The sequence below is a fragment of the Pipistrellus hanaki genome (assembly GCF_964339955.1).
Source record: "Pipistrellus hanaki genome assembly, contig: scaffold_41, whole genome shotgun sequence".
NCBI lineage: Eukaryota > Metazoa > Chordata > Mammalia > Chiroptera > Vespertilionidae > Pipistrellus > Pipistrellus hanaki.
Window position 1 is genome coordinate 437422 of NW_028182292.1, and position 63244 is coordinate 500665.

The following is a 63244-nucleotide window of genomic DNA, read 5'->3' on the forward strand; positions in this document are numbered from 1 at the left end:
CAGCACCCACCCCAGCACCCAGGCCACACGGGGCTGGTCTCTCTCCCCTTGTGCCTCCTGCCTCAGCTCCTGTCTCCCTGCCCACCTTCCCGCCTCCCCAGGCCTGCCCCTCCGTGCTCACCTGTCAGCTCCACTCCACAACCTTCTCTCTAAACACGGATTGCACCACCCGCCTACCCCAAGCCCTCTGCCGGCTGCCGGTGGGACAGAGTCCAGATTCCTCCCTGGAACACGGTGGCTGCCATCTGCCCTCAGGCTGCTCCCGCTGGCCTCCCGCTGGCCCCTCGCCCTCCACGCCCAGGCCTGACCTTGCACAGCCTAAGCCACGGGCAGGCCCCCCTTCCCTGGGCTGGGAGGCCGCCTGCCTTCCCAGCCACCTGGGCCCCTTCTCGGCATCCACCTGGCCCGTTCCAGCCGCTGTCAGCCACCTTGGTCATCCTGCTTCGTTCACATGCTGCCCACTGACCGCCGGCACCGCAGCCCTCCCCCACGCCTCTGCGCTGCCTCCTGAGCAGGAGCAGTTCCTCATCCAGGGGCCCTGCCCGCCAGAGCTCTGCTCAGAGGCAGCTCACAGACCCAGCAGGACTTCCCACCGAGGAGGGAACATGGAGCGTCACGGGCTGAAGAGAACAGCGGGGCAGAAGGAGCTCAGGCATGAGCGGCAGGCGAACTGTGCAAGGACAGTCAAGTTCGAGGAGGATAAATTCTGAGTCTATATCTAAACGGAGAGGCTCCTGGGGACAGCTAGGGCCTCGCGTTGTGGGGCAGGGCGGGCAAGGACCAGGAGACCTTCCTGCAGCAGGGAGACCAGCCCAGGGGGAAGGGCGGGGCCTGTCCTTAGGGGAAGGGGACGCCGGCAGGGCCACAGTTGGGTGCTGAGGCAGACGAGTCCAGCCACAGGATGACCAGGCCGTGGTGAGCGGGTGCCAGCAGGTGAAGAAAGCCAGGAGGAAGACGCGCTGAGGAGGGCCGGCCAGAGAAGAGCTGGAGCAGTGCTGGGGGGCGGGGGGATGGCGCGGGCAGGGGCACTGGGAGGTCGTTTTTAGTGCTAAAAAGGGGTCAGGCTGGGTCGGGGCAAAGCAGGCAGGTGTTCCTGCCAGTGGACTGTGGCCTGCTGTGACCCACCCAGGGGGTGAGGGGCAGCCTCTGATAAGACTGGGCAGGCAGGTGGGGGTGCAGAAGGTGGGCACACTGATCCCTGAAGCTGAATGGAACCACAGCAGTTGTGAGGTCAACCACGTTGATTCTTCAGGGAGGGAAGGACCCTGGCCGGGGCTTATCAGCAAGGCCCAGTGTCACCAGCAGCGGGCACGGACGCCCAGATACAGGCCCGGGCGTTCTCCGTTTAAACAACTTCATACAAACTAGACTCAGACAAAGCCCCTCTGTGACCCGTTGAGACAACACCACTCCAGCCCCAGCTGGTTTGGCTCAGTGGATAGAGTGTCAGCCTGCAGACCAAAGGGACCCGGGTTCGATTCCTGTTAAGAGCACATGCCTCGGTTGCAGGATCCTCCCCAACACCGGCCCTGGTTGGGGCTCCTGCAGGGGGCAACCCACCGATGTGTTTCTCTCACATCGAAGTTTCTGTCTGTCTTTCCCCCTCTCTTCCATTCTCCCTAAAAATCAGTGAGAAAATATCCTCAGGTGAAGAAAAAAAAAAAAAAAGCCACTCCATAATCACATCTGAACACAGAGAAAACACGAGTCCCGTCCCAGCCAGTAAGAGCGAGCACGCCCTGCCCTGCCCCCTCTGAGCGCCACGGGCCTGCCTCCAGTCTGTCCCCCAAGAGGTGTGTGGAGATACCCGGTCACAGAATGGCTCCCCTTCCTGGCAGCACCCCATCCCGAGCAAAGCCCTGCTTCCAGAAGTCCCCCCAGAAGCCATCAAGCCAAATCCTAGTAAGGCCTTCTAGCACCCCATTCCTGCAACTCCCTGAGGTCCCTAACCCATCACCCCTGTCTCCTCTCTGAGTACAGCCCAGATCCAATGAGGGAGGGGGAGCCGGGGGTCAGAAAACCCCCACTTGGGCAGGTGTGGAGAGAGGCTGCAGCAGAATGGGTGAGCTGGAGGCAGGCAACGCAGCCAGAGACGAGGCTGCCTGCACAAGCCCCAACCCTGACAGCTGGGAAAGGAGAATCGGGCTGGTCGTGGGGACCTGGGGGAGAGCCCTGGAACTTGACATGACTGCGCCTCGGTGCCCTCACCTGTAGGACGGGGCATTCACACTGTCTGCCTGGATGGGAGGTAGGAGGTATGGACAGAGAGAGGGCTTGGGGATCGAGGTCCCTGTCCTCCAACAACTTCATGCCTTGAGAAGATGGCTTTGCAAAGAAGCTTGTTGCTCTAGCCGGTTTGGCTCAGCTGATGGAGCATCAACTTTCGAACTGAAGGGCCCCAAGTTCGATTCTGGTCAGGGGCTTGATCCCCAGTGGGGGGGCATGCAGGAGGCAGCCAATCGATGATTCTCTCTCATCGTTGGTGTTTCTATCACTCTCTCCCTCTTCCTTCCTCTCTAAAATCAATAAAAAGAAAGAAAGAAAGAAAGAAAGAAAGGAAGGAAGGAAGGAAGGAAGGAAGGAAGGAAGGAAGGAAGGAAGAAAGAAAGAAAGAAAGAAAGAAAGAAAGGAAGGAAGGAAGGAAGGAAGAAAGAAAGATGTTAACCCCACAAAAAACCCCAAGCCAAATGGGGCCAAGCCAGCTGAGTCTAATGGGCTCATCCGAAGAGGGACAAACATTGCAAAAGCCAGTGACACCCAACCAGAGGGTCAGCTAAGCAAGTAGGAAAACGCCGAAGGTTTGCGAGCGGCAAATGCGCGAGGAGCACAGACCCGGGTGGACACCGGGGGAGGAGGCTCCTGGTCCTCCTGCAGGTGAGACCTCCCGCCGGACCGGAACCAGGGGCCGTCCGAAGCCACGCTTTCCCAGAGCTCAGACAGAGCGGGCAGAGGACAAGGCCCGGCCAGGCAGCTCTCACTCCCAGGCTCGCTCCTCCAAACACGTGATCCCAATGAACGCTGATCACCTTGCTCTCCAAACTGCTGTTCTATCCCAAACGCAACCCTGACACAACAACAACAAAGGTAAGGCGGGTGCAATGAGAGGAGCTAAGAGAGCGCAGGTGAGCCCTAACCGGTGTGGCTCAGTGGATAGAGCGTCAGCCTGAGGACGGAAAGGTCCCGGGTTCGATTCCGGTCAAGGGCGTGTACCTTGGTTGCGGGCACATCCCCAGTAGGGGGTGTGATGGAGGCAGCTGATCGATGATTCTCTCTCATCGATGTTTCTAACTCTCTATCCCTCTCTCTTCCTCTCTGTAAAAACTCAATAAAAAATATATTTAAAAAATATATATATATATATTTTATTGATTTTTTTATAGAGAGGAAGGGAGAGGGAGAGAGTTAGAAACATCGATGACAGAGAAACATCGATCAGCTGCCTCCATCACACCCCCTACTGGGGATGTGCCCGCAACCAAGGTACACGCCCTTGACCGGAATCGAACCCGGGACCTTTCCGTCCTCAGGCTGACGCTCTATCCACTGAGCCAAACCGGTTTCGGCCAATAAAATATATTTTAAAAATCAATAAAATATTTTTTAAGAGAGAGAGAGCGTGCAGATGAGCCAGGAGAGGTAAGGGCTGAGAAAGACTGAGGGCTCTCACTCAGGTGCTGGGGGCCTGGGGATCTACAGAGAGGCTGGAGGCAGAAGCCGGCCCAGCACCCACACCAGAAACTATGAGACCGTCCTGGCTCTCGCTCATGCCCATGACCAGTCCACCAGTATCGCTAGACGTACACCACCTCTGCCCACATCTCACCCCACTGGGGTCAGAGCTGCCCTTGCAGCTTGCTCCGAAGACTGCGGCGGCTCTTTCTCCTCACCCCCTCCCACAGCCCCTCCCTTAAGCCTTTCAAGGGCTTCCCAAGGCCCTTAGGGTGAAGATCCACATCAGCCTGGGGCCAGGAGGCCTGAGCATGGCCTGGGCCCGGTGTCCTTCCCCATATGTCCCATCCCCTCCTCTGCCCCATCCCATGCCAGCCCCTTTCGTTCCTTCAGTGAGGCCACTGCCCGGCAGCCTCTGCCTTCCCACCGCAGAGAGACCCCCAGGGCATCTCGCTCAGAACTTCCTCAGGGAAGGCTGCCCTGAGCTGGCCTGGCCGGTCCGACCCGCCCACAATGCCCTCTCCCGGCAAAACCAGCAGCCTTCACCACCATGCCCACTTGACAGTGGCGGGGGATTGCTCAGTTCACAGTGCTCCCTGCTACACTGAACGGTCAGCAAGGCAGGGGCAGTGCCAGATTGTGACAAGCACTGAACCCCCAACCCCTAACCCAATGCCTGACACACAGTCGGTGCTCAATATATATATGTTTTTGTTGTTGTTGGGGGAGGGGGTGAGAAGCGTTATGCAGAGAAATAGAGATGATGTATCAGTCAGAGTTCTTATCTATTCAAAGGTCAGAAGGAATTGGCTCATACAATTGCAGGGTTGGCAAGTTCAAAATCTGCAGAGCAAGCCAGCAGGCCGGAGCCTCCGGCGGGACTGGTAGGACGGTTGAGAAAGAGTCCTTCTTCCCGGGAAGCCCTCCGGGTGCTGCATGGCTGGCCTGCGGCTGGCTGGCTGAAGCCCGCCCCGTGAGAGTCGTCGGTGCCCATCACACCGACAAAGTACCTCCCACCGGCCCTGGGGCACCCCAGCCCAGCCCGACAGACCCATAAGATGGAACCGTCCCAGATGGTGAAGATCGAATCAGCCCAGGAGAGGCCACCAGTGGGGCAAGACGAGAGGAAGAGGGAGTGTGGCAGGCTAAAGGGGAAGCCGGTCTCACCCGAGGGAGGACAGCCCAGCAGAGATGTTCTACCGAGAGCAGAGGTCTTCTCCGCTGACGGGATGCAGGCCCTGGCTTCCAGGGCCACAGTGACAGTCCAGGCAGGGGTACAGTCCAGGGTGTCCGAGGAGGGTGGGGGCAAGCCCCCCCCGCCCCCATTGTGAGGTCCAAGTAGAACGCTCAGCTCAGATGGACCCCAGTCCTGGCTGACCTCCAACCTCGTCCTCGCCCCCAACCTCCCACTGGGAGAGTGCCCTCCGGCCTCACCCTGGACGTCACCATCCTCCTCTGTTGGGGAGCGGATGCCCGCAGAGCCCGGGCGGATCATGAAGACACGGCCTCGCCTGACTCCAAGGTCAGGCCCACAGAGGTGTCAGGGTAGGGAACACTTAAAAAAGGAAGCACCATCGGGACTCAGAGGTCTGACTTCTTGGAACCTGATGGGGAATGCGGTCGGGTTCTTGAAGGACCACAGTCAGGAAAATCCAAGGAGCCAGAGAACGGAGGTATGGGTGCGGAGGGGGCCCCGCGGGGGGTTGGGAAGAGGGGAGCTGGAGTCACCAGAAACGGAAACTCCAAGTGATAGGGAGCCAGATGCTTGGACAAGGAAGGCCCTGGGCTGGCACTCAGAGAAAGACTGATCGCGGGGGCCGGCAGAAAGCATGGTCCAGGGTCCAGAGGTCCCTAGGAGGTCCCAGGTGAAGGCTGACAGGCTCCACCTGGGTGTGCCCAAGGTCAGAAGGAAAGGGCACCCTGGCCAGGAGGGAGGTGATGAGTGTTCACTCAGTAGACATTCGCTGGTTACCTACCTACACTGCACCAGGCCCTTTGCCGAATTCTGGGGAGTCCCACAATCCCTGCCTTCAGCACACAGAGGGTAGAACAGCCTTCGTGAGCTGACCAGACGGAGCGTTCTGACACGGAACGCCTCTGCAGAGGAGCCACGGCCTCCAGGGCAGGGACAAGCTTTCCCTGGGAGAGAGGAAGCTTCCCAGAGGGGCCACCATGGGAGCCAAGTTGTCTGGACAGCCTCTGACCTCACAATACCCACTGGGCCAGCCTTACAACTTGCAAACTCTGGCGCCCTCCTCCAGCCCGGGCAAGGCCCGGGGCCCTGGGCAGCCTCCAGGTGCAGTGCCCTCCCGCAGGCCACACCCTTCCCACTGCCCTGGGGCATGTCTCTACTCGCCAATTACGAGGGGCTTCGGCATCAGATCGAGAGGCTGGTGCGGGAAAACGAGGAACTGAAGAAGCTGGTGCGGCTCATTCGGGAGAACCAGGAGCTCAAGTCGGCGATCAGGATGCAAGCGGGTGCCCTGGGCATCAGCGGGTTCAGCAGCGGGGTCGGTGAAGCGCCACCTGGAGCTCCTCAACGCCAGGGTAACTATCGGAGACCTGAAGTCAAGGAGAGCAGGAAGGGAAGGGTGAGGCCGCACTACAGAGGAGAGAGGAGGCTGGGGTCGCGGGAGTCCCGGGGAGAAGGGCACAGATAATAACACACAGGTAGGCAGTGGCCCCTCCAGGGGAGGACACAGGACCCTTAGAATCAAAAGGCAAAATTAGGTAGCAGTCCCCTCCACCTGGCGGGAGGAGCCCAAGAGAGGAAGAGAGAGGGACAGGGAGTTAGAAAAATTAATGAGAGAGAATCATCGATCAGTTGCCTCTTGCACACCCTCCACTGGGAATGTGTCCACAACCAAGGTACATGCCCCTGCCCAGAATCGAACCTGGGACCCTTCAGTCCGCAGGCCGACGCTCCATCCACTGAGCCAAACCGGTTTTGGCTTTATTGATGTTTTACAGAGAGGAAGGAAGGGAGATAGAAACATAGATGAGAGAGAATCATCCATCAGCTGCCTCCTGCCCGCCCTCCACTGGGGATGTATCCGCAACCGAGGTACATGCTCCTGACCGGAATGGAACTTGGGACCCTTCAGTCCGCAGGCTGATGCTCTATCCACTAAGCCAAACTGGTTAGGGCTGTGGTCAGCAAACTGTGGCTCGAGAGCCACATGCGGCTCTTTGGTCCCTTGAGTGTGGCTCTTCCACAAAATACCATGGCCTGGGCGAGTCTATTTTTAAGAGGTGGCATTAGAAGAAATTGAGTTTAAAAAATTTGGCTCTCAAAAGAAATTTCAATCGTTGTACTATTAATATTTGGCTCTGTTGACTAATGAGTTTGCCGACCACTGGGTTAGGGCTTAAGTTTGATTCTTTTTTCTCAATTTAAAAAAATATATATTTTATTGACTTTTTTACAGAGAGGAAGAGAGAGGAATAGAGAGTTAGAAACATCGATGAGAATCATCGGTCAGCTGCCCCTTGCACACCCCCTACTGGGGATGTGCCCACAACCAAGGTACATGCCCTTGACCGGAATTGAACCTGGGACCTTTCAGTCCGCAGGCCAACGCTCTATCCACTGAGCCAAACCGGTTTCGGCTTAAGTTTGATTCTTCATAAAATCCTGGGCCACTCTGGTTTCCTGAAGGGTCGAGCTTAGGGGCTAGGCAAGGCTTTCTGGAGGTGAGCCCGGTCAGCGAGGGGTGAAGGGGGCAGCGAATGTTCCAGGGGGAGGAGCAACATGTGGAAGGTCTGGCCTTGGAGGTGCAGGATTGAAAAGCAGCTCGGTGTGGTAAAAGCCCGGGCTCTGTGTGTGTGTGTGTGTGTGTATGTGTCTGTGCGCGCATGTTGTATATTGAGTGTGTGGTCTGTGTGTGAGAGGGTGTGGGTGTGGGTATTGATGGGGGGAGAGGTAACAGAGCATGTGTGATGTGAATCACCTTTTGTCTCAGCTGTTGGCACATGTGTGCAAGCATGTGAACATGGTGTACAACTGTATGGTCCACAAATGTGTAGTGTGTAGTGTGATGTGTATGTGTATTGTGTGGCATGTGCATGCAGTGTGTGGGGCCAGTATGTGACTAGGATGTGTGGTACTTGTGTATATTATATGAGAACTAGTGACCTGGTGCATGGGATTCGTGCACATTAAAAGGGAACTAATTAGAGGAAATATTTTAATACTGCTATTTGCCCTTTCTCTATGATAGAAATGTCAGAGATGAAAGAAAATTAGCAAAATGTATATAAAAACCTCCCTCCTATCAGAGTCTGGGGTGCACCACGGGACCCAGAATTAAGTCCCCACCCACCCATGTGCACCTCAAAATCTTGTGAGACCCAGACCCAGCTGACCCCTCCCCCAGTGGGCTAGATCCAGATCTGGCCAACCCCACCGGGTGGGGGTGTAACCTGAGGTCCCTTAGCCCAGGCCAGGGACATGGCCTGAGGTTCCCTGTCAAACCCCACCAGCTGGGGGGTGCAGCCTCAGGTCCCCTGACCCAGCCCAGCACCACACAGCCTCAGGTTCTTTTTTCTTTTTTCTTCTTTTTTTTATATTTTATTGATTTTGTACAGAGAAGAAGGGAGAGAGATAGTTAGAAACATCGATGAGAGAGAGTCATCGATCAGCTGCCTCCTGCACACCCCCCACTGGGATATGCCTGCAACCAAGGTACATGCCCCTGACCGGAATCGAACCCGGGACCCTTCAGTCCCCAAGCCGACACTCTATCCACCGAGCCAAACCGGTTTCGGCAGGTTCTTTTTTCTTTTCTTTTTTTTTCTTTTTTAAATATATTTCATTGATTTTGTACAGAGAGAAAGGGAGAGAGATAGAGAGTCAGAAACATAGATGAGAGAGAGTCATCGATCAGTTGCCTCCTGCACACCCCCCACCGGGGACACACCCGCAACCAAGGTACATGCCCTTGACCAGAATCGAACCCGGGTCCCTTCAGTCCCCAAGCCGACGCTCTATCCATTGAGCCAAACCGGTTTCGGCAACAGCCTCAGGTTCTTGCTGATTGCTCCTTAAGTCTCGTTATGGGAACTCAACTTCTGCTGTGGGCACAGCCATCTTGTGTTATGGAATCCCTGCCATCTTATTATGGCATGATGGTCAATTTGCATATTCCCTCTTAATTAGATAGGATGTGTGTGAGTTTGTGGTATGTGTGCCTTGAGAGAGTTGTGAGTGTGGGAAAGTGTATGTGTTATGAAAGTGTGCTATATGTATGGTGTGTGTGACTTTTGTGAGTTGTGTGATGGTGTGTGTGTTTTTATGTGTGATATGTATGAAGGTGTGTGTTTATGCTGTGTGTGCTATTGTGTATGACCTGTGTATGTGTGTGGAGTTGTTTGTGTATGTTGGAGCCAACAAGAGGTGAACAGTGCAGCTGGAGAGGTCGGCAGGCATCAGCTGCCAAGGACGCCAGTGCCACCACACACAGGAGCTCGGCCCATTCCTAAAGGCAGGCGGCAAACACTGGTGATGGCGAAGGGGGAGGAGTCATGTTTGTGCTTCGGGAAGATGATCCCGGTGCTGTGGGGAAAGGAATCGAGGGAGACCAGGGAGAGGCAGGGAGAGGGTTAGGCTGAGGCTTTGCAGTTGTCCAGGTGGGAGAGGAGGGCGTAAACAGCAGTGAAGAAAAAGTGATTCAAGTTATTTTGTAAGAAAACTAGCTGCTTGGATGTGAGGCATGAAAAGGAAGTCCAGAATTTTCTTCAGCTCCTGCTGGGGCTGCTGAGTGATGGATGGCACCACTTCCTGAGACTAGAGACCTCTCCATGCCCATGCCTAGGCAACCCCAGCCCTAAGCCTAAGCCTAATCCTAACCCAGCCAACCTCAGCCCTAACCCTCACCCTACCCCAGCCAATCCCAGCCCTAACCCTAACCCTCACCCTACACCAGCCAACCCCAGCCCTAACACTAACCCTCACCCTACACCAGCCAACCCCAGCCCTAACACTAACCCTAACCCAGCCAATCCCAGCCCTAACACTAAACCTAAGCCTAACCCTCACCCTACACCAGCCAACCCCAGCCCTAACACTAACCCTAACCCAGCCAATCACAGCCCTAACCCTAAACCTAAGCCTAACCCTCACCCTACACCAGCCAACCCCAGCCCTAACACTAACCCTCACCCTACACCAGCCAACCCCAGCCCTAACACTAACCCTAACCCAGCCAATCACAGCCCTAACCCTAAACCTAAGCCTAACCCTCACCCTACACCAGCCAACCCCAGCCCTAACACTAACCCTCACCCTACACCAGCCAACCCCAGCCCTAACACTAACCCTAACCCAGCCAACCCCAGCCCTAACCCTAAGCCTAACCCTAACCCTCACCCTAACTCAGCCAACCCCAACCCTAACCTTAAGCCTAAGCCTAACCCTCTAGTTGCCCCCGAGGCTCTTTCGGGGCCGCTGCCTCCCTTGCCTGTTTTCCCGTGACCAGCCTCCCTCACAGGGTCAGGCTCTTTCTCTCGATTTGCTCTAGTGAACTTGGCCCTCAATTCCTCTTCCTGCTCCCACCCCCCCCCCTCCTTTTCTTGCCCTGGACTCTTGTGCACAGCTTTCCCTCCTGTACCCTCCAGCCAGAGCTCTAGCCCATCCCCACTTAGGAGGAATACCGGGGAGGGGGAGGAGTGCTTGTGGGTGCTCACAGAACATGTGCCAGCCCTCCTCCCCAGCCCAGATAGGAAGAAAAGGGTGAGAGATGGGCGGGGGAGAGGGGGCAAGACAGGTCTTCCCAAGCTACCACACTGTGGCACAGAACTCCAGGGACAAAATCCTAAGTTGAACCCTGACCTTTCCAGGTTGTTACAGGTGCATTAGTCTGATAGGAAGCTAGACCATCATTTAACACTTGGTTAGCTCAGTTGATAGCTTTGAATGATGTTGACATGCAGTATGCGTGTTCTCTGTGCTGTGGCACAGGGTGAGCCTGGGACAGTGGTGGGCAAACTGCAGCTCTCAAGCCACATGCGGCTCTTTGGCCCCTTGAGTTTTTTTTCTTTTTAAAAATATATATTTTATTGATTTTTTTTACAGAGAGGAAGAGAGAGGGATAGAGAGTTAGAAACATCGATGAGAGAGAAACATCGATCAGCTGCCTCTTGCACACCCACTACCGGGGATGTGCCCGCAACCAATGTACATGACCTTGACCGGAATCGAACCTGGACCTTTCAGTCCGCAGGCCGATGCTCTATCCACTGAGCCAAACCGGTTTCAGTGGCCCCTTGAGTTTTTAGCAAAGGCCAGCTTAGGAGTACCCTAATTAAGTTAATAACAATGTACCTACCTATAGAGTTTAAGTTTAAAAAAATTTGGCTCTCCAAAGAAATTTCAATCGTTGTACTGTTGACATTTGGCTCTGTTGACTAACGAGTTTGCCGACCACTGGCCTGGGAGAAGGACCTGCGGTTCGGGAGGAAGAGGATGCGTTCTATTTGGGACACACGGACTTTCCGACATTTGCAGGACGTCCATGCGGTAGTTATGGGCCTGGTGCTCAGAGGAGCAGTCAGGGTGCCAGAGAGAAGGATTCTGTGTTGGTGACAGAAGCTGCAGGAGGCGGCGGTGAGCATCTGAGGACAGAGCACACAGAGCAGATGGAGGAGCCAGTCCCAGTCAGGGCAGGTGGGGGACCTGGCCACGGAGCGTCAGGGAGAGGCAGGCCCAGCCACATGGTGCCGGGGAAGCCTGGACAGTTCCCAGGGACAGGGGCAGCAAATGAAGGCCCAGGAATACGGGGGAGGGGGAGGCGTGCTTGTGGGTGCAGGGAGGGCCAGCAAGGAGTGTGCTAGCGAGCCCCAGCCCGTTGGCTCCGTGCACAGAGCATCAGCCTGCGGACCACAGGGTCCTGGTTTGGTTCCGGTCAAGGCCCTGGTCCCCTTGTTGGCGTTAATGGCCTTGTGGGAGTGATTGGGTGGGAGAGGCCAGGAGTGTGGCGAAGAGGGAGGGAGACAACAGGAGGAAGGCTGGTTCCTGAAAAACCGAGAGCGGCTTTTCAGGAGGGCAGAGACCCCGAGTTTGCTGGTTTGGGGGGAAGGAGCCAGGGCAGGGCAGGGCGGGAGGACGCCAGAAAGGAGCACGACTCCCTTTCTCCCTAAAAATGTCTTTCTCTGGGGGGTGAGGGAGCAGGAGGCCGGGGAAGGGGCGTGGGCGCCTGGGCAGAACGGCTCCGGCTCCCTGTGCCGAGGCCCAAAGGGGCGCATCTGCGGGTCCTAAGGCAGCGCCCGCCTTCTCCGGCAGCATGTGGTGGAGGGAGGCCCCGGCTGAGGCGGCTCAGCAAAGGGGGGTGGAGCTGCCGAGGGACGTGGGGACGGCTGGGCTGCGGGGGTCAGGGAGGGTGACCCGCCCGGGGGTCAGGGAGGGTGACCCGCCCGGGGGTCAGGGAGGGTGACCCGCCCGGGGTCAGGGAGGTGACCCGCCCCGGGGTCAGGGAGGGTGACCCGCCCCGGGGTCAGGGAGGGTGACCCGCCCGGGGGTCAGGGAGGGTGACCCGCCCGGGGTCAGGGAGGTGACCCGCCCGGGGGTCAGGGAGGGTGACCCGCCCCGGGGTCAGGGAGGGTGACCCGCCCGGGGTCAGGGAGGGTGACCCGCCCGGGGGTCAGGGAGGGTGACCCGCCCCGGGGTCAGGGAGGGTGACCCGCCCGGGGTCAGGGAGGGTGACCCGCCCCGGGGTCAGGGAGGGTGACCCACCCTGGGGGTCAGGGAGGGTGACCCGCCCCGGGGTCAGGGAGGGTGACCCACCCTGGGGGTCAGGGAGGGTGACCCGCCCGGGGGTCAGGGAATGAGGGCTGGGGCTGGACTAACTCGCAGGTTGAGGCGGGCGGCCCCGTGGGACCAGGAGCAACCAGGACCCATGAGGCCTCAAGCCCTCCCCTCAGCGTCCTCCTCCCTGGGCCCAGCGCAGCCCCTCTGTCTCCTCAGGACCCCGTCTCCCCTCAGGACCCCCGTCTCCCCTCAGGACCCCCGTCTCCCCTCAGGGACCCCGTCTCCCCTCAGGGACCCCCGTCTCCCCTCAGGGACCCCGTCTCCCCTCAGGACCCCGTCTCCCCTCAGGACCCCCGTCTCCCCTCAGGGACCCCGTCTCCCCTCAGGGACCCCGTCTCCCCTCAGGACCCCCGTCTCCCCTCAGGGACCCCCGTCTCCCCTCAGGACCCCCGTCTCCCCTCAGGGACCCCGTCTCCCCTCAGGACCCCCGTCTCCCCTCAGGATCCCCGTCTCCCCTCAGGGACCCCCGTCTCCCCTCAGGGACCCTCGTCTCCCCTCAGGACCCCCGTCTCCCCTCAGGGACCCCGTCTCCCCTCAGGACCCCCGTCTCCCCTCAGGATCCCCGTCTCCCCTCAGGGACCCCCGTCTCCCCTCAGGGACCCTCGTCTCCCCTCAGGACCCCCGTCTCCCCTCAGGGACCCCGTCTCCCCTCAGGACCCCCGTCTCCCCTCAGGATCCCCGTCTCCCCTCAGGGACCCCCGTCTCCCCTCAGGGACCCTCGTCTCCCCTCAGGACCCCCGTCTCCCCTCAGGGACCCTCGTCTCCCCTCAGGACCTCCGTCTCCCCTCAGGACCCCCGCTCCCCTCAGGGACCCCCCGTCTCCCCTCAGGACCCCCCATCTCCCCTCAGGACCCCCCGTCTCCCCTCAGGACCCCCGTCTCCCCTCAGGACCCCCCGTCTCCCCTCAGGACCCCATCTCCCCTCAGGACCCCCGTCTCCCCTCAGGACCCCCCGTCTCCCCTCAGGGACCCTCGTCTCCCCTCAGGACCCCCGTCTCCCCTCAGGGACCCTCGTCTCCCCTCAGGACCTCCGTCTTCCCTCAGGGACCCTCGTCTCCCCTCAGGGACCCCCGTCTCCCCTCAGGACCCCCCGTCTCCCCTCAGGGACCCCCGTCTCCCCTCAGGACCCCCGTCTCCCCTCAGGACCCCCGTCTCCCCTCAGGACCCCCGTCTCCCCTCAGGGACCCCCGTCTCCCCTCAGGGACCCTCGTCTCCCCTCAGGACCTCCGTCTCCCCTCAGGGACCCTCGTCTCCCCTCAGGGACCCCCGTCTCCCCTCAGGACCCCCCGTCTCCCCTCAGGGACCCCCGTCTCCCCTCAGGGACCCCCGTCTCCCCTCAGGACCCCCCGTCTCCCCTCAGGGACCCCCGTCTCCCCTCAGGGACCCCCGTCTCCCCTCAGGACCCTCGTCTCCCCTCAGGACCCCCGTCTCCCCTCAGGGACCCCGTCTCCCCTCAGGACCCCCCGTCTCCCCTCAGGGACCCCCGTCTCCCCTCAGGGACCCCCGTCTCCCCTCAGGGACCCCCGTCTCCCCTCAGGACCCCCGTCTCCCCTCAGGACCTCCGTCTCCCCTCAGGACCCCCGCTCCCCTCAGGGACCCTCGTCTCCCCTCAGGACCCCCCATCTCCCCTCAGGACCCCCCGTCTCCCCTCAGGACCCCCGTCTCCCCTCAGGACCCCCCGTCTCCCCTCAGGACCCCATCTCCCCTCAGGACCCCCGTCTCCCCTCAGGACCCCCGCTCCCCTCAGGACTCCTCATCTCCCCTCAGGACCCCCGTCTCCCCTCAGGACCCCCCGTCTCCCCTCAGGACCCCATCTCCCCTCAGGACCCCCGTCTCCCCTCAGGACCCCCCGTCTCCCCTCAGGACCCCCGTCTCCCCTCAGGACCTCCGTCTCCCCTCAGGACCCCCGCTCCCCTCAGGACTCCTCATCTCCCCTCAGGACCCCCGTCTCCCCTCAGGACCTCCCTTCTCCCCTCAGGACCTTCTCCCCTCAGACCGCCCCTGTCCCCCTCTCCCTGGCCCCCCTTCCGCTGCCTCAGGACCCCCAGGACGGGGCTAGAGCCGCCTTTGCTCACCATCTACTTCCAGGGCGTCCCGCCTCCCCATTCGGTCTGCAGGCGTCATCCCACCCAGCCTCGGGCTCCGCCCCGCCCCTACGAAGCCCCGCCCACCAGGTCCACCTGATGCTGTAGCTCCGCCCTCACTTCAGGCCCCGCCCTCGCCGTAGCCCCGCCCCAATACTCTAGCCCCGCCTCCACGATGGCCCCGCCCCGGGCACAGCCAGCCTATCAGATTTAGCTCATGTCGGGCCCCGCCCCGCCTCTAGCCCCGCCCCGTGCAGGGCCCCTTCCTACCTGGGTCTCTGCCAGGTCAGGGCCCGCCCCTCCGGCCACCTGTTGCCCCTCTGTCCCTGCGTGGACCGGGTTTCCAGGCAGACCCGGCAGGGACCACGGAGGAGGCGGCTGCACCCCAGTGGAGGCCGGTGGACGTGGTGCGATGGAGGTCAGGACAGTGCAGAAGCGCCCCGACCTGCGCCAAGGGTGGGAGACCCCAGGGGCCACTCAGACTGGTCTGGGGGGAAGAACTGAGCTGCCCTGCTGGGAGCATTGGGGACAGTGAGTCCCTTCCGTTACACTGTTGAAAATACCGTAAATGACACTTGCAAATCTAAAGCACTGGCCTGCCTCCCTTTTTAACCTAAATTGTCCGAGGTAACAAGCAATCCTCCTTGGACACTAAGTAATTCTTACACATAAAATAAATGCAGCGAACCTAAAATTCCCTTTAGGTTTCTGAAACTGTCCTAAAACCCAGGAGATTTCAACTCACAAATCTAAATCAATTACAAATTACAGCCCTTGGCGGGTGCTCAGTGGTTAGAGCATTTGCCCAGGGACTGAAGGGTTGTGGGTTCGATTTCAGTCAAGGGCACACACCACACGAAGCTTCACACCTGTTCTAGCTCTGGCCTCCCTGCAGGTCTCCCCACCTGGGGTGGTGAAGCTACCCCTGCAAGGACGGAGGTCAAGAGGCCGGGCCCCATCCCTCCCCACCAGGGAATGAAGGGGTCCCTCTGACTCTCCCCTCTCCTTGTCCAGGGGTCAGCAGCTTTGTGTGGGGCGCACAGGTGAGGGGTGGGCAGCTGTGGAAGGTCCCTGTGGCTGGGGAGCAGGGGTTTAGAGAAAGGAGCCTGGGAGGAGCAAGGCTCCTTCAGAGGGGCCGGCCCCTGGCCTGGGGTCCCGCAAAGAGGGGAGGCTCAGAGGGGTGGTCAGCTCCTCCGAGGTAGACGGGCACCTTGGTCCAGGCCCCGCCACCGTCGGGAGAAAGCCCTCTCCCGGGGCCCACCTGGGGTCTCAGTGCTTCTCTGTGTCTCCCAGGTGCCTTCCCGCCCCAGGCCCCAGCCGCGGCTAACGAACCCGCCGCGGAAGAAGTGGGGGTGACTGGGCTGCCGTCCACGGCCGACATACTGAACAGCCCGCAGCTCAGCCCCACCGCCGTCAGCATGCTGCTGCCCTCCCTCGGGCAGAACAGCGCGCTCGCCAACCTCCTGGGCAGCCCCCTGGGCCACCACCTCACCAGCCCCTTGGCGGTGTCCATGCCGAGCCTCATCGCCAGCGCTCTGGGCCTGCCCTCCACCGGCTCCCTGACGCCACACAGCGGCTCCATGATGGTGCCCCCGGCGGGCACGCCGACCAGCTCCCTGGGCCTGCCCACCGGCTCCCTGACGCCACACGGCGGCTCCGTGATGGTGCCCTTGGGGGGCACGCCGACCGGCTCCCTGGACCTGCCGACGACCGGCTCCCTGATGTCAAGCAGCCCCCTGGTGGGCCCCCAGTTCACCTCCACGGCCGCCCCTCCAGGTGTTTCTCAGAGCCTTCTGGCCAACCCCATGACCAATGAGGCCTCCCGGGTGCGGCCGGCAGAGCCCCTCCAAGGATCCGCCTCTGGACCCCATCCCTCCCCTGGCGCCACGGGGCCTGCTGCCACCGGCAAAAGTAAGTTGTGGGTACGGGGGGCGGGGGGGGGGGCTCCCCGCCAGGCCGGTCCCTGGTCCAACCTCACCCTTACCCTCCTCCTCTCCTTTCTGCCCCACCTTGTCAACCAGTCCCACTCTCCACCGAGCACCCCCAGCCGAGCCAGGACCCCGAGTCCTTCAGCGTGACGTTCGTGGGTGCGCCCATCATGACCTCCACCCCCATCGGCGCTGTGGGCACGCCGGGCTCCGCGACCACCTTCTCCTTCGGCTCCTCAGAGATCCAGACTCAGGCGGGTGCCCCCCGGGGACAAGCAGCGGCTGGCCTCGTCCCCACCTCCCCAGCTCTCTGCCCCATCCTCCCCCACGCCCCTGATCCTGCTCCCCCCGCCGCCACCCCTCACAGCCCCTCAAACACCGTCCACATGGCCCAGGGCGCCACCCACTCCGCCACCCAGGTGAACCACTCCAACACCCGGCCCGCACCCACCTCCCACACCCCACCCCGCACCACCTCCTCCCCGGCTTCCGTCAACGGCCCACGCGTCTCTGAACCGTCTCGGAAGAGCAACCTGGAACTGGAGCGGAAGCTGGCCCACCGCAAGATCAGCAAGTTCCCCGAGACCCCCCGAGGTCGGTGCTGTCCCGGGGTGGACTCCGGTCTGGGGGCTCCTGGCCACCCTCGGAGACCCCTCCAGGTGCCCGCCTGGGCTATAGACCACGCCACTGCCCACCCCCTCCACCCCTTGCCGTTCCCAGAGCCGAAGCAGCTGGCCTTGGAGAGGTTGGTGGGCGAGATCGCGTTCCAGCTGGACCGCAGGATCCTGTCCAGCATTTTCCCGGAGCGCGTGCGCCTCTATGGCTTCACCGTCTCCAACATCCCCGAGAAGATCATCCAGGTGTGTGCCCGTCTCCCTCCCACTCCCAGCCAGAGGGCCTGCCGGCACAGGGCAGGCTTGGGGAGCATGCTGGCCCCTGAGGGGCTGCTGGGGGCTCTGCACTCCAGCCAGGTGAGCACAGAGTCCCCCAAGGGCGCCTGGGACAGAGCAAGAAGCCAGCAGTGCCCGGAGCATCTACCAGCAGGAGGCCGTGGTCCCCAGCTGCACCGACTCCCCAGAGAACAGGGCAGGGGAGCGGCTGAGCATGGTTCCCCTCGGCCCCTGCAATGGCTCCCAGCCCCCCGACCCCAGACTGGAAGGGGGTGTGCAGTGGCCTTCCCTGGGAAACAGCCCCCGGGGCCGCCGGCGCCTCCTCTAGGCCCCGTGTCTGTGCACCGTCCTCCTGGGGGTGACGGGCAGGAGCGGCTTTGGCTCCAGTGGGCCCATCCTCGCCCAGCAGCACGCTTGTCTTTTCCGGTTGTTAAGGTGCCCTCAGTCTTTCGTTGTCACACGGTGCCCGCCCACCCGCGATGCTCCCCAAGCCCCCTCCGTGGCTCCCGGAATGTTTGTGACTTGTGTGTGACGATTTAGTTAGCCAGTCCAAGCCTCCTCCTAGTTTTCAGAGCTCCCTTCTCATCAGCTCAGTTTCCCACACAGTCATTTTGTGCAGTAATTACGGGAAGCCGCCGATGTGGCAACATCCTGTTTCTGACTCCACGAGGGGCACTTCCTGTTAAGTAGGAAGTGTGTTCCAGGCTTTTAAAAATATCTTTTTTTTTTTTTTAATCATTGAATTCAGAGAGGGAAGGAGAGAGAAACAGCCATGATGAGAGAACTATGGATGGGCTGCCTCCTGCATGCCCTCTACTGGGGATGAGCCTGCAGCCCCGGCATGTGCCCTGACCAGGAATCAAACCCTGTCTTCCTGGTTCCTAGGTCGATGCCCAACCCCTGAGCCAGGCCGGCCAGGCTGCGCCAGGCTTTTGGCCAGGTCAGCCAGCTCCCGGTTGCAGAGGACAGAACCCTCCGAGCTGGTGTGAGCAGGAAGGGTTATGGCGTATGCATGGCCAGAAGCTCCAGGAAGCAGACACCACGGGGCGTTCTCTGCTCTGCAACCAGGAGAAATGCCAGCACCACCGGGGCCTTCCTCATGGACAGACACCCACTGCAGAAACCCAGGTCACAGGGGTGTTGGGAAAAGGTGGCTTTCAGTGTCCAGCCCCTTGAGGTCAGAGGGCACTAGAAGGCTCTAGAACAGAAACCAGATGAGCCAGATTCAGTATCAGGTTGAGAAATTCCCCCTCTTCCTCCTTTGTTGAGAGCTTTTTATTTTTTTTCTTTCTTAATTGTGAACAAACATTGGATTTTTTAGAATGTTTTTCTGTCTCTGATGAGATGACCACATGATTTCCACTCCCTCCCTTTTCCCTTAACACCGTGGTCGGCAAACCGCAGCTCACAGGCCACATGCGGCTCTTTGGCCCTCTGAGTGTGGCTCTTCCACAAAACACCACGGCCTGGGCGAGTCTATTTCGAAGAAGTGGCGTTAGAAGCAGTTTAAGTTTTAAAAATGTGGCTCTCCAAAGAAATTCCAGTCGTTGTCCTGTTGATATTTGGCTCTGTTGACTAATGAGTTTGCTGACCACTGTCTTAACATATTGAGACTCGAGATAAGATATTCTGATCATAAACCAATCCTGGTGTTTGTTTTGTCTCTTTTAAAATATATTTTTATTTCACAGAGGAAGGGAGAGGGGGAGAGAGAGAAACATCCACAGTGAGAATCAGGCTTTGTGCTAAACACGTAACAGAGTGTATTTCATTTGATTCTCAAAACAACTCTTCTAGGCGGGCCCACTGTATTCTCATGACCATTTGACAGATGAGAAAACCAAATTTGAAAATAGCTGTGGCCTCAGGACTCAGTGTCTGACACCTGGCCCCACTCTTCATGTAAGGAAGCCCAGTCCTCGGGGGGAATTCAAGAAAAGTTTTTGAGGTTAATGTTGGTCCACGCCTTGTCCCAGAAGCCAGAAAAACAGCCGTTAGGGAACAGGGGCAGAGAGAAACAGGGGTACAGGAGGATCGGCTGCCTCCCGTTCGCCCTGCACTGGGATCGAGCCCTCAACCCCCCAGACATGTGCCCTGACAGGAATCAAACCAAACCCTGACCCCCTGGTTCATGGGTCTACGCTCTGCCACTGAGACCCACAGGCTGGGCTATTTGTTTCTTGGATTGAGTACTTCATTTTATTTTGCATTTCTTTTGCTTTTAAATGGAGCATTTAGGACTGGGGGAGGGAGGGGGGCAGTAAAAACCTGGGACCACTGTTACTGCGGAGCACCAGCCGGAGTGGACGGTGAGGCAGGGTCTAGGGCCGAGGGAGCGATTCTATCGCTCAGCAGCTGGCGGGGAAGCCCTGTGTCTGCCACCCTGCTGCCGCTTCGGAGAGTGCCTGCATGGTGGATGAGCCCAGCCCTCCCCTCTATGGCCAGACCCCGTCCATCCCGTACAGTGGTCAGCTTGAGCATTTAAAACCACAGAGCCGCCCTGGCTGGTTTGCCTCAGTGGATAGAGCATTGGCCTGCAGACTAAAGGATCCTGTGTTCAATTCCGGTCAAAGGTTGCAGCTCCTCCCTGGCCCGGGCCCTGGTCCAGGTGTGTGCAGGAGGCAACCAATCGAAGTGTTTCTCTCACATCGATGTTTCTCATGGTCTCTCCCTCTTTCTTCCACTCTCCCTAACCATCAATGGAAAAAATATCCTCAGGTGAGGATTAGCAAAATAAAAACATTAAGTTTAATCACACACACACACAGCTCACCAGGGGGCTCCATCCCTCAGGACAGGGCCCTTCCCCCTGCTCTGCTCTCAGCTCCGGGGCGGGGCCGGAGGGGGGTGAGCTCAGAGATGCCCACAGCTCCCCAGCCCAGGGTGTTTGTCTTACTCTTCCCCACATGCTCCCCCTCCCCTCCACTCTTAAAGGGCCACTTCCTAGGGCAGCCCTGGCCTTGTCTCTCAGCCCACACTGCTCTCCAGGGCCCAGCTCCCTGCAGGGTGGGCTCAGCCTGGTCCCCACTGACCTCCTGCTCCCGTCTTGCGATCCGTGCCCTAGACCCTGCGCAGCAGCACTCAGCGAGGGCCCGGGCTGGGCAGGCCGCGGGGTCCTCCCGGCACGGCCCACAGCTGTGCACCCTCGGTGCTCCCTGCCGTCCTGGGTGACAGCTCCCCTGCTCACCCCCCACTGTGGCCTGAGCTACGGAAGTCTTTCCCAGGGGGCCTGGAGAGCAGGCTAGAATCAGAGACAGGAAGTGAAGAGCCGAGCCTAGAGCTCTGGTGTCACCTGCCAGAGGTCAGGGGTCACTTCAGCTGAGCCCAGCCCTAAGCCCAGCCCAGTGCTCTGCTCACATGACCACCTGGCGGGGGGTGGGGGGACAGGAGGGAGGACAGAGAGGCCTTCCTGGAGGAGGCGGTGCCTAAGCCTCTTGTCTGGGCCTTCCCGTCAGGTAAGGAGCCAGCATCTAGCAAGTGGCTGGAAGGGGGCACGCAGGTCAGCCCTGGCCCTAGAGCGGGAGCCGTGGGAGCCACAAAACAGCTCAGGCAGGGACACACCCTATCGGACGTCCACTTCCGACCCTTAGTTCTGCGGGCCTGCCCCCCCACACACACACACACCTGTGACAGGTGCACCCTGTGCAGGACCCGGTGCCAAGGAAGATACCGGGCTACCGCTGAGCATTCGGCTGTGTGTGGGGGGGGCCCTCTGAGCCGGGGGTCATGTGACTGCCCCGGTCATGTGTCCTGGAGGCCACAGCAGGGGAGGGGGGAGGAGGGACCGAATTCGTGGTGAGATGCTATGGAAGGACGCGGCCACCACCTGGCGAGGGTGAGGAAGGCCTTGTAGGTGGAGACGGCCCCCAGCCGCTGCCAGCCCCCAGGCCCAGGCACCAGGAGCAGACACCTGGGGGACAGCAGGACCCGTGCTGGGGCAGCATGGCTGGCTCCGGGCCCTGGGCGGCCATGTCAGCCTCAGAGGTGGGAGTGACGCCAGCAGGGCCTGTGCAGGGTTCAGAGGAGGCGGAGGCTGGAGAGAGGAAGGGTGGGGAGCCAGGAGGAAGCCTTGCAGAGCCCCCAAGTGGCGTCTGGTGGGTCAGGCAACGCTGGGGGCACCCGGCGCTCCCTCGCTGTCCCTTCAACCCCACCTCCCAGCCAGGCTCTGGCTCTCGGTCCTCAGTTCCTCTTGGCCTCAGCTCGGTCCTGAGTCCCCGGGTGATGGATCCGGGGATGGGGCTTAGGGAACCTCTGCCCCTCCCCTGACGGTGTCCCCTCCCTCTTCCCAGGCCTCCCTGAACCCCAATGACCACAAGCTGGACGAGGAGCTGTGCCAGACGCTCACCCAGCGCTACGTGAGCATCATGAACCGGCTGCAGAGCCTGGGCTACAACGGGCGGGTGCACCCGGCGCTGACGGAGCAGCTGGTGAATGCCTACGGCATCCTGCGGGAGCGGCCGGAGCTGGCCGTGTCCGAGGGCGGCTCCTACACCGTGGACTTCCTGCAGCGCGTGCTGGTGGAGACGGTGCACCCCAGCATGCTCACCGACGCCCTGCTGCTGCTCTCCTGCCTCAGCCAGCTGGCGCACGACGATGGCAAGCCCATGTTCATCTGGTGACGTGCCGGCTGCCCGACCCGGCCCTGCCCGCCGGCCCAGCTCCCCACCGTACACATTAAAGATTCCCACTGATGCCGGCCGCTGGGCCTGCCCTCACGCCTGGCCGTGCTGCTTCCTTGGGTGGTTCCAGTGCCCTCTGCCCTTTGCCCGGTCAGTCCTGCCAGCCCTGGGGCAGCTGCCTGGCCAAGGGTGGTGTGTGTCAGAAGGCCCAAGGTTCCCCTGGCCCGGCTGGCCGTGGGCACAGTGAGAGGCCCTGGGACTCCAGGGGAGGAGCAGGAAGCAGGAAGGAGCCCAGTGGCAGGGAAGGGCTGTGGCAGTGCCTGCATGCTGGCGACAGGTTGGAGCGGAGGCCTGGGCACCTTGCAGAAGGCAGACTGGACGCCAGAGGAGGATGTGGCTGCGGGAGTTCCTCCCTCTGGGCCAGGCAGGGAGGAAGGGGGATTCTGGACCCCCTTGAGGGCAGGGGGACCTGAGGGGAGGGAAGGGAACCAGGAGAAAGCCCTCCGTAGACCTGGGCACGGGTGGCCCAGGGGGGTGGGACTCATTCCCAAGGCGGCGGGGGAGGGGCAGGGGAGGCAGGAAGCAGAGGCAACTCCACTGGGCCGCAAGGGCAGAGGCAGGATAGGAAAGCGGGCAGAGCCGAGAGCTCGGCCCCAGGCGTGGCTCAGGGGTTGAGTGTTGACCTGTGAACCAGGAGGTCATGGTTCAGTTCCAGTCAGGGCACATGGCCGGGGTTGCAGGCTCCATCCCCAGTAGGGGGCGTGTGAGAGGCATCTGATTCAGGACTCATCATTGATGTTTCTATGTCTCTCTGAAATCAATAAACATATATTTTAAAAATATGCTTAAAAAAAAAAAAAAAAGCACCTGCTGTAGGGACTGGTTCACAGCTCCAGTTACAAAGGTGGGGGCCCAGCAACATCGGAGGGATGGGGGCAGCTCCCCAGCCTCCACCTGAGCGGTGGGAGCGGGCTCAGCAGGTAACGGAGACGGGCTCTCGTGCCGGGAGGGGGCGGGGGGAGCGGCCGCGCAGGGTGGAAACCAACGGCCCCTGCCCCCCAGGTGGGAAGCTCCGCGGGGTCCAAGAGCCGCCCTGCTGTGCGCCCGGCCTTGGGGGGCTCCGCGGGGCGCGGCTTGGGCGGCGGGTTAGGCCGCTCAGAGCCTGGAGACCATCCCTTCGCTGGGGACCCCTCTTTTGACTCGAGGGCTGGACACCGAGCCCCTGGGAGCCGGCGGGGTAGGATGGAGCACATCCCAAAGTCCGGCAGCCTGAGCACCCGGGCAGTCCCACGCGGACGTGCAGGAGGCAGGAGGGAGCGGGGCGCAGCGCTGCGCCCGCGCCCGGCAGCACCCTCCGCCCGGTGCGGGCCACTCTGCAGCCCCGGTGCCCTCAGGCGCATCTAGTTCCCCATGCGGCCTTCCGGGGCGGGGCGAGGAGGGGCGGGCCGGGGCGGGGCTGCCAGGCGGGTGTCCCTTTCGCTTTCCCTTTGCTTCTCTCCAACCGCCAATGAGACTTCGCGCGGGGGAGAGGGCCGTTTCCTGGACGCAAATCTGCGCCCGTGCGCGTGTCCCCGGGCACTCGGGCACCTTCCTGGGTCCGCGCACAGGTTCCGCCGCCTGGCCTTGACCCCTGCGGCCCCCGCACCTGCCCCGGCGGGCGCACTGGCACGTCACCTAGCAGATGAGTGGCTGAGGTGCCCGTGGCCGGCCTAGGAGCCCCGCGCACCATGCCCTCCCGGCCGGACTGGCCCCCGGTGCCCGGCGCGTTCCGGCCCTCGCCCTTCCCGCACCCGGCGCTGCACGCCCTGCACGCCCTGGCCCGCGCGCTGCTCTTCCCCACCTACTGGGCCCTGGACCAGCTGCTGGGGTGCTGGGCCCCCAGGGCGCGCCCCAGCTTGCTGACGGCGCTGCGCGTGGCCGTGTGGGCCGGGGCGGCGCTCCTGCTGCTGCTGCTGCTCGGCCTGCCGCTGGCGCTGCCGGGCCTGCTGCTCTGGCTGCCGTTGCAGGCCTGGCGCCGCCCCTTCTGCTACCAGCCCCCCCCGCAGGGCTGGGCGCCCCCCGCGCCCTGGCGCCCCCCGGCGGAGCCCGCGCGCTGCTTCGGCTTTCTCAGCGCCAACCTGTGCCTGCTCCCCGACGGGCTGGCGCGTTTCAGCAACCTGCGGCACACCCAGCGGCGCGCCGACGCCGCGGGCGCCTTGCTGCTGGCCGGCCTGCGCGCCGCGCCCTCGCGTTACGGGGCCACGGGCTGCAGCCCGCCCCCCGAACCCGGCGCGCCCCGCGGGGTGCTGACGGCCGCCCTGCCGCCCGGCCTGGACTTCGTGTGCCTGCAGGAGGTGTTCGACCTGCGCGCGGCGCGGCCCCTGGTGAGCCGCCTGGCCCCCCACCTGGGCCCCGTGCTGCATGACGTGGGCACGTTCGGCCTGCAGCCCGGGCCGCACCTCAAGCTTCTGGGCAGCGGGCTGCTGCTGGCCTCGCGCTACCCGCTGCTGCGCGCCGCCTTCCGGGCCTTCCCCCAGGCCCGCCGCGAGGACGCGCTGGCCTCCAAGGGCCTCCTCTCCGCACAGGTACCCGCCCGCCCGCGGCCGCGCTCCGGGAGGCGGGGAGGGGGTGGGCGCGGGGCCCCCGGGAGAGGGTTGCTGGGGCTGTCCGTGGTGTTGCAGGCGCAGGTGGGCATCCTGAATGGGCGCCGCGTCGTGGGCTTCCTGCACTGCACGCACTTGCATGCCCCGAGTGGTGAGCCCCGGGGGGCGGGATGGGGGCGCGTGGGCGGGCCGACCGGCCTCTGCGTGGCGACAGACATCCCCCTTCCCGCCGTTTGTTCACCGCCCCGGACACCGCGAGCCCCTGGGGTGCCTGGGCGGGCTCACAGGGGGTGGGCAGGGTGGGCGATGGGGAGGTCGGTGGTGTGATCCGGGTTCTGAAGGGCACCCTGAGCTGAGCCTTCCTCTCCCCCTCCCCCTCCCGCAGGGGACGGACATCTGCGCTGCAAACAGCTGACGCTGCTGCTGAACTGGGCCGAGCAGTTTGAGGCCGAGAGTCGCTCCAGCGACGAAGCCGTGGCCTTCAGCGTGCTCCTGGGGGACCTCAACTTTGACAACTGCTGCCTCAGTGAGGGCGCAGGGGGCCGGGGGCGGCGCGGGGCGGGGCGGCGCGGGGGTCCCGGCCCCGCCCACCCAGCGCCGGCCTTTCTCCGCAGACGACTCGCGGGAGCAGGAGCACCAGCTCTTCAGCCACTTCCAGGACCCCTGCCGGCTGGACACCCGCCGGGAGCAGCCCTGGGCCCTGGGTACGGCGCTCCGGCGGGGACAGACCCAGGGAGGAGGGGACAGACCCAGGGAGGAGGGGACAGACTCGGGGAGGAGGGCTCGCCGGCCCGCGCGCGCTTCGCTGACCGGCCTCCCCCGCCTCCCTCCCCCAGGAACGATGCTGTGCACGTCCAGGCTCCGTCACTCGGTGGCCTGCTCCCCGGAGATGCTGCGGAGGTGAGTGGCGACTTGGGGGCGAGGCACCCCCGCCCCAGCAGCCCCGCGCGGCGGGTCGCGCTGGCCTTGATGACACCGCCCTTCCTCAGGGCCCTGGAGCAGGAGCGAGGCCGCCACCGCTACCTGGCAGGCCCTCCGCAGGGGGGGCGCCGGGCTAAGCCCTGGCGGGGCCGGCGCCTGGATTACATCACCTACCGGGGGGTGCCCGGAGGCCCGCTGAGCCCAGTAAGTGCCCCAGCTCAGGACGCCGGGCAGGCTGGCGCTGGGCGAGCCCTCACCCTGACTCCCGCCCCCCAGGAGGTCGAGCAGGTGACATTCAGCACCGCCCTGGCCGGCCTCACTGACCACCTGGCCCTGGGACTTCGGCTCCGGGTTTCTGCGCACGGAGACGCGCAGGAGACCGCCGAGAGGCCCGGGGCGAAGGCGGGCACGGAGGCCAAGCGCGATTCGGCCAAGAGGGAGCCGGGCGGGCCGCAGCCGCGGAAGCAGAGCGTCTGATTGTGGATCTTTATTGCGCGGGCCTCCCCCCCTCACACAGCCTCCTGGGCCCTGCGGTACTCGTACACGCTGCCGCGGTTGGAGAAGGACGGGGGCTGAGGGGATGGCCCGGGCGGTGGGACCGGGTCCTCGGGGTCCCCGTAGCCCCCGCCGCCTGGCGTGTGGAGGCAGAACACGTCCTGTGGAGCAGAGCAACAGTTCAGCGCGGGCGTGGTCCCCGCCTCCCGCCGGCTGCGGCCCCATCCCCACAGCAGCCCATGCACAGCCCAGTCTGAGCCCCGGAGCCGCGCTTGGAGAAGGACGGGGTCCCCCAGAAGCAGAATTAAACTGGGTCGCTAGTCACTTTTGCAACTCTGTGCACCTTCTGTGGGACGGCAGCCGCCGGGCAGGCACAGATGGGACGGGACGGGAGACCATGCTTACCCCGGGGAACACGGATACCGAGGTCTTCCCACCCAGGTTCACCGTCCTGCCGTCCTTGCGGATCAGTAGGTTTAGGCCGCGCGCACCGGGCTCCCCACCTGCAGGAGGAGGCGAGGCGCGGGTGGCCCAGGAGGCCAGGAAGGGAGAGGTGGGGAAGGTGGGCTTGGTAAAGAGACAGGGAGCAGGGAGAAACAGACCGCGTTGGGGTGAGAGAGAGACTGGGCTGGGGGGTGGGGCGCGGCGCTCACCGTGGAGGCCGTAGGGCCGGAAGGCGCGGCGCTCCGTCAGCACGGACAGCAGCGCCTCCTCGCGGAACAGCAGCTCGCGGACAACACCATCGCCGCCACGGAAACGGCCGCGGCCCCCGGACCCCAGCCTCAGCTCAAAGCGGCGCAAGATGACCGGATACCTGCACCGGCCAGAGGCTCCGCTAGGTGGTCCTGGCCCCGCCTCTCTACGCCCACGAATCCGGGCCTGGCTCCCACGCCCCGCCCACCAGTTCAGGACTGGCTCCTCGTCTCCACCCTCTCCCCGCCTACCAACCCAGGAATGGCTCCTCGTCTCCGCCCCCGTCCTGCTCACCAATCCGGCTCCCACGCCCCGCCCTCGCCACACCCACCAACCCAGGACTGGCTCCTCGTCTCCGCCCCGGTCCCGCCCACCAACCCGGGTCAGGATTCCACGCCCCACCCTCTCCACGCCCACCAACCCAGGACTGGCTCCTCGTCTCCGCCCCCGTCCCGCTCACCAATCCGGCTCCCACGCCCCGCCCTCGCCACACCCACCAACCCAGGACTGGCTCCTCGTCTCCGCCCTCTCCCCGCTCACCAATCCGGGCCCGGCTCCCACGCCCCGCCCCGCCCCTCACCTGCTCTCGAGGATCTCGGGGTCCGTGATGCGCGTGTTGGTCATGTGGCTGTGCACGCCGCTGCGCCCGTGCCAGCCGGGGCCCGCGCCCGCGCCGCCCGCCACGGTCTCGTAGTAGCCCATGTGCTCGTTTCCCAAGGTCACGTTGTTCATGCAGCCCTGGCGGGACGAGCGGTCGCTGAGGCTGCGGAAGCCTCCCCGTCCGCTCCCCGCCTCCCCGCCCTCCTGTTCCCGCTCCCCACAACAAGCCCTCCGGCGCCCACCGCACCTGGGAGGCGGCGCAGGCCCCGAAGGCCCCCAGGATGACGTCCACCACGCGCTGCGACGTGAGCACGTTGCCGCCCACCACGGCCGCCTCCGGGGAGGGGTCCAGGATGGAGCCTTTAGGAATCACCACGTTCACCGGGACCAGGCAGCCCTGCGCAGGGAGGGCAGCCCGCAGGGTCAACTGGGAGATCTGTGACCCATCACCGCCAGCAGCACCCATAGGACCATCCGGCTGCCTTTGCCCCAGGCTTGCTCAGGGTGCCTGGGGCGTAGGGTCCACCCGCCGGCCTCCCACACGGGACGCGCCTGCACACCTGGTTGAGCGGGATGTCCTTGCCCACCAGACAGCGCAGGCAGTAGATGAGGGCGGACAGCGTGATGGCCCGCGGGGCGTTGAGGTTGCCGTACACTTCTGGCCCGGTGCCGCTGAAGTCAAACACCGCGCTGCCCTGCCCACAGAGGGGAGGGGAGAGGCCATCAGCGACGAGGGGGCCATGCCACCGTCACCCCCCCCCCCCCCCCGCCCCAGGCCCCGGGCCCAGCAGCCAGACCTGACTCAGGTTGATATGCACGCGGAGTCGGATGGGGGAGCCGTCATCCATGTGGTCCTCCGCAGACACCTCCAGAGGCAGGCCCCGGGCCTGCCGGGAGGACCCGAAGGCCCGAAGCATGTCCCGCACAGCCAGCTCCGCGTTGGCCTGGCGGGGAGTGTGTTTAGAGGCCGCCATGCCACCTCCCAGGTGCGCCGAGCACCCCCTCCCCTCCCAGCTGCCGCCTTGGGGCTGGCACAGAGCGGCCCACCTGGATGTGGCTCATGTAGGCCTGCACCACGTCCAGGCCGTACTGCCCGATGAGCTCCCCCACCAGCTGGATGCCCTTCTGGTTGGCTGCCACCTGGGCACGGAGATCTGACAGGTTGTCATGCAGGTTCCGAGTCCCACTGCAGCCGGGGATCTTGCCTGGGGCCTGCAGGGCCTCCGTGACCGCTGGACGGACAGATGGACGGACAGACTCACCCCTGAGCCAGCCTCCAAGCCCGGGGGCGGCCTGGTGCCCTGCTCTCCACCCGCTGCACCCTGCCGGGCACTGTGGGCCCCATGTTGGCATCTTTGCTGCTCCTCCCTCCTGGGCCCCACCATCCCCGCAGCAGCTCCGAACCCGCTCAGCCAGAGCTCCGTCCGCCAGCTGTCCAGACTCCACTGTCCCCTCCAACCCCCAAATCCCATCAAATGCCAACCCCCCCAACCTCCAACTGTTGTCCCCGCTCTATCCTCCCTGCCCAGGGGAAGACTCAGCACCCCCCGGGGTAACTGCAGCTGCCCCTCCCCACCCCCCTGGCCCAGGGACTGGGCCACCTTAGACCCCTCCACTCTGCACGCAGGCAGGGGCACAGGCATACCGGCGTGCAGCCGGCCGGGCCTTGCACAGCCGCCCATGGCCCTGCCACTCAGCGACATGGACCTGGGCCTTCTAGGAGCCTGCAGCCCCCAGACGCGGTGCCAACCCAGTGCAAGCAGCCCACGGAGTCCCCAACGCCCGGCCCCAGGCCACTCCCACTCACCCTCCTCCTGGAACACGCCTCCCTGGACAAGTTTAAAGGACAGGAAGACAGCGCCCTCCTGCTGCAGGGAGGTGGAGTGCGGGGGCATGGAGCCTGGCGTGATGCCCCCAATGTCTGCATGGTGCCCGCGGCTGGCCACGTAGAACACAGGTCGCGCCTGACCCGGCCAGAACACCTAGGAGTGGAGAGCCGCGGTCAGCTGTATGGCCTCCGGCCCCCTCCCGGCTCCCAGCCCCAGGCAGAGCCCTCACCGGCGTGATGACCGTCAGGTCTGGCAGGTGGCTGCCCCCGGCACTGGGGTGATTGCTCAGCAGCACGTCGCCGGGGTGCAGGTCAGCCCCCAGGTGCTGGATCTGAAGCCAGGACATGGTTGGGGGTCAGGAAGGGGCGGGGTGGGAGGGGCAGGTGAGAGGGCAGGAAGGGGGGCCCAGCAGACCTGGAACTGCACGGTCTCCTGCATGGCGCCCAGGTGCACGGGGATGTGGGGGGCGTTGGACACCAGCCCCCCGTCGGGCCCGAAGAGGGCGCAGGAGAAGTCGAGGCGCTCCTTGATGTTGGTGGAGATGGCCGTGCGCTGCAGGATGCGGCCCATCTGCTCTGGAGCAACAAGTGCGGGTGCTGCTGGCCCAGCTCACCCTCAGCCCGCCCGGGGGTGGGGGTGCAGTGCTGCTGGCCCAGCTCACCCTCAGCTCTAACCCTGGGGGTGGGGGCGTGGGACCCAGGTCCTGGAGCCAGGACCCAAAGGCGGCCGCGGCCCACCTGGATGCCATGTCTGCCCGCCCCCACCGCTGCCTGGAGCCCCAGTAAGAGCCTGGGCCCCCTGGCCTGCCCTGCTCAGAGGCAGAGCCCGCTTCCTGCCCACAACCAGAGGCGCCGTGGGAGGGAGGCACGCTCTGCCCGCGGCCGGCGGGTGGGTGCAGGGCGGCGGTGCCCCCAGAGCCAGGGCCTCGGGCTCGCCCTGTCACGTCCCGATCCTGCTTCGGCCCCTTCCCCGGCACCGCTTTGGGCACCGCCTCTGCCCGGTTGGCAGACCGCGCACCGGACACGGGCAGCACTCACCCGCGATGCTCATGAAGCGGTGTGAGAAGATGGACAGGTGGATGGGGTCGAGCTGGGCGCCCACCGTGCCGAGGGTCTCCGCCCCCACGGAGATGCGGATGTCCCCGGTCTCGGTCACCTCCGCCTGGCAGCCTGGCTCCACCAGGATGGTGCTGGGGGCAGGGGCGCAGGGGTGCGGGGGGCTGGAGGGGCCAAGCCAGACCCCATCCCAACCAGGACCCTCGCTTCCCCAGGCCGGGGTCCCACCTCATGGGACCCTAGCGTCCTTCAGACTCCTGCAGCCTCCGGCCGAGAACCCCCTGCCCGGTCCCCACAGCGGTGGCCCGACCGCCGCACCCCAGGCCCCCGCCTGGCCGGGCCTCCACCTACCTGTTGCTGTCGATGATCAGGCAGGGCCCCTGGAGCTTGTGCCCATAGCCCAGCTCTCCCAGCAGGAAAACGGGGGTCTCCTGGTAGCCCCCCTCAAAGTAGCACTGGGTCATCTGAGGAGGGGTGGGGTGAAGGAGGTCCCCAGGTCCAGCACCGTCCCGTCCCCAGCCTCCCCATCCCCGCCTCCCGGTGTCCCCGAGGGCGTAGGTGGGGGTGCCTCCCGGTGTCCCCGAGGGCGTAGGTGGGGGTGCCTCCCGGTGTCCCCGAGGGCGTAGGTGGGGGTGCATGGGGGCCGCTGACCGTGTCCACCCGGGGGGGCCCCGCCTGGGTCTTGGCGACGTCCTCCAGGCGAAGGCCGCTGCGGCCGGTGCCCCTCACCCGCACGTCGTCCACCACCACCGGCCGCTCGGGGATGACGAAGCCGAACTCCCGCATGTACCTGCGCCCGGGCCCAGGGAGGGGGCGGTCAGGGCAGGCGGCCAGGCCCAGGGAGGGGGCGGTCAGGGCAGGCGGCCAGGCCCAGGGAGGGGGCGGTCAGGGCAGGCGGCCGGGCCCAGGGAGGGGGCGGTCAGGGCAGGCGGCCGGGCCCAGGGAGGGGGCGGTCAGGGCAGGCGGCCGGGCCCAGGGACGGAGGGGGCGGTCAGGGCAGGCGGCCGGGCCCAGGGACGGAGGGGGCGGTCAGGGCAGGCGGCCGGGCCCAGGGACGGAGGGGGCGGTCAGGGCAGGCGGCCGGGCCCAGGGACGGAGGGGGCGGTCAGGGCAGGCGGCCGGGCCCAGGGACGGAGGGGGCGGTCAGGGCAGGCGGCCGGGCCCAGGGACGGAGGGGGCGGTCAGGCCCGCCGGCGCCCAGGCCTCCAGCTTGCGTACCGCTCCACGAAGGCTGCCCCGAAGTCGCCTGCGCGGGGGGAGCGGGCGGTGGCCGGGTGCTGGTGGGCGGACACCATCAGGGCGCAGTCGGTGCCCTGGTAGCGCAGGTGCAGGAAGGCCTCGGTGTGGATCTGGGACCTGCAGGGGCACGGGCAGGACCCTCACACAGGCACCCGGCCAGGACGCCGGTCCCCCCTCCGTCCGCCAGCCTCCCGGTCCCTTCCTCCCCGGAGCGGGGCCCGGCACCGTGGGGGAAGCCAGGAGCTGAACAGGCTAGAGCTGCGGTCGGCAAACTCACTCGTCCGGGGAGCCAAATACCAGCAGCACAACGATTGAAATTTCTTTTGAGAGCCACATTTTTTAAACTTCTTCTAAGGCCACCTCTTCAAAACGGACTCGCCCAGGCCGTGGTATTTTGTGGAAGAGCCACACTCCAGGGGCCGCAGTGTGCCGACCACAGGGCCCAGCCCAGCCCTGCCGCCCCCCGCCCCGCCCCCAGGACCGCACCTGGGGAAGCCCTGGGCCCGCAGGGCGTCTATGCACTGCTCCTCCAGCCGGCTCAGCCGCTGGTCCAGCTGCAGGAAGGTCTCGGGCACGTAGGGCAGGGAGCAGGGCTCCTGGGCCTCGTGCACCACGTCGGCCAGCGCCAGCCCCAGCGCCGACAGCAGCCCGCTGTGCCTGCGGAGACGGGCCACAGGGCGTGAGGGGAGCCCCCGGGCAGGCCCCCTCCGCGGCCCCGGGCCCCGGGCCCAGGCTCACCTGTGGATGTACACAGTGTCCATGCCCAGGGCCCGGGCGATGGCACAGGCGTGCTGCCCGCCCGCCCCTCCGAAGCAGGCCAGCACGTGTGCCGCGGGGTCGTGACCTCGTGCCTGGGGAGCCAGAGAGGGTCAGGGGTTAACCTGCCCCGCTCACCTCCCAACCCCGCCCCCTCACCCCGGCGGGCGGGCGGGCGGGCGGCGCACCTGCGTGAGAGCGCGGATGGGCCGGCACATGGCCTCGTTGGCCACGCGTACGAACCCCATGGCCACCTCCTCCAGGCTCAGCGGGGCGGCGGGGCTCGGCCCGCCGGTCAGGAAGCTGTTGATGTCGGCGGCCACGGCCTCCAGGGCCCTCCGGGAGGCCTCGGGGGACAGCGGCTGGCACTCTCCCGCCCCAAAGATGCAGGGGAAGGAGGCCGGCAGCAGGCGGCCCAGAACCAGGTTAGCGTCCGTCACCGTCAAGGGGCCCCCTGGGAGGTGCGCACAGGGCGGGGGGCGGGGGCTGAAGTCGGGGGCCAGGCGTGGGGAGCAGGGGCCTGGCCGGGGCGGTGGGTGGGCCGGGCAGCAGGGAGGTGGGTGGGCCTGGCCGGCGGGGAGGTGGGTGGGCCTGGCCGGGGCGGTGGGTGGCCCAGGCAGCGGGGAGGTGGGTGGCCCGGGCAGCGGGGAGGTGGGTGGGCTGGGCGGCGGGGAGGTGGGTGGGCCTGGCCGGGGAGGTGGGTGGCCCGGGCAGCGGGCAGCAGGGCGGTGGGTGGGCCTGGCCGGGAAGGTGTGTGGGCCGGGCAGCGGGGAGGTGGGTGGGCCTGGCCGGGAAGGTGGGTGGGCCGGGCAGCGGGGAGGTGGGTGGGCCTGGCCGGGAAGGTGGGTGGGCCGGGCAGCGGGGAGGTGGGTGGGCCTGGCCGGGAAGGTGGGTGGGCCGGGCAGCGGGGCGGTGGGTGGGCCGGGCAGCGGGGCGGTGGGTGGCCCGGGCAGCGGGGAGGTGGGTGGGCCAGGCAGCGGGCAGCGGGGCTGTGGGTGGCCCGGGCAGCGGGGCGGTGGGTGGGCTGGGCAGCGGGGAGGTGGGTGGGCCTGGCCGGGGAGGTGGGTGGCCCGGGCAGCGGGGCGGTGGGTGGCCCGGGCAGTGGGCAGCAGGGCGGTGGGTGGGCCTGGCCGGGAAGGTGGGTGGGCCGGGCAGTGGGGAGGTGGGTGGGCCTGGCCGGGAAGGTGGGTGGGCCGGGCAGCGGGGAGGTGGGTGGGCCGGGCAGCGGGGCGGTGGGTGGGCCGGGCAGCGGGGCGGTGGGTGGGCCGGGCAGCGGGGCGGTGGGTGGGCGGGGCAGCGGGGAGGTGGGTGGGCCGGGCAGTGGGGAGGTGGGTGGGCCGGGCAGCGGGCAGCGGGGCGGTGGGTGGCCCGGGCAGCGGGGAGGTGGGTGGCCCAGGCAGCGGGGAGGTGGGTGGCCCGGGCAGCGGGGCGGTGGGTGGGCTGGGCAGCGGGGAGGTGGGTGGGCCGGGCAGCGGGAGGTGGGTGGGCGGGGCAGCGGGGAGGTGGGTGGGCCGGGCAGCGGGGAGGTGGGTGGGCCGGGCAGCGGGGAGGTGGGTGGGCCGGGCAGCGGGGAGGTGGGTGGGCGGGGCAGCGGGGAGGTGGGTGGGCCGGGCAGCGGGGAGGTGGGTGGGCGGGGCAGCGGGGAGGTGGGTGGGCCTGACCGGGAAGGTGTGTGGGCCGGGCAGCGGGGAGGTGGGTGGGCCGGGCAGTGGGGAGGTGGGTGGGCTGGGCGGCAGGGAGGGCCCTGCCGGGGGACCCAGACCTTACCTTTCCGGTAGCAGGCGGGGCCGGGGTGGGCTCCTGCAGACTCGGGCCCCACCACAAACAGGCCGGACCTGGGGGAGGGACACGGGAATTGGAGGGGGGCTGGGGGGGCAGGGGTCCCGGCCGGGGGGGTGGGGGAGGGGAGCTGACCTGAAGAAGAGGCGGGAGCCCCCCCCCGCGGCGACCGTGTTGATGTCCAGCTGGGGGGCCTGGAGGGTGACGCCGGCCGTGCTGGCCTCGAAGACGTGCTCGAACTCGCCGGCGTAGCGGCTCACGTCGGTGGACGTGCCTGGGGGGAGCCGGCGGTGAGCCCGGCCGGCCGCTGCTGGCCTCCCCCGGAAGGACCCCTCGGCCCCGTACCTCCCATGTCGAAGCCGATGACGGGCTGGCCGCCCTCGGCGTGGTAGGTGGTGGTGGAGTAGCCGACCACACCCCCAGCCGGGCCGGACAGCACGGCCCGGGAGCCGCTGAAGGCGTCCATGGGCGCCAGGCCGCCGTCCGAGCGCATGAACAGCACCTGCACGTCCTGGGGGGGGGGAGCAGGTGGTGAGGGGGTGAGGGGTGAGGGGCTGGGGTGCCCGGGAATGGGCTGGAGCGGGGGGGAGAGCAGGCGGTGAGGGGGTGAGGGGTGAGGGGTGACGGGTGAGGGGCCGGGGTGCCCGGGAGGGGGCTGGAGCGGGCGGCAGCGGCTCACCTTGAGCTGGCCCTGGAAGCCGCGGCAGAAGCCCTGCACGTAGCGCTGGATGGCGGGCGTGAGGTAGGCGTCGGCGCAGGCCGTGTGCCCCCGGGGCACGATGCGCACCATCGGCATGGCCTCCGAGGACAGCGACACGTGCGTGAAGCCCATCTCCCGGGCCAGCGCGCCCACCTGCTGCTCGTGCTGGGCCCACCTGTGACGGGACCGCACCGTCCTGCCATCGCCCGCCGGCCTCGCCCCCGGCCTCGCCCCCACTCTCCGGCCTTCTGCTCCGGGCCGGGGCAGAGTGGGGAGGGCACGGGGTCTGGGAGGGGCCCTGGGAGGAGGCCGAGCTGCAGGGCAGGCTCAGAGGGCAGCCCGAGGCAGGGCCAGGGCTGGGCAGGTTGGGGTGCCAGGCCCCGCCTTCCCCCACGCCCAGGGCCTGAGCAGGCCTGTCAGAGGGAGGCGCCTGCCCGCGCACGCACTCACGTGTAGGAGTGCATGAGGACCACGGCCAGGCTGCGGATGCCGCGGGCCAGCAGCCCCTCCAGCTCCCCACGCAGGGCCCCCAGGTCCACCGGCCGCTGCACCTCCAGCAGGTCCCCCGTGCAGCCTGCAAGGAAGCCCCCAGCCCATCAGAGGCCCGGGCCTCGCCGCCGAGCCCACACCCTTTACTTCCTTAGGCCTCACCCGGGACCTCTCTCCACGGATGGTGAGGGACAGCGGGAGAGGGGGAAAGAGAGAAATATCCATGTGAGAGAAACACACGGATTGGATGTCTCATGCATGAAACCCCGACCAAGGCCCAGGCCAGGGAGGTACATGCCCTTGACCTTGACCGGGAGGGGACCTGGGACCCTTGGGTCTGCAGGCCAACACTCTTATCCACTGAGCCACTCTGGCTAGGGCTGCAGGCACACACCTTTTCTTAAAAATATATATATATTTTTTAATTGATTTCAGAGAGGAAAGGAGAGGAAGGGAGAGGGAGGAAGAGAAACATCCATGATGAGAGGGAATCATGGATCCGCTGCCTCCTGCACACCCCCTCCTGGGGACAGAGCCTACAACCCGGGCATATACTCTTGACCATCATCGAACCCGGGACCCTTCCGTCCGCAGGCGGACACTCTATCCACTGAGCCGCACCGGCCGGGGCGAGGCACGCACCTCTGACGGGCGTCCCGGAGCCTGGCTCCCCGCGATGCAGCACCACCCGCTCGTCCACCTCCAGCACCTCTTCGTACAGCCTCTCGGGCATGGGCACGGCCTGCGGGGGCAGAGGCTCAGAGGGGCCCGGGCCTGAGGGGCCTTGCTGCGGCCTGCATCGGTGGGCAGTTCAGGCAAGGAAATATGTCCCGGCAGGCCGTGGACGGGCCCAGGAGGCAGTCAGAGGGGGCGGCCCCAGCCCGGCCCACCCAGGCGGCTGCTCCCTGCCCCGGGCAGCAGGCAGTGGACCGTGGCTGACTTCCCTGCCCCCCAAAGCAGCTCCGTCCCCGGCCGGGACCAGGCTGGCGCGGCCGCCTCACCCCTGGCCCTGAGTGCTGGGAGCACTCCCAGCCGCCTCTCTGCCTCTCAGCTGCTGGCCCTGGGCCGGCACTGCCCCTTCCCAGGATGGCCCCCAGGGCCCCGCGGCCGCCGGGCGGGCGGCTCACCAGGTCGAAGAGGTCCTCGCGGGCCTGGGTGCCCACGTGCAGCAGGTCCCGGAAGCCCCGCGTGACCAGCAGCGCCACCCGCTCGCCCTGCCGCTCCAGCAGCGCGTTGGTGGCCACGGTGGTGCCCATGCGGATGCTGGCGATGCGGCTGGTGTCCAGCGGCCGGTCCCTCGGCAGCAGCACGCCCCCCTCCTGGAACGGCGCCGGGTCAGGCCTCAGGCCCTGGGCCCCGCCCGCCGCCGCCTGCCGCCGCCGCCCCACCTGCTCCAGGATGCGGCGGATGCCCTCGGTGGGGGCGTCCACGTAGTTGGCGGGGTCCTCGGAGAGCAGCTTCAGCACCCGCACCTGCCCCCCGGGCACTGGGCAAAGACGTCCGTGAAGGTGCCTCCGCGGTCGATGGCAAAGTGGAAGCGGCCCTCGGGGCTGCCCATGGCGCCGGGGCTGGGCTCCAGCGGGGCCTCTTCAGGCTGCAGACCTGGGAGCACTGGACAGAGGGCAGGGGTCAGCGGGAGGGGGCGCCCTCAGGGGGCAGCGGGGAGGGGGCGCCCTCAGGGGGCAGAGCGGGGAGGGGGCTCCTCAGGGGGCAGGGGGAGGGGGCGCCCTCAGGGGGCGGCGGGGAGGGGGCTCCCTCAGGGGGCAGAGCGGGGAGGGGGCGCCCTCAGGGGGCAGCGGGGAGGGGGCGCCCTCAGGGGGCAGCGGGGAGGGGGCGCCCTCAGGGGGCAGCGGGGAGGACATCCAGGTCTGGGAGGAGGCGGAGCTGCAGGACCAGGTCGGAGGGCAGCCTGGGGCAGGGCCAGGGCTGGGCAGGGGGGGTGCCAGGCCTAATGCCCCCCCACCTCGCTGCTGGGTTGAGGCCTGCAGCAGGCCTGCCAGAGGAGCCCTGGGCCTGGGGTCCCGTCTCGGTCGCACCAGGCGGCGGGAGGGGAGCTCCACTTCCCAGGGGTGCGACCTTCGGACCCAGGCCTGTGGGACAGGACGGACCGGACCGGACGGGACCGGACGGGGACCAGGCGGCACCGCGCAGCGCGGGCGGGGGAGCGGGCGGGGAGGGGGAGGGCACGGCGGGAGGACACGCAGGTCCGATGGCTGCGGGACCCACCTGGCCGTGGCTGCGGTCTCTCCCCTCTCCCGGCTGCACCCGGCCGGCCTGCCCGCTCGGCCCGGAAGCCGGCCCGCCCCCCGCACTGCCAGTCCGGGCGCCGCTCGCGGTTGCGTCAGGCTGGGCCTGCCCGGATTTGCCTCTGCCCTGGCGGCCGGCCACCGGGACGGCGGCAGGCGGGGGCCTCCCCAGCGGCGCCCGGCACCTCCCCTCCCCCGCGGTCTGGCACCCGGCACCTCGGCCCCGGCCTGGTGCCTCCCGCGCACCCACGTGTCCCCCTCGGGGCAGAAATCGGATATCCAGGACCAGCGGTGGTTTGGGAAACACCAATCATGGTCCCTGAGCCCTGCTTGACAGTTCTGGTTAAAGAGAGGACACACTGACGGCTGGGAGTACAGCCCCTACCGGGGGGCAGCCTGGGACCCCGGGGTTAGCCTCCGACCCGGGGGGCAGCCTCGGACCCGGGGGGCAGCCTCGGACCCGGGGGGCAGCCTCCGACCCGGGGGGGCAGCCTCGGACCCGGGGTTAGCCTCCGACCCGGGGCGGGGGGGGGCAGCCTCGGACCCGGGGGGCAGCCTCGGACCCGGGGGACAGCCTGGGACCCGGGGGCAGCCTCGGACCCGGGGGCAGCCTCGGACCCGGGAGCGGGGGCAGCCTTGGAGTTAGGTCCATCCCCCTTCAGGAACTGCCTGTCAGGGGAAGAAGAACACCCTGGATGCCCCACCCCCGCCCCCACCCTGCCCCCTGGCCTGCTCCCCTGGCCTGTCTGTCCTGCTCCCCTGTAACCTCCCTCCTCCGCCCAGTCAGCTGCGCTTGGGGGTGCAGAGCAGAGGTCTGTGGGGGGCCTGCTCTCCCCACGCTGCGGCAGGACCGGGATAAACGCTCACCCAGGACTCGCCCCGGCCGGCCTCTGCTCAGCCGGCTGCAGCAGTGACAGGCGGCCGGACCCCGGCTGTCCGGTTTCCTCCCCTTGACCTGTAGGGCCAGAGGCCTCCCTAGTGTGGTGAGGCCTGGGGTCCCCTCCCACCTGCCTGTGCCAAGGCCGCGTCCACCTGCAGTGCCTGGCCAAAACCTACAGCCACCGTGGATCCACTTTCTTTTCCTTTTCTTCCTTCTTTCTTTTTTCAATTGATTTTTTTTTTTTTTTTTTTTTACAGAGAGGAAGGGAGAAGGATAGAGAGCTAGAAACATCGATCAGCTGCCCCCTGCACACCTCCTACCAGGGATGTGCCTGCAACCAAGGTACATGCCCTTGACCGGAATCGAACCCGGGACCTTTCAGTCCACAGGCTGTCACTCCATCCACTGAGCGAAATCGGTCAGGGATACGGTATATATAAATAATTTTAGGGAGGAAGGGAGAGGGAGAGATAGAAACTTCAATGATGAGAATGACTGATGAGTGCCTCGTCCACGCCCCCTACTGGGGATTGAGCCCCAAACCTGGAATGGAACCCTGACCTCCTGGTTCATAGGTCAATGCCCAGGACCTCTGAGCCATGCCGGCGGCGGGCGGTTTCCCCCTTCTGTCTTGGCAGAAGCCGAATGAGGGACGCCCGCGGGGCCCCTGGGCCCGCCCCTGCACGCCGGCGCGGCTCACCTCGCTGGGCATCCAAGAGATTGATGTTCCTGCGCCGGGGCGGCCGGGGGCTGGAGGCCACCTCGGCGGCCAGGAGCTCGGAGCCGAAGAAGCTCAGGCAGCTGCCGCGGTTCCGCAGCGCCAGCTTCAGCTCCTGGTTCTCCTGGATCAGCTGCACCAGCTTCCGCAGCTCCTCGTTCTCCTGGGCCAGCCGCTGGATCTCCTGCCGCAGGCCCTCGTAGCTGCTGAGGAGGGACGTGCCCGGCATTGTGGGGGCCGGGAGGGCAGCAGCTCCCAGCGGCCGCGGGCAGCCAGGGACGCAGAAGCGCCATTGTGAGGTCAGCGCCCCCCTGCCCCCACGGCCCCGGGCATTCCGGGGCTGGGGCCAGGCCCAGCGATTCCAGCCACTTGGAGCGGCACAGGGCCCACCGCCAAATGGCTAGCGGGGTCCCGCCCTGGCCTTGGGGTCTCTGAGGAAGAACCCTTCTGGAGGACAGAAGCTTCTCTTCTTTATTATATGTGTATTGATTCCAGAGAAAAGGAGAGGGAGTGGGAGAAAGAGAAGCATCAATTGATAGAATCATTGATCTCGGCTGCCTCTCCTGCATGCCCCCTACTGGGTTAGGAGCCTGCAACCCAGGCATGTGTTCTTGACCGGAATTGAACCCAGGACCTTTCAGTCCACAGGCCAGTGCTCTATCCACTGAACCACACCAGCTGGGGTGACAAGTTTCTTCGTCTCAGCCCAGCACCGAGTTGAAGGGAAGCGGGTAGAGAGCCAGCCAGCCCACCTGCTCATCTGGCCACTCACTGGCCACCACTCCCAGGTCCCCACCCACCTGTGCCAGGTTGTGGGGTGTTTGTTACAGGGGTGCAGGCACCCTGTAAGAGGCCCCATGTTCAGGGCCCCAGTCTTGGGGCGATCCGCAGGCAGGCCCTACAAGAGGTCTGAGGACGGCAGGCTCTCAGGTCCGGGGAGCCACCCCAAGGCCAGCGATTGGGCCGACAGTTCACCAAACGTGAAGGACTCCTTCTCTCACATGGTCTGACCTCCTCTGGGGCCGTTCTGTGCAGCTCCCGTTTGAGGCCTTTCCTTGCATTTTGGTTATTTTACTTCATTTTATTGTATTTATTCAATCACTGTTTATTGTACATCCTAGGTCCTTCTCGCTGGTCCGCTCAGTGCGGTTCACACTCACCTAGCAGGTGTGGCTGGGATTTGCCTGTTCCTTCCCCAGTGTGGCACAGCGACCTCCAGTGTGGCATGGTGACCTCCAGTGTGGCACAGTGACCTCCAGTGTGGCATGGTGACCTCCAGTGTGGCATGGTGACCAATGCCCTCCAGTGTGGCACAGTGACCGCCAGTGTGGCACAGTGACCTCCAGTGTGGCATGGTGGCCTCCAGTGTGGCATGGTGACCTCTTGGGGAGTTCTTACTGTGGCTGACTTGGGGAGGAAGCCTCTGAGAGCCGTGCTCAGGTGACTAAGGGACAACTGCACTTAATCCCAATGAAAAAAATGACAATTTTAAAGGTTCCAATACTTCGGAAGTAATTTTTTTTTTTATATAGAAATGGTCACTTGTTTATGTATTTTTAAAAAATATATATTTTATTGATTTTTTACAGAGAGGAAGGGAGAGAGATAGAGAGCTAGAAATGTCAATGAGAGAGAAACATCGACCAGCTGCCTCCTGCACACCCCCCACTGAGGATGTGCCCACAACCAAGGCATGTGCCTAGACTGACGCTCTATCCACTGAGCCAAACCTGTTTCAGCAGTAATCCTAATTCTAAGGGTTATGGAGTAGAGTGTTGATGACAGGACTAGAGATCTTACCCCAAAAGAATGACAGGCTCACCTTGGCCAGTGGCTCAGTGGTTAGAGCCCTGGCCCATGCGACGGAGGATTGTGAGTTCATTTCCGAGCCAACAACACACACCTGGGCTGCAGGTTCCATCCCTGGCACTATCGACCGAATAGTCAGGGCACTTGCCAGAGGCAACCAATCATTGTGTCTCTCACATCAATGTTTCTCTCTCTTCCTACCTCCCTTCCACTCTAAAAATCTATAAAAAATATCCTCAGGTGAGAATTAACCAAAATGTAAACAAATAACAATCAATGGGGAAAATGTCCTTGGGTGAGGATTAAAACAAAACAAAACAAAACAAAAAAAAAACAAGAAAAAAGAGTGACAGCCTGAGGGCAGTAAACTTCAACTCAGACCCTGTTTTTTTAAAAATATATTTTATTGTTTTTAAAAATATATATTTTATTGATTTTTCACAGAGAGGAAGGGAAAGGGATAGAGAGCTAGAAACATCGATCAGCTGCCTCCTGCACGCCCCCTACTGGGAAAGTGCCCGAAACCAAGGTACATGCCCTTGCCTGGAATCGAACCCAGGACCTTTCAGTCCGCAGGCTGATGCTCTATCCATTGAGCCAAACCGGTCCCGGCTCTCATCATTGATGCTTCTATCTCTCCCTCACCCTTCCTCTCTGAAATCAATAAAAATGTATTAAAAAATTAAAATGTGCCGAAGCCGGTTTGGCTCAGTGGTAGAGCGTCGGTCTGCGGACTGAAAGGTCCCAGGTTCGATTCCGGTCAAGGGCATGTACCTTGGTTGCAGACATATCCCCGGTAGGGGGTGTGCAAGAGGCAGCTGATCGATGTTTCTCTCTCATCAACGTTTCTAGCTCTCTATCTATCTCCCTTCCTCTCTGTAAAAAATCAATAAAAATATATTTAAAAAAAATTAAAATGTGACCACATCCTAATAAAGAGGAAATATGCTAATTGACCATCACTCCATCACAAATATGGCTGCACCCACAGCTGAGGCCAAGTTCCCTTAAGGAGCCTTAACGAGCAATCAACAGGGACCTGAGGCTACGCCCTCCCCTGTCCCTGTGGGGCTTGACAGGGGACCTCAGGCAGCACCCCCCCTGCCCTGGTGTTAGTCTGGGGGATCTCAGGTTGAAATGCTCCCCCCCCCAGCCCCCCCCCCGCCCAGGGCCTGGCCAGGGGACCTGAGGCTACACCCCTGCCTGGCAGGGCTTGACAAGCATGGGACTGGTGGGGTCTGGATCTAGCCCAATGGGGAGGACCGGCTGGGTCTGGGTCTCACATGATTTTGAGGTGCATGTGGGTGGGCGGGGGCTTGACTCTGGGTCCCATGGTGCACCCCAGACTCTGACAGGAGGAAGGTTTTCATATACATTTTACTACTTTTATCTCTGACACTTCTATTATAAAGGGCAAATAGCAATATTAAATTATTTCCTCTAATTCCCTTTTAATATGCACGGGTCACTAGTGTATGCATAATAAAATCATGTGTCTTTTTTTTATATATATTTTTATTGACTTCAGAGAGGAAGGGAGAGGGAGAGAAACATCAATGAAGAGAATCCTTGATTGGTTGCCTCCTGCACGCCCCCTACTGGGGATCAAGCCGGAAACCCAGGCTTGTACCCTTGACCGGAATCGAACCTGGGACCCTTCAGACCACAGGCCTAAGCTCTACCCTCTGAGCCAGACCAGCTAGGGCACATATGTCTATTTTCAAATGAACAAAGGCAAATACTAAATGGTAAGAGAACGTGTGTTTCGTGGGCGAATAGCTGTATTTGCGCCTGCGAACCGCCGAGGGGACTCCCAGGCCCGAAGGGGAACGAGCCCTTCGCGGGCGACCAGGCCGGCGAGGGAACGGGGAATTCTGCCCCCGCCAGCCTCCAGCTCTGCAGCCGGAACTGGCCAAGCTCCCCGGGAACGGAAGTGAGGAAAGTGGTGCCGCGGGAATTGTAGTTCTCAGACGCCGGAAGTAGGGACCAGGGTTTCCCGGAACCTTAGTTCTCTGGGGCAGGAAGTGGAGAGCCGGACCGCCGGAAGCGGTAGACCTCGCCGGGTCTGGAGTGGGTGTCTCTGCTCTGGGAACCGGAGTTCCCTGGGAGGCGGAGCCGGTCCGGCGGCGCGGCGGCATGGCGGGGTTAGAGCTCCTGTCGGACCAGGGCTACCGGGTGGACGGCCGGCGCGCCGGGGAGCTGCGCAAGATCCAGGCGCGGATGGGCGTGTTCTCGCAGGCCGACGGCTCGGCCTACATCGAGCAGGGCAACACCAAGGCGCTGGCCGTGGTCTACGGGCCGCACGAGGCGAGTGGGCCGCGCGGGCCGGACGCCCTGCGGGGGTGGGCGCGGCTCCATCGGAGGGAAAGCCCGAGTCCTGGGATGCGCGCGAGGGTCCCTGCCTTCTCCATCGGCCTCTGCCCCCTGCGCCCTCCCCTCCTCTTCCTCCAAGCGTCAGCGCGCCCCCTGGGCCTCCGCTCTCTACTCCGACTTCCGGGTCCGGACCGCACCTCCCCAGGCGCCCTTATCCACGTGCGGAGTCCTGTCCCCTCCAGCCACGCAGCGGCACGCACGCTCCCCTGCTTTTCTGCACCTGTCACCGCAGACACCAGTTTCACTTCTCCTTTTCACTCTTTGTCTCGCACTGACATAAGCTCCGTAAGCACTGGGGCTTTAAATGCCCCCCCTCCCCCCCACATACACACACACCCCGGCTTCATCGCCGGTGTTTAGCAAAGGCACCGGAGAAGTGTTGGCCCTACGCGTGCGGCTGGGAGCCCCGCTTTCCGGGGGCGGGAACTTGGAGGGGAAAGGCCAGAGAGAGTGGAGACAAGCAGGGCGGGCGTCTTTGCAGAGCTGAAAGGCTGCTGGTGAGGGAGAAGGAGGATAATTCCAAATGAGATTGAGGGGTTTCAGGGAAGCAGGATCTCGGGGCTTTGTAGACCAGGGAAAAGATTTCGGATTTTATCTGATGAGAAGCCTTTGGAGGAGGGGGGTGGGGGTGACTGTATAGAGGAGACAGATTCAGACTTGGTGTTTGTAAACAGACTGACCCCAAATGAAAAACGCGTTTGGAGGGGATGAGGCAAGGACGGAAACAGGGAGGCTTGTTAAGAGAGTTAAGGCCCAGATTGTTCTCGTGGCCCTCTGTTTTTGAGGTCACGTAGTTGCGCTTGTAGAGATGTTGGAGGTTGATGGGGGGGGCCGAGGTTTGGGACCTGGGCCGGAGGAAGGCATGGCGTCAGCTGGGAGGAGCGGGCCTGGCTCATTCGTCCTTTCTCCCTCAGATCCGGGGCTCCCGGTCTCGAGCCCTCCCGGACAGGGCCCTGGTGAACTGCCAGTACAGCTCCGCAACCTTCAGCACTGGTGAGCGCAAGCGGCGGCCGCACGGGGACCGGAAGTCCTGCGAGATGGGCCTGCAGTTGCGGCAGACCTTCGAGGCAGCCATCCTCACGCAGCTGCACCCACGCTCCCAGATCGACATCTACGTGCAGGTGAGCAGGCAGCAGCCTCGCCCTGGGGAGAGGAGGGAGCTGGAGGGCGTGAGGGTGGGCAGCCTGAGGGACTTAGGCCTCGGTGGTGGGGCTCCCGCAGGTGCTGCAGGCGGACGGCGGGACCTACGCGGCTTGTGTGAACGCAGCCACGCTGGCGGTGCTGGATGCCGGGATTCCGATGCGGGACTTTGTGTGCGCCTGCTCAGCGGGCTTTGTGGACGGCACAGCCCTGGCGGACCTCAGCCACGTGGAGGAAGCAGCTGGTGGCCCCCAGCTGGCCCTGGCCCTGCTGCCAGCCTCAGGCCAGATCGCACTGCTAGAGATGGATGCCAGGCTGCACGAGGACCACCTGGAGCGGGTGCTAGAGGCCGCCGCCCGGGCTGCCCGAGACGTGCACACCCTGTTGGACCGAGTGGTCCGGCAGCATGTACGGGAGGCCTCTGTCTTGTTGGGGGACTGAGCACCCTGCCACCTGTGCCCAGAATAAAATCCACACACCGGCCGAAACCGGTTTGGCTCAATGGATAGAGCGTCGGCATGGGAACTGAAAGGTCCCGGGTTCGATTCCGGTCAAGGGCATGTATCTTGGTTGTGGGCATATCCCCAGTAGGGGGTGTGCAAGAGGCAGCCCCAGTAGGGGGTGTGCAAGAGGCAGCTGATTGATGACTCCCTCTCATCGATGTTTCTATCTCTCTCCCTTCCTCTCTGTACAAAATCAATAAAATATATTTATAAAAAAAAAAAAAATCCACACACCGTACTTCCATCCCCACAGGAGTTCCTTCTCCCCGAGCTTGGCCTGTGCTGGCTCCTGGAGGTGACTAGGGGCCTTACCCACATGAACCACGTCCCTCTTACAGCCTCAGAATTCAGACCCTGAAGAAGGTGGGGGGAGAGTGTCCCTGGGTGGAGAAAGCAGCTTATGCCCAGAAGGGTTCAAGGCGGCCAATGAGCCAGCCATTAGGCCATGGGGTCTGTCTTGCCCGGCCCATGCAGATGCCTGAGCTCAAGGGCTGAGGGAGACTCAGCTGGCTGTTACCCACCATGGAGGTCTGGGGGCCGTGTCCCACATCCCAGGGACTGTGGCTTGCACTAAATGGCCCCTTTCCCCCTAAGAACTCAGCCTGTCCTACTGACCTTGGGCTCCCAAAGCACAGCAGACAAACGTTCTCACCTGGAGCTTTGTCTCCTCAGCTCTACCACCCTCAGTGGGACAGACACTTCCCTCTTCCTCCCCCTCCTGCTCTCAGACCTGCCTGAGCACCAGCCCTGCAGCCCACACCCAGAGGCTGCTTCTCCCCTAAAATCCCAGGCACCTCCCGACCTGGAGGCCCCCAGCTCTCTGAAACCCGTCTTGGCTAGAAGTGCTATCTGCACCTTCCTGTGGCCTTTGACCCCCATGACCTCAGTGCTGGGCTCACCTGATGAGTCCACTTGGGCACCCACCGCCATGTTGGGACCGACAGCCATAGGCCTGAGTCTGCCAAAGCCTTGGCCTCGGTCCCCAGAAGCCCCCCACCCACCGGTATCCGCCCTGCCATGCCTAGTAGAGCCTCGGGTTTTCCACGCACCGGCCTAATCCAGCACCTTTGCGGGCCCAGCCTTCCCAGGCCTGGGCGGGGCAGTCCTCCTCCGTGCCGGCCGCTGCGGCCCGGAGCCCCGCCCCCTCCGGCTCGGCCCCGCCCCCTCTGCGGGCGGCGCGTGGGGCGGGCACTGCGCGTGCGCGGCCGCGCGGGGCCGCCCAGACCGGAAGCGGGGCGGCGCGGAGCCGGCGTGTGTGCGGGAAGGGGCGCCCGGCCAGCGGCTGCGGGAACGCGGCCCGAGCCGCCCCGCCCGCCATGGGCCTCCTGTCGGACCCGGTGCGCCGCCGCGCGCTCGTCCGCCTTGTTCTGCGCCTCAATGCGCCGCTCTGGTGAGGGCGGGCCCGAGGGCCGGGGTTCGAGCTCCGGCCCTGCTCCGGCTGCGGGCGGGATCCGCTCCCAGGCCCCGCAGACACGCCCCTCGGCCCGGGAGGAGGAGGAGGGCGGGCTCCCGTGCCCCTGGGCCCCTGGGCCCCTGACGCCGTCTCTCGGCCTCTCCCCGCAGCGTGCTGAGCTACGCGGCGGGCATCGCCTGGTTCCTCGCGCTGGCCTTCCCGCCGCTGACCCAGCGCACCTACATGTCGGAGAACGCCATGGGCTCCACCATGGTGGAGGAGCAGTTCGCGGGCGGGGACCGCGCCCGCGCCTTTGCCCGCGACTTCGCGGCCCAGCGCCGGAAGCTGGGGTGAGCGGCGGAGCCCGGGGGCGGGGGGCGCGGGGGCGCGGGGCCAGGTCCTACCGCAGTGTCTGTGCGCAGGGCCCTGCCGGTGGCCTGGCTGGAGCGGACGATGCGGGCCGTGGGGCTGGAGGTCTACACTCAGAGCTTCTCCCGGACACTGCCCTTTCCAGATGAGACCCACGAGCGCTACGTACTGGGGGCCGGGGAGCCCGGGACCAGGGAGCGCCTTGGGGGTCGGGTCGGGGCCGGGGGACCTCGGGGCGGTGGTGCTGAGGCCGCCCCGCCCATCCCGCCTGCAGATGGTGTCGGGCACCAACGTGTACGGCATCCTGCGGGCCCCGCGCGCCGCCAGCACTGAGTCTCTGGTGCTCACCGTGCCCTGCGGCCCCGACTCTCCCAACAGCCAGGCGGTGGGGCTGCTTTTGGCACTGGCCGCCCACTTCCGGGGTGAGTCTTGGGCTACCCCTGGAAAGGGAGGGCTTGGCCACCGCCTCGGGTGCTGCTGACCCTGCCGCCGGCCCCCAGGGCAGATCTACTGGGCCAAAGACATCATCTTCCTGGTGACGGAGCACGACCTGCTGGGCACCGAGGCCTGGCTGGAAGCCTACCACGACGTCAACGTCACCGGTGGGTGCTCTCTCCCCAGCCCTCTCTCTCTATCCCCGGTCCCACCCCGGCTCACCAGCCCCCAGGGGCCGCTCACTCACCTCTCCCACAGGCATGCAGTCATCCCCTCTGCAGGGCCGGGCCGGGGCCATCCAGGCAGCCATGGCCCTGGAGCTGAACAGCGATGTGGTCACTAGCCTTGACGTGGCCGTGGAGGGGCTCAATGGGCAGCTGCCCAACCTTGACCTGCTCAACCTCTTCCAGACCTTCTGCCAGAAAGGGGGGCTGCTGTGCACCCTGCAGGGCAAGGTAGGGCCCCCGCCTGGGGAGGCGGGGCCCGTGGCGGGCAGGGTGGTGTCTGACCGTCTCCAAACCCTCCAAGCTGCAGCCCCAGGACTGGACGTCGGTAGACGGGCCGCTGCAGGGTCTGCAGACGCTGCTGCTCATGGTCCTGCAGCAGGCCTCTGGCCGCCCCCACGGCCCCCACGGCCTCTTCCTGCGCTACCGTGTGGAGGCTCTCACCCTGCGTGGCATCAACAGCTTCCGCCAGTATAAGTATGACCTGGTGGCCGTGGGCAAGTAAGTGGCTCTGGGTCTCCCTTTCCCTGCTCGGGGGCGGGTAACGGGGGTGCCGGGCCCTGGCCGGCCTTGACCTTGTCGCTCCCCTGCAGGGCTCTGGAGGGCATGTTCCGAAAGCTCAACCACCTTCTGGAGCGCCTGCACCAGTCCTTCTTCTTCTACCTGCTCCCCGCCCTCTCCCGCTTCGTCTCCATCGGCCTCTACATGCCTGCTGCCGGCTTCCTGCTCCTGGTCCTTGGTCTCAAGATATCCTCTGCGCCCCCACAGTCCCCTTGTGACCACCTCCCTCAGGTCCTCCCCACTCTAGGCCAGGGGAGCCCCTCATCCTCGGGGTGACGGAGGCAGGGGGATCCCTGCGTCCCCACCAGGCAGACCCGTCACATCTCTCGTCAGAGTCCTTGACTAGGCCACGCCCTGGAACTGTGGATGCAGCTGCATGAGGCTGGAGTGGGCCCTAAGGAGGCTGGGGCAGCCTCTGGACCCAGTCCTCCCCTCCCCCCAGCACAGGTGACCATCCCTCAGCTCTTGCTCTCAGTTTGGGCTTCTAGGGTCAGGGGTAAGGGGGTGGGGTTACTGCTGTCACTCCGTCCCAGCTGTTGGGTGGTGGTGAGGACTATTGGGCTCACCTGGCCCCAGGGCCCATCTCCAACCACCTGTGTGCCCTGCAGGGCGTGGGGCTGGCTTCCCTCGTGGCACCCCTGCTAATCTCACAGGCCATGGGCCTGGCCCTCTACGTCCTGCCGGTGCTGGGCCAGCACGTGGCCGCCCAGCACTTCCCTGTGGCCGAGGCTGAAGCTGTGGTGCTGACGCTGCTGGCCATCTACGCCGCCGGCCTGGCCCTTCCGCACAACGCCCACCGGTGAGGAGCGGGGCCGGGTGGGCTGTGCAGGGGCGCCCTGGCCATGCAGGTAGCTGCCTCTGAGCCCCTTCTCTTTCAGTGTGGTGAGCTCACAGGCCCCAGACAGGGGCTGGATGGCACTGAAGCTGGTAGCCCTGATCTACCTGGCCCTCCAGCTGGCCTGCATCGCCCTCACCAACTTCTCCCTGGGCTTCCTGCTGGCCGCCACCATGGTACCTGCTGCTGCTCTCACTGAGCCCACTGGGCCCCGGTATGTACTGGTCAGCCTCCCTGTGGCCCTCCCCATCCCCTGTGCCCCTCCCCTGCCTCCCCCAGGTCCTGTGCCCCTCACCACAGACTATGCCTTCACACAATACCCCTCCACACCAGCTTACTGCCTGTGCCCCCAGCTCAGAGCCCTGACCCTGCTCCTGCCCCCAGGCCGCTCTATGCCGCGCTGCTGGTGCTGACAAGTCCAGCAGCCACGCTCCTGGGCAGCCTGTTCCTGTGGCGGGAGCTGCAGGAGGCCCCGTTGTCGCTGGCCGAGGGCTGGCAGCTCTTCCTGGCGGCGCTGGCCCAGGGCGTGCTGGAGCACCACATCTACGGCGCCCTGCTCTTCCCGCTGCTAGCGCTGGGCCTCTACCCCTGCTGGCTGCTCTTCTGGAATGTTCTCTTCTGGAAGTGATGTCTGCCTGCCCTGTGGCAGGAAGACTGTGGCAGGAACTCCCCGAACACCCCATCTTCTCCCTCCGAGGAAATAAACAGGTGTTTTGTTTGAGCTGACGCACTACCTGGTGTCTGTGGGCTCCAGGGCCCGTGGGGGAGCAGCTCTGCCTGCAGGGCTTGGCATTCCTGCACAGCTCCTGGAGGGCACTGCCCTGGTCCCCGTACTGGGCGGCATCTTTGCTAACCCCAGAGGTCTCTGCATCACCGTCCAGTGCTGTGGGGGCACAGGGCTGGTAAGAGAAAACCGTGGGCAGCAGGGGGGGTGTCTGATAGGAGCTGAGGCACCAGACCTTACACCACCACCATCGTCGGCGCTGGGGCTGATTGGGCTCGGGTGTGGAGCTGGAGCCCTGCAGAGGAGGCCGGGGGTGGGGCCTGGGGCCCAGCCAGGGCCAGGACCTCGCTGTGAGCGGCTTAGGATGGAGGAGAGGAGCACCTGGCCCATCTTGCTCAGCTGAGCCAGACCACCCGCCCAGGAGCCCCCACAGAAATAGACCACAGGGGTGCAGCCCCCAGCGGAGGGCACTGGTGGTTGGCAGGGAGAGAATTGCTATTTGTTCCGAGTCCCTTGAAAGGAACTGGGATCCAGTGTCCGTTCTGGAGGGACGGAAAGCCAAGGGTGCCCTGGCCCGTCCATCATCGTGGAAATCTCAGGCTGGAAATGCCTCTTCTGGGAGGGCCCAAGTGCCCCACCAGCACCCCTCAGGGCTGGAGAGCACAGTCCTCACAGGCCTCCGTGTTGGAGGGAGGCGGAGCTGTGCTACCTGGAGGGCCAACTCCTGCTTGTGGCCTGGGGGGAAGCCCCAGCCGCCCAGCCCTGCACCCGTGGGGGGTCTGTATTCTTGTCTTCCCGTGGACCCCGTGGTTCCACGGTGGGGGCTCAGCTGCCACACTCCCAGGGCCAGCACCCGGAGGGGCTTTCTCTGGATCTCTCTCCGGAGAGGTCTCTGCTGGTCCCTGTTGAGGGGCGTGTGCACTTGGTCGAGCATGTGGGGGCGGGCCCCCCGCGGGGCCAGGGCGCTGGAGACCCACTGTGACTCCCAGCCTGTCTTTGGCCTGCTGGTCCCCAAGATCTAGCTAGAACCCTGAGTCACTTTAAAAAAAAATCCATTAAAAAAATATATATATCTTTTTATTGATTTCAAAGATGGAGAGAGATAGAAACATTAATGATGAGAGAATCATTGATCGGCTGCCTTCTGCACGCCCCCACTGGGGATGGAGTCCAAAACCTGGGCATGTGCTCTGACCAGAATCGAACCCGGGACCTTTCAATCCAGGCTGACACTCTATCCACTGAGCAAAACCAGCTAGAGCTAAAAAATACATTTTTATTTATTTTTTATTTTCACCGTCACTTGTTTTTTTTGTTGTTGTTTTTAAGAAAAGTCAAGTGGTAAAAATGTGGGTCAGTTATAAAAAGGATGAATAAATATAAAACCCTGAGCACTTCCCTTCGGAACTGTGGCAGTGCGGTGACTTCTCACCAAGGTCGGTTTTCTCCGGAACCAGTACTTCGGACACGTCCCTCCGCCCTACAGCGGCAGGTGACCGAGGCTCCCCCGGGAGCAGGGCCCTCCGCCCGCCCCCGCGCCCGGCGCGGACCTGCACGGATAAGCGCGCGCGGTGGCCGAGGAGACGCCGTGGGCTCTAGACGGGGTGGTGCGGGCCTTGGGGGCGCCTCTCGGCCGAGCCCGGAGCCCAGATTTGTCCGTTATCACGGCCACAGGGAGACGCGACAGCGCCGCCCACCGCGGGCTCCCTGCACGGGACCCGGCTGCGCCTGGGCCCGGACTGACGGCCTAAAGCCCCGCCCCTGCACCGCGTCTCGCGAGCTTTGAACTCCTGTGGTGCCGCAGGGGCCGTCGGGAGCGGCGGCCGCGCTGCAGAGGCCAAGATGGCGGCGGCGGCGGCGGTTTCGCTTCGCGGGGCGGTGCTGGGCCCGCGGGGTGCGGGGCTGCCCGGGGCGCGGGCCCGGGGCCTGCTGTGCGGCGCGCGGCCCGGGCAGCTCCCGCTGCGGACGCCTCAGGTGAGCGCTGGCCCGGGCCGGCCGCCGCGCGGCCCCCAGCCCTGAAGGTCACGGCGGGGAGGCTCCGGGCGCGGGCCAGCCGGCGGGGAGCGGCCTCGGCCACCGGCGCCCTGCCGGCCCTCCGCTGCCTGCTGACCTCGGTGCCTCCGGGGCGTTGATGAAGGGCCGGGCGCCCCCTCCTCCGAACCGCCGCGGCGCCGCGTGCGGAGCGTGGGGGTGGCGGGCGGGCTCGCTGCGGGGTCGGGGCTGAGGGCTCCCCCTGGGGGCGCGTCCAGGCCCGGCGGGCTCGCGCCTTCCGCACGGGGCCGGCTCCTGAAGTGACCTCAGCCTGACCTCGGCCGCTGCGGTGACCTTGGCCTGCCCCTGCACCCCTGTGCATTGGGCGTGATCCCCGGCCTCACACCCCGTCCTCGGGGGACTCCCGGTCGAGGGGTCCGCGGGTCGGTGCGGTCTTTGGGTGGCCCCAAGGAGGCGGCCCGTGCTGAGCGATGAATGGGATTCGGAGCCCAGGTGGGGACGGGCGGTGTCCTGGCAGGCCCTGAGCGCGGCTCTTGCAGGCAGTGTTCTTGTCGTCGAAGTCTGGTCAGTCCCGGGGCCGGAAAGTGATGCTGTCGGCGCTGGGCATGCTGGCGGCCGGGGGTGCAGGGCTGGCTGTGGCTCTGCATACGGCCGTTAGTGCCAGCGACCTGGAGCTGCACCCCCCCAGCTACCCGTGGTCTCACCGCGGCCTCCTCTCCTCCCTGGACCACACCAGGTGTGCGGCTTTGGCTGGGGGGGGGGGGGGGGTGAGAGTGTGTGTGGGAGGGTGGGGTCCGGGCTCCACTAACCCTTCTCCTCTCTTTAGCATCCGGAGGGGCTTCCAGGTGTACAAGCAGGTGTGCTCCTCCTGCCACAGCATGGACTACGTGGCTTACCGCCACCTGGTGGGCGTGTGCTACACCGAGAGCGAAGCTAAAGCCCTGGCTGAAGAGGTGGGGTGCCTGGGGGCCCAGGGGTCGGGCTCCCCCTGTGGAGGACAGGGCAGGGGTGTGATGGTGCTCTCCGTGGCAGGTGGAGATTCAGGACGGCCCCAATGATGACGGGGAGATGTTCATGCGGCCGGGAAAGCTGTCTGACTACTTTCCCAGACCGTACCCCAACCCTGAGGCTGCCAGAGCGGCCAACAATGGGGCAGTACCCCCGGACCTCAGCTATATCGTGCGAGCGAGGTGCGCGGGCTTCCTGCAGGGGCTGGTGGGAGGGAGGGAGGCCCAGCGCAGGCCAGAGGCTGAGGAGGCGTGGCTTTGGTCCTAGACACGGCGGTGAAGACTACGTCTTCTCCCTGCTCACCGGCTACTGTGAGCCGCCCACCGGGGTGTCGCTGCGAGAAGGCCTCTACTTCAACCCCTACTTCCCTGGCCAGTCCATCGGCATGGCTCCTCCCATCTACGACGAGGTCTTGGAGTTTGATGATGGTGAGGTCCCTACCCTGAGGGTAGGCACCCTGGGGCCTACTTTCCCCTCTGGGTCCTCCTTGGTTGGGACACTGTGTGCATGTCTGAGGCTTGTGGGCAGCCTTCACTGCCCTGTCCAGCTCAGGCCATTGTGTCCTGAGGGGGTCCCATCCCTTTTGAAGCCTTGGGCAGGGACCCATCCACCATGGAAGGGGTGCTCTGGGGGCTATCCTAGGTTGGGCAGGGGCCCCAAGGGTAGCCTCACCACTTGTCCTTGGCCCAGGTACCCCAGCTACCATGTCCCAGGTAGCTAAGGACGTGTGTACCTTCCTGCGCTGGGCATCCGAGCCAGAGCATGACCATCGGAAACGCATGGGGCTCAAGGTGAAAGGATCGGGCAGGGGGGCACCGTGGGCCTGGCAGAGAGAGGGGCTGGGAGCTGGGCAGGTCCTTTCTGCCTGCCTTCTCTGAGCCTGTCTCATCCTCAGATGTTGATGATGATGGGCTTGCTGTTGCCTCTGCTCTACGCCATGAAGCGGCACAAGTGGTCAGTACTGAAGAGCCGGAAGCTGGCATATCGTCCACCCAAGTGACCCTGCTCAAGGTCTGCTTGCCATCCTGTTTGAATGGGCCTTCAAGCCAAGAAGCCACTGGGTCTCTTCAAACCCCAGCTGGCCCTTTGGCCAAGCCCCCTTCTCTGGGACACAAGGGGAGGGGGCAGGAGGCCGGGCTGGAGCTCCAGAGCCTTCAGCTTCTATCATGGAAATAAATTAAGTTTCTCAATAGACACACTTGGGCTATTGTGTGACGAGTGCAGTTAGCAGGAGACTCTGAGGAAGACCTTTTCCCTCGGAGCTCCCAGGAATGTCTCGTGCAGTGTGGCACTGACTGCGGGCGGGGGTGCCCTCCATTCTGGATGTGGGACAGGAAGCAGAGATCTGTTAGAGAAGGTGGCAGCTCTCGTTGGGGCAGGGAGCACCTGGCCACAGAGGTGAAAGGGCCTGGCTGGCCATGGCCCAGGGATCTGCAGAGAACCCAGCCAAGTGTCAGTGTTGAACCATTTGAAGGGAGCCCTTGGCCACATTCCAAAGGGAGGGGCTTGGCCTGCAGGAGGAGCTGAGGGAGCTGTTCTGTTGGGCTGGGCAAGTCTGGGAGAGGGAGACAGCTCTCACCTCTGCTTAGGAAACAGAGATAAGCAAGGCACCCCCACAGCGCGCTCTGGTCTCTTGGCTGCACAGCCAGAGGGGTCCCCTGAGAAAGGATCATGCTGGGGGGCTCGGGGAGTGCAGAGCTCCTGGCAGTTAACAGGCAGCTGAGGAGGGGGCTGCAGTGGGTCTGTCAGTGGCAGGAGGGCCATGGACATGTTGCTGCAGCAGCAGCACAGGGCTCTGGCTCAGGGCTCCCAAGTTTCTCCTGTCCCGGAAGGGAATTGGAGGCATCCTGGCTGGAGCAGCCCTAAGGAGTGGTGGCCAACTGGGAGGGCAGAGAGCGGAGAGGGAGAAGGGAAAGGGTGCATGCCTGAGGGGCTCTGGTGGCTGAGGGGAGGCATGGTGGCTGAGGGGGTGCTCATAGCGGGCCCTAGCCCAGTGGTCAGCAGTTGGGGTGGGGTGTAGGCTCTGCAAGCTTCTCTGTATGAAAATGTCTCAGCACCATGCCTGTAGGACGCACGGGACTTGGGTCCAAGTAAGTTCTTGTGTAGCTTACTGGACCCAGCTGGGCAGCCCTGCTGAGACAGACTCTGCCCCTCTCTCGGCCAAGCTTCCTGGGTGGAGCTGTGCCTGCTCTGCCTCCTCCCCGCTGCCTAGTCCACACAAAGAGGGGGCACTCAGCTGGCTCAGAAGAATCTTTAATGACTTTGGCTCGTGGCCCCTCCCCCCATCTTTGGATCTGTCACCAGGGAACAGTCAATGGAGGTCCCCTGAGAGGTTCAAGAGGGCATCCAGGGACCTCGGGCCTGGAAGGGAAGGACCGTCCTCTCTCCTTGTGACCTGGGGGTGGGGGGAAGACGGTCATTTTGCTGTTCTGCTGCCCTCCCCATCCCACCCCTCCCCCTCCTCTACTACCATGGGCGACTGCTGGGTAGAGGCTGCAGGAAGGGGGTCCCAAGCACAGGGCCTCTGGGTGCTACACATCTCACAGCCAGGCCGACTCGGGGCGTTGATGAAGGTGCAGGAAGGGCAGGGCCAGCCGGGCTGAGGAGGAGGGACAGTAGTTGCTGACCCCTTCCTTCCGATGCCCACAGCCACCCAGGCCCGCCTCACCTGGCTCCTGCCTACCTGAAGGGGGTTGGGGAGGCTGGAGCTGGCTGGCTGAGGCGCGCGGGGCAGCCCCAATGTCTGAGAAAACAGGCGGCCTAGTTCCCCATCCATCTTCTGGGGGCACTGAGGGCTGCGTCCTATGGTGGAAGTGGGGGGGCTCAGGGCCTTGTCAGCTGTACCCCACCTTCCTCACCCCAACTGACTGACCTGGAGCTTCTCGAGGGGCTGAGAGCAAGTAGAGGAAAGCGGGGTCCCTGTCCTGCCAGACCCCATAGGAGGCGAGGCTGCGCTCGGGCACGCACAGGCACTTGCCGATGACCCAGCGCTGCACAGCTGGCGGGAAGCCAAACTCCGAGAAGACCTGGAGCAGAGCGTCAGGGCCAGGCAGTGTCCCCAGGGTCCCTGCCTGCAGAGGGGCTCCCGGACCCTGTGCTCACCTGCTCCTGGAGGGCCGAGACGGTGCAGTGGGGGTGGACCTGAAGTGAGACGTGGGCAGAGGACGAAGCATCTTCCACTGTGACCTGTAGCCTGGGCCACAATTTCGGCTCAGAGGATGATGGGTGCAGGGAGGGTGGGGGAGGACAAAGTCCCAGGTCTCACCTGATGGGGCCAGGAGGGTAGCAGCTCTCCTGGAGCTGGACACTGAGGGCCACGTGACGCTGGGCCAGGATGGCTGCGGCCTGGGCTGCCCCCTTCTCATCTCCATCCTCAATAGCCTGTGCCAGGCGCCCTGCCAGCTCTTCTACAGGAGAGAGTGCACCATCTCAGCTGGGCATGGCTGCTTGCCCCACCCCCTTTGGCCACCTGCCTTTACCTTTCTCCATCAAGTCTCCAGAACTTGAGGGAACATCCATCTTGGGGGCCTTGAGTGTGGGCACTTCGGGGGGGCTGGGCGGGGAAACAGGACAGGTGTCTGGGCCCAGGGCTGGAGACAGATTGTCACCGCCTAGGAGGGAAGATGTGGGGTGAGCAGATGGTCTCCCGAGATCAGCCTCTCACCTGGGCCTCTGCCCTCTGCTATCAGGTGTCCGGGACCCGTGCCTCCTCCCTCCTTGCCTCAGCTCTGCCAGGGCTCTGCCTTGGCCACACTTTCAGCCGGGCCTTCCCTCAAGCCTTGGCCTTTCCAAGGGTCCCTGCTGACTCCTCTCAGAGCTGGAGCTGCACTTGTGCTCTGGAGCCTCTGGACCCTCTGCCATCTGGTCCCCCCAGGGCCCTTCTCCACGGAGGCTAGACTTCTCTTGGCCTCCACAGGCCCTCTCAGCCAGCCAGGGATATTCCCGACTCAGGAGAATCGAAGCAGGTGCAGAGGAGCCCTGCAGTCAGCTTGGCCCCCCCTTGGTGCCCTCAGGCACCTCCATCCCCTCCTTCCTCTACCATCAGCACATCTCAGACTTCTCCCATCCCAAACAAAGCCTCTCAGGCACTCTGCCCCGGGTGTCCTTATAGAGCTGGCTGCTCCGTCTCTCCCTCGTCCCTCCACGTAAAGCCCAGCCCGCCTGATTTGAGGCAGCTCAGGCCCTCAGAATTCTGAGCTCTCTGCCCACTGAAATAAGCAGGGCTCCCAAGCACCCAGCACCAGCCTGGCCTTCCTCAATGCATGCTCTTGCCTCAAGGCCTATATGCCCACTGCTCTCTGGCCACAGGGGTGCCACCTTCACCGCCTCCCTCTCACCTGACAATTCTATTTCCTCATTTATATCTGCCTCCCCTCTAGAACCAAAAGCTGTGCAAGAGCAGGAACTTGAAGTTTTATTCATGCTCCATCTCCAAAGCCTAAGGGAGTGCTGAGGCCAGGACGGTTCCAGGGAACCTCCTGGTGACAGACATGAGAAAGCTCCCCTTCCTCTGCAAACACTGCTGCCGGGCTGCAGCACGCCACGCCACGCCACGCCACGCTGTGTGGCTTTCTTCCCGCCCCTCTGGCAGCTCTTGGATGCCTCTGGGCTCTTCCAGCTGCCTCTTCTCTCCTGCTGACCTCGGTTAACCCTGCCCCCTCCCCCTCCCCCGATTATAAAAACGGGGCCACCTTCATGCTCTCCCAAACAGGACTCCTCTCTGGACCCAGTCTTTATGTCTCAACCACTAACTCTTCTAGTTAAACACCCACAAAACTCCATCCCCTAAGCATCTCCGGAAACATCCTTCTCTCCAGCCCTGTCTGCACCACACCCTACGAATGCCAACCTTTAGGAGCTCAAGCCGAGCCTGTCACTCTCCCACTGAATACTTTTCCCAGGTCCTGGGCCTGCTTGCTCCGCCCTCCACACTGGTCTGGTACTCCAGCCCCCGGCTCTGGGCCCGTCCCTTTCCCCATTTCCTCCTGGGAGCCTTCCCGGAAGGCCAGCAGTAGGTCCAGTGGGCCCAGCTTTCCCCACTACCTTCCCCATCCAAGCCCGAGGGGCCAGGGCTACTCCCGCTCTCCCAGCACAGCCCCTGGCCAACCACATGAACCTTTGCTCCATGGCACTGACCATTCTGTCCCTCCGCCGTGGCCCCTCGAACCAGGGCTGCCCACCGCTGGGCTTCCTGAGGGTTGAGGAAGTGCAGGCTTAGGGTGCCAGGCCCTCCGGGTGGAGGCTGCAGCTCGTGCTGGCTGGGACCTCGGACGGTGTAGGAGACGGACTCCAAAGGCCACTCCAAGCTGACCTGGGGACGGGAGAGGCCAAGTTCATGCCTCCCCGCAAGCACATGCTACATGGGACCGAAGGCACCAGGTAGCAGGGATGGGCCACTGCGCGGTCCTAAGCGCTTTAAGGCTTCTCTTACGAAACCGCACAGTAGTCCTATAAACGTGAGTGCCACCATTATCCCCGTTTACAGAGGAGGAGACGGAAGCGAGGAAGGTGGCCTGCTATGGGGAACTCCAGGGACAAGCGGAGGGGCCTGGCCGCCCCCACTCACCGCCCCGGGCCCCGCGCCCAGCAGCTCCAGCCGGAAGCGCCCGGGCCGCTCGGGGTCTGCGCTCAGCTGCAGCCTCCGTAGCTGCGCCTCAGCGTCTGGCCCGGCGGTCAGCGGCCTCACGACGGCGTGCACGGCCTGCAGCACCGTGGACGAACCCGGCTCCGAGGCCGCCGCCGCTCCGCCCGCCGGCGGCGCCATCTCCGGTCCAGCCGAGTCTCGGCCGTCCGACCTCGCTTCCGTGGGCTGGGACTGCCGGGCGCTTGTGCCGGCCGGAAACCGAGGTCGCGAGCCTGGGGTTCCGGATCGGCTAGCGGGTCGAAGCCCGAGGTGTAGGCGGGGGTGGGAGTGGAGGAGAGGGGGGGGATTGGACCGCCCGGCTTTGCCCAGGATATACTCGGTCTAAGGGACTCGGACACGGGTGGTGGAGGCTGGGTCCGGAGGCTTGTAGGGCCGGGGCAAAGTGTAATGGACGGATGCGCCGGCCAAGACTAGAGGGCAGGCGCGGGTCCCGTCGCCTTCAAGGCTAAGGCGAGCGTGAGAGCTGCAGCCCAGCGGCCCATGTCTCCCCGGGCGGGAGCCGGACGCCGCGCCCAGGCCTCTCCGGTGGTCGCCGCGCCCGCGCTCTGCAGCCTGGTCCCGCCCACGCCGCACAGATCCAGCAGCCTCTCCTGGGAACCCGGCGGCCACCGGGGGCGGGGCAAGCACGGAGCCGTGGCCAATGGGCTCTGGGAAGGAAGAAGGGTTCCGGCGGCGAGAAGAGTGACGGACAGGTGCTGCAGCCAGTAGCTGTAAAAGACAGGACTGAGCGGCGGGTAACGTCCCCAATGGCTCTCCGAGTTCTGAATCGCAGCGGCTGGAGCCGGCCATTCAGAGGCGTGGGGCCGGGCCTTGCGGGCGCTTGTTGTTGTCCGGCCGGAGGAGGCAGAGGTCGGTCGGTCGCTAGCTCGTTAGCTGAGGCGATCTGTGGCGGTCGGCGGGCAGGTCCATCGCGATAGTCGGACGTCGTGCAGGGGCGAGGGTATGTCGCGGTGGCAGCCCGGATCGGCCGGCACGGCCGGGAGTAACGGGATGTCGCCGCAGAGCTTCTTCCCCCGGATACAGTGCGGCCCGAGCGGAGGCCGCGGCGCCGCCCTCCGATCCTGAGGAGTCCGCGCTGCCCGGAGCCCGCACCGACTTCTCACCCGCATCGACACCAACCGACTTGACTCGGCCTGGCTCTGCCCGGCCAGATAGAGCGAAAAGCAAGCAAGTAGGTGTCCGTCCGGTGCTCGGCGTCGTATCGGGGCCTCCAGAACTACAGACCCCAGCAGGCCTCGCGCCGGCCCCTGCGCATGTCTGGGGTGCACGGCCTTCTGGGATTTGTAGTTCGCCGCGGCTAGGCTGGGGTTCCACTAGGCCGGGCCGTTCCGAGGCCGTGAGCCCTCCCTCCGTTCCCGAAGAAGCTGGGCACACTTTGGAGAACGGAGGAGCCTATAGGTTTCCTCTTCCCTTCGCTATAAAGCAGCCCGCAGAGCAGGGAAGATCGCGTAGTCCAGGTGACCTCAAGCCCGAGCCCCAGGTTCGGGGTTCCAAACCGGGATGGGGAGTGTTAAGAGACGAACCCAGCAGTCTTGGGGTGAACAGGATCCCTGTGGGCCCCCAGCCTGACCCCAGGACTCCAAAGAGGTGCAGGGGGCTGGACTTGCCACTCTCAGGTAACGGGATCTCATCGCCTGCTGCCAGTGCCTGGGCCTGGGCGCAGGCTGTGGGAGGGGCCTAGCTTGTTTACCTGGGCTTCGTTACCGGAGAGAAGGCTGCAGGTGAAGGGCCTGGGGCCAGATACCCATGGACTGGCCTCGGTTCCCCAGGGCAGCACCAGCCCCTCAGAGCACAGGACGCCCTCCCCAAGGACATGAAGCTGTTGGAGAACTCAAGCTTTGAGGCCATCAACTCACAGCTGACTGTGGAGACGGGAGATGCCCACATCATTGGCAGGTGAGGGTGGGGCTCTAGGAGCCGAGGCCCCAGAGCTCCCTCTGCCCCGGCCCTGAGTGGCACCAGGGGGTGGCATGCCCCACGGTCCCACCTGTATCCACCGTGCAGGATCGAGAGCTACTCGTGTAAGATGGCGGGAGACGACAAGCACATGTTCAAGCAGTTCTGCCAGGAAGGCCAACCGCACGTGCTGGAGGCCCTGTCCCCGCCCCAGACCTCGGGCCTCAGCCCCAGCAGGTGAGCCGGGGCAGGGCCTGCCCGCCGGGGGCTGTCGGGTGCAGGGCAGTGCTGGGCTGACGCTTGCTTCTCTGTGCAGACTGAGCAAGAGCCAAGGCGGCGAGGATGAGGGTCCCCTGAGCGACAAGTGCAGCCGCAAGACCCTCTTCTACCTGATCGCCACGCTCAACGAGTCCTTCCGCCCCGACTACGACTTCAGCGCGGCCCGCAGCCACGAGTTCAGCCGGGAGCCCAGCCTCAGCTGGGTGAGCCACAGCTGTTCACACTGTCCTCCCCGTTTTCCGTGGCCCCGGCCCCTCCCGTGCCTGCCGTCCCGGCACCCGGTCAGCCGAGCTGTGCCCGCCCATCCTAGGTGGTGAACGCCGTCAACTGCAGCCTGTTCTCGGCCGTGCGGGAGGACTTCAGGGCCCTGAAGCCGCAGCTGTGGAACGCCGTGGACGAGGAGATCTGCCTGGCCGAGTGCGACATCTACAGGTGGGCTGGCGTGCCTGCAGTGGGCGCTGGGTGCGGGCGCACCCGGGGCCTCACACCCATCTCACTCCACACCATCCAGCTACAACCCCGACTTGGACTCGGACCCGTTTGGGGAAGATGGCAGCCTCTGGTCCTTCAACTACTTCTTCTACAACAAGCGGCTCAAGCGGATCGTCTTCTTCAGCTGCCGCTCCATCAGGTTGGCGTCCGTCCCCCCCGCTCCCCCAGCTTCCTGTTAGGGCCCACCCCACTCCTGACTCTGTCCCCTCGGGGGCAGCAGCAGGCCAGGGTGGGCAGTTCTAAGACTGCTCCCTCACCTCCCCCAGTGGATCCACGTACACACCCTCCGAGGCAGGCAATGAGTTGGACATGGAGCTGGGGGAGGAGGAGGAGGAGCTCAGAGATGGAGGCAATGAGGGCGGATCCGAGGAGACCAGCCCCATGGAGGACAGGTGTGTGAAGGTGGCGGCACACGGGCTGCCCGGAGCGCGGGGTGGGCGGGACGGGGTGGGGCCCTTTGCCTGGTCTCCCAGGTGTTAGCTCCTCAAGGCCACTGTGCCCCCCGCTCAGAGTCCCCGTGATCTGTATGTGAGGAGGAGAAGCAGAGGCCCGGCTTCATCCGGCGTCACCAGGGCCTGGACTTGCCCACCTGAGGGGCCCGGGGCCTTCCCAGCGGCTGGCCAGACCCTGGCACGGCTCCAGCTCCAGCTCCAGCGCTGCCACCTCGCCCTTTGGTTCCAGCCTGCGGACGGCCACTCACCCCCCAGGCCCCGCTGCCCGCCTTGTGGCCGGACTGCACTGACAGCACGGGGCCTGGCGGGAACAGCCACTGCCCAGCCCCAACGAACTGACGAGGCGGGACGGCTGGACCACAGAGTTTATTTTTGTATTTTGTACCTGGGCCTGCACACTCCAACCCAAAGGGCCCGAGACCCAGCAGGCAGGCCCAGGCCCTCGGCGCCCACCTGTCCCCCCACTCGCCCACCGGGCAGCGTGCACTGAGTGTCACTTTGCTGCAGCTTGTTTGTTTCCAATAAAAGTTTATGTGACTTAACTGTGGCCCCGGGCTCTGTGTGGATGGGGGCGGGGCCTGCGCGGGGGCGGGGCCCCGTCCCCTGGTATCCTAGCAACAGCCCGCAGGGGCTGTTAAGCCGCCTGGACCGGAGGCCGCCAAAATGGAGACGGAGGTGTCCGAAGCAAGCGACCGGTTTTCGATGGAAGACAACCCCTTTTCGGTGGAAAGCAGCCTCTTTTCCATGGAGGGCAACTTCCTGACTCTGGAACCCGACCTCTACGACTCGGACAGCGACGACGTCCCGGACCCCGGGCTGCTGGAGGAGAAGGGTGAGCCGGCCGGGCCGCCCTCCGGCGGCTTCGGCGGGGACGCAGGGCGCCCCTGAAGGTGCCGGCCGCCCGCGGCCTCCTGCGGCGGGGCCGGGCCACACTGACGCCCCCGCCGGCCCGCAGAGCTGTCCTTCGCGAAGCTGGCCCCGCACCTCTTCATGCGGGGCGCCTGGAGGAAGACCTCCACCCCCAAGGCCCGCGCCCGCCAGCTGTGGAGGCTGCTGCGCCGAAGCCGGCACAGCTTCCTGGAGAAGGTGCGCCCGGCCCACGCCGTCCGCCCGGGGGCCTGTCCCCCGGCCCGGCGGCTCCCCGGGGTCCTCAGCGGGGTCCCCGCCAGCCCTCTCGGCGCCCCTGGGGGCGGGGGCACCTTCCCACCCCGCGGACTGACGGCCTGCCCCGCCTGCCGTCCCGCAGGAGAAGAAGTCCCAGATGCGCGTGGCCCGCCTGACGCACGGCCTGGAGCCGCTGCGCCGCCTGCAGGTGGCGGCCGGGCTGTGCTCCGTGGCGCAGGACCCGGTGGGGAGGTGCTTCGTGGTGCTGGACGGGGCGGGCCGCCTGCACCTGCACCGGCAGGACGGCTGGGGGCTCGGCACGCTGCAGGCCCCCGTGGCGCTCACGGGGCTGGCGGCCCTGCCGGGCCCGCTGGGCTCCGTGAGCCGCTTCGTGGGCTGGGGCCCCGCGGGGCTGGCCCTCCTGAAGCCGGACCTCAGCCTGCTGTGGCTGAGCGGGCCCAGCGCGGGCAGGCCGCTCCGCCGCCGCCGCCAGCCCGCCTGCTGCCTGCCGGTGCCGGCCCTGGGCCTGCTGCTGGTGGCGGAGGCGGGCGGCGGCCTGGCGCTCTGGAAGTTCCGCCTGGGGGGTCGCCGCCTGTCGCCCTGCGGGCCCTCGCTGCAGCCTCAGCCAAGCTCCAAGGCCGAGCTCACGCGCCTGGCCCTGGGGCCCCTGTCTCCCAACGCCGCCCTGCACTGCTTTGCGGCCTACGGCTCGGCCGTGCTCACCTTGGACCTGCAGGCCTGGGCGGTCATAGACGTGCGCCAGGATCTGCACAAAACGTGAGGGGGGCCCGGGGAGGGGGGCGCAGGGGCGCAGAGGCTCCGGGAGGCCACGCTGAGCCCCCGGGCCTCCCCCCAGCACCATCTCCGACCTGGTGTACTGCGGGGAGATGGAGGCCATGGTGACCGCGTCCCGAGACAGCACGGTGAAGGTGTGGGGGGCGGACTGGCAGATCCGGATGGTGTTCGTGGGCCACACAGGTACACCCCGCCCGCCCGCCCGCCCGCCCCCGTGGCTCCCGGCCCTCCTCTCTCCACCC

General features: G+C 64.8%; 9 protein-coding genes across 10 annotated transcripts in view; 7 read left to right on the forward strand and 2 right to left on the reverse strand.

Annotated features, from left to right (window-relative positions):
- The first annotated feature begins 5940 nt into the window (after window positions 1-5940).
- SPATC1 (spermatogenesis and centriole associated 1) lies at window positions 5941-22508 on the forward strand. The gene is made up of 6 exons (XM_084907125.1): window positions 5941-6216; window positions 15849-16466; window positions 16577-16737; window positions 16879-17077; window positions 17204-17343; window positions 21663-22508. The coding sequence occupies exons 1-6, from the start codon at window positions 6012-6014 to the stop codon at window positions 21990-21992; spliced, it is 1653 nt and encodes a 550-aa protein (XP_084763251.1). The 5' UTR covers window positions 5941-6011; the 3' UTR covers window positions 21993-22508.
- A 1076-nt stretch (window positions 22509-23584) lies between these two features.
- On the forward strand, window positions 23585-26314 carry LOC311615971 (sphingomyelin phosphodiesterase 5-like). 2 transcript variants are annotated; one of them, XM_084907122.1, is made up of 7 exons: window positions 23585-24556; window positions 24653-24725; window positions 24960-25100; window positions 25189-25278; window positions 25411-25474; window positions 25564-25699; window positions 25772-26314. In XM_084907122.1, exons 1-7 carry the CDS (start codon window positions 23720-23722, stop codon window positions 25970-25972), a joined length of 1542 nt encoding a protein of 513 aa, XP_084763248.1. In that variant the 5' UTR covers window positions 23585-23719; the 3' UTR covers window positions 25973-26314. The 2 variants fall into 2 exon arrangements, with proteins under 2 accessions (XP_084763248.1, XP_084763247.1); XM_084907121.1 differs by having other exon boundaries at window positions 25564-26314.
- OPLAH (5-oxoprolinase, ATP-hydrolysing) lies at window positions 25968-37217 on the reverse strand. The gene is given in 28 exon segments (XM_084907120.1): window positions 25968-26151; window positions 26396-26493; window positions 26644-26804; window positions 27264-27421; window positions 27531-27680; window positions 27844-27978; window positions 28081-28227; window positions 28331-28515; window positions 29091-29265; window positions 29342-29443; window positions 29527-29687; window positions 30150-30301; window positions 30519-30631; window positions 30819-30957; window positions 31386-31523; window positions 31893-32063; window positions 32145-32257; window positions 32351-32616; window positions 33930-33997; window positions 34077-34215; window positions 34287-34452; window positions 34621-34816; window positions 35092-35215; window positions 35773-35872; window positions 36258-36449; window positions 36519-36604; window positions 36607-36741; window positions 37094-37217. Coding segments are annotated over 27 exon segments (3864 nt in total). The 5' UTR covers window positions 36689-36741; window positions 37094-37217; the 3' UTR covers window positions 25968-26004.
- A 5577-nt stretch (window positions 37218-42794) lies between these two features.
- On the forward strand, window positions 42795-44777 carry EXOSC4 (exosome component 4). The gene is made up of 3 exons (XM_084907261.1): window positions 42795-43090; window positions 44071-44277; window positions 44378-44777. The coding sequence occupies exons 1-3, from the start codon at window positions 42920-42922 to the stop codon at window positions 44735-44737; spliced, it is 738 nt and encodes a 245-aa protein (XP_084763387.1). The 5' UTR covers window positions 42795-42919; the 3' UTR covers window positions 44738-44777.
- A 1234-nt stretch (window positions 44778-46011) lies between these two features.
- On the forward strand, window positions 46012-49337 carry GPAA1 (glycosylphosphatidylinositol anchor attachment 1). Its single transcript, XM_084907235.1, has 12 exons — window positions 46012-46189; window positions 46363-46542; window positions 46615-46726; window positions 46836-46983; window positions 47062-47163; window positions 47255-47451; window positions 47525-47721; window positions 47814-47967; window positions 48133-48228; window positions 48390-48580; window positions 48660-48830; window positions 49001-49337. The coding sequence occupies exons 1-12, from the start codon at window positions 46116-46118 to the stop codon at window positions 49242-49244; spliced, it is 1866 nt and encodes a 621-aa protein (XP_084763361.1). The 5' UTR covers window positions 46012-46115; the 3' UTR covers window positions 49245-49337.
- A 1809-nt stretch (window positions 49338-51146) lies between these two features.
- Window positions 51147-53534, forward strand: CYC1 (cytochrome c1). The gene is made up of 7 exons (XM_084907119.1): window positions 51147-51314; window positions 51872-52068; window positions 52159-52285; window positions 52365-52522; window positions 52608-52768; window positions 53031-53131; window positions 53236-53534. Exons 1-7 carry the CDS (start codon window positions 51183-51185, stop codon window positions 53338-53340), a joined length of 981 nt encoding a protein of 326 aa, XP_084763245.1. The 5' UTR covers window positions 51147-51182; the 3' UTR covers window positions 53341-53534.
- Window positions 53535-54553: 1019 nt separating this feature from the next.
- SHARPIN (SHANK associated RH domain interactor) lies at window positions 54554-58632 on the reverse strand. Its single transcript, XM_084907117.1, has 9 exons — window positions 57907-58632; window positions 57477-57651; window positions 55820-55951; window positions 55606-55747; window positions 55443-55533; window positions 55213-55366; window positions 55024-55142; window positions 54811-54939; window positions 54554-54735 (listed from the first exon to the last, which is right to left on the reverse strand). Exons 1-9 carry the CDS (start codon window positions 58102-58104, stop codon window positions 54652-54654), a joined length of 1224 nt encoding a protein of 407 aa, XP_084763243.1. The 5' UTR covers window positions 58105-58632; the 3' UTR covers window positions 54554-54651.
- Window positions 58633-58776: 144 nt separating this feature from the next.
- On the forward strand, window positions 58777-61645 carry MAF1 (MAF1 homolog, negative regulator of RNA polymerase III). Its single transcript, XM_084907118.1, has 8 exons — window positions 58777-59155; window positions 59754-59880; window positions 59989-60117; window positions 60197-60362; window positions 60470-60591; window positions 60671-60790; window positions 60918-61043; window positions 61162-61645. Exons 2-8 carry the CDS (start codon window positions 59798-59800, stop codon window positions 61181-61183), a joined length of 768 nt encoding a protein of 255 aa, XP_084763244.1. The 5' UTR covers window positions 58777-59155; window positions 59754-59797; the 3' UTR covers window positions 61184-61645.
- A 48-nt stretch (window positions 61646-61693) lies between these two features.
- The window catches only part of WDR97 (WD repeat domain 97), a 10265-nt gene continuing 8714 nt past the window's right edge, over window positions 61694-63244 (forward strand). Inside the window, 4 exon segments of the mRNA XM_084907131.1 lie at window positions 61694-61935; window positions 62059-62189; window positions 62350-62984; window positions 63064-63185. Coding sequence (XP_084763257.1) covers window positions 61767-61935; window positions 62059-62189; window positions 62350-62984; window positions 63064-63185 — 1057 coding nt within the window. The 5' untranslated portion in view covers window positions 61694-61766.

Bases quoted from the DNA above. Each gene is read 5' to 3' on its own strand.
- SPATC1 (XM_084907125.1), top strand. From the start codon at position 6,012: ATGTCTCTACTCGCCAATTACGAGGGGCTTCGGCATCAGATCGAGAGG. The intron at 16,467-16,576 runs GTAAGTTGTGGG...CTTGTCAACCAG, and splicing joins GCCTGCTGCCACCGGCAAAA to TCCCACTCTCCACCGAGCAC. The intron at 17,344-21,662 runs GTGTGTGCCCGT...CCCTCTTCCCAG, and splicing joins TCCCCGAGAAGATCATCCAG to GCCTCCCTGAACCCCAATGA.
- LOC311615971 (XM_084907121.1), top strand. From the start codon at position 23,720: ATGCCCTCCCGGCCGGACTGGCCCCCGGTGCCCGGCGCGTTCCGGCCC. The intron at 24,557-24,652 runs GTACCCGCCCGC...GTGGTGTTGCAG, and splicing joins AGGGCCTCCTCTCCGCACAG to GCGCAGGTGGGCATCCTGAA. The intron at 25,101-25,188 runs GTGAGGGCGCAG...CTTTCTCCGCAG, and splicing joins CTTTGACAACTGCTGCCTCA to ACGACTCGCGGGAGCAGGAG.
- EXOSC4 (XM_084907261.1), top strand. From the start codon at position 42,920: ATGGCGGGGTTAGAGCTCCTGTCGGACCAGGGCTACCGGGTGGACGGC. The intron at 43,091-44,070 runs GCGAGTGGGCCG...TTTCTCCCTCAG, and splicing joins TGGTCTACGGGCCGCACGAG to ATCCGGGGCTCCCGGTCTCG. The intron at 44,278-44,377 runs GTGAGCAGGCAG...GGGCTCCCGCAG, and splicing joins AGATCGACATCTACGTGCAG to GTGCTGCAGGCGGACGGCGG.
- GPAA1 (XM_084907235.1), top strand. From the start codon at position 46,116: ATGGGCCTCCTGTCGGACCCGGTGCGCCGCCGCGCGCTCGTCCGCCTT. The intron at 46,543-46,614 runs GTGAGCGGCGGA...GTCTGTGCGCAG, and splicing joins GCCCAGCGCCGGAAGCTGGG to GGCCCTGCCGGTGGCCTGGC. The intron at 47,722-47,813 runs GTAAGTGGCTCT...GCTCCCCTGCAG, and splicing joins GACCTGGTGGCCGTGGGCAA to GGCTCTGGAGGGCATGTTCC.
- CYC1 (XM_084907119.1), top strand. From the start codon at position 51,183: ATGGCGGCGGCGGCGGCGGTTTCGCTTCGCGGGGCGGTGCTGGGCCCG. The intron at 51,315-51,871 runs GTGAGCGCTGGC...CGGCTCTTGCAG, and splicing joins TCCCGCTGCGGACGCCTCAG to GCAGTGTTCTTGTCGTCGAA. The intron at 52,069-52,158 runs GTGTGCGGCTTT...TCCTCTCTTTAG, and splicing joins TCCTCCCTGGACCACACCAG to CATCCGGAGGGGCTTCCAGG.
- SHARPIN (XM_084907117.1), bottom strand. From the start codon at position 58,104: ATGGCGCCGCCGGCGGGCGGAGCGGCGGCGGCCTCGGAGCCGGGTTCG. The intron at 57,652-57,906 runs GTGAGTGGGGGC...TCCCGTCCCCAG, and splicing joins TGGGCGCGGGGCCCGGGGCG to GTCAGCTTGGAGTGGCCTTT. The intron at 54,736-54,810 runs GTAGTAGAGGAG...CCCCACCCCCAG, and splicing joins CTACCCAGCAGTCGCCCATG to GTCACAAGGAGAGAGGACGG.
- MAF1 (XM_084907118.1), top strand. From the start codon at position 59,798: ATGAAGCTGTTGGAGAACTCAAGCTTTGAGGCCATCAACTCACAGCTG. The intron at 59,881-59,988 runs GTGAGGGTGGGG...TCCACCGTGCAG, and splicing joins GATGCCCACATCATTGGCAG to GATCGAGAGCTACTCGTGTA. The intron at 60,363-60,469 runs GTGAGCCACAGC...CGCCCATCCTAG, and splicing joins GGGAGCCCAGCCTCAGCTGG to GTGGTGAACGCCGTCAACTG.